Source organism: Protomyctophum parallelum (assembly GCF_964188405.1).
Source record: "Protomyctophum parallelum genome assembly, chromosome: 14".
NCBI lineage: Eukaryota > Metazoa > Chordata > Actinopteri > Myctophiformes > Myctophidae > Protomyctophum > Protomyctophum parallelum.
The window spans coordinates 6,842,723-6,913,669 of NC_139709.1; the positions used below are offsets into that span (position 1 = coordinate 6,842,723).

The window sequence follows — 70,947 nt, forward strand, 5'->3', positions numbered from 1 at the left end:
ATGTCGACCATCTGAAAAGTATATTAATGTATGCAGTTCATACTTGGTCTGGGCTACTTTTGAACAAATTATTTCAACAATGGGGCGTGGCATGGAGGTGATCAGCCTGTGGCACTGTTGAGGTGTTATATGGTTTAGTTTGTAAATCAATTTGTATTGTTCAGTCTCATGTCGCACACCTTCAATACAACCTAGATTCTCTGTGGGGTTCAGGTCAGGCCAGTTGGCTGGTCAGTTAAGCACCATGGTAATACCATGGTCAGTACACCAGTTACTAGTAGTTTTAACACAGTAATACCATGGTCAGTACACCAGTTACTAGTAGTTTTAACACAGTAATACCATGGTCAGTACACCAGTTACTAGTAGTTTTAACACAGTAATACCATGGTCAGTACACCAGTTACTAGTAGTTTTAACACAGTAATACCATGGTCAGTACACCAGTTACTAGTAGTTTTAACACAGTAATACCATGGCCAGTACACCAGTTACTAGTAGTTTTGGCTCTATGGACAGGTGCCAAATCGAGCTGGAAAGGACAATTTGCGACAACCTTACTTTGCCACTCACTGTGCATATACCCTCTATGGGGGGGGGGGGATAAATGAATGGGTTTTCTAATCTGTGGCACAACAAAATGGCCGCCACCACTGTGACCTACAGCAGTGAGTTAACCCGGACCAACGACAGTCATGTAGTCACTTGTGTTTTATGGACAGAGCGACAGGGGATGTTCGTTTTGATGAGATTTCGCTCGCCCTCCAAACCGAGGCTTCGTTCCAAACAGCCAGACAGACAAACAGACAGACAGACAGAGAGGGACCAGGCTACGTGTAGAGGCTTGGTTCCACACAGCCAGACGGACAGACAGACAGAGAGGGACCAGGCTACGTGTAGAGGCTCGGTTCCACACAGCCAGACAGCCAGCCAGACAGACGGATAGAGGGGGACCAGGCTACGTGTAGAAGATGACCTCGGGGATCTGTCCGTCCTCCACGGACGTTCCGTTGTTGTTTCCCGCGGCGTAGCAGAAGGTGAAGCAGGTCTTGGCGCCGGTCGAAGACGACTCGTGGGTCACCTTCCTCATGCCCTTCGTCCCGTAGTGAGAGTCCGGGCCCTGGAGGAGGAGGAAGACGAGGAACGCAATAGATCGATCAATCAGTCAGTCAATCGTTTTATTTCGGTCTAAAGCCATGTACAGAGTTAGTCGCAGAACAAACATTGCAAAAACCTGGACTGAAAAGGCCTAGGTCGAAGCCGTAGCTTATAACCCCTACCCTTTTTTTTTTTTAACCTTAAACCATTCTGACATGAGATCAGATTCTAAAAATGTCTGTTTGAAAATGACAGTTTTCTGAAAAAGCTATGTTTCTATGTCAGTTGTTCTTCGATTTTTCAAAAATAGCAGACCTACAAGCTCGTAGCGCGCCACTCGGTGGCGCGCTATGAGCTTGTAGGTCTGCTATTTTTTATTATTATTTTTCAATAGCTAAAGCATAGCATAATGCTAACACCAAAAGGGGTTCTCTCCCAACATGGGTTAAAATATACATTTACAACACATAGACAACACGATAGAAAAGACAAAAACAAAGACACAATGTGGACGTCTCACATACTACAAAAAATATTTGATGGCTTATGTTTATCTAGTTACTATGTTAAAACATTTGCTTTAATTCATATAGGCTCAGAATAGAACTGCACATGTTGAGGTCGTTATCACAACTATTCTATATTTCTAATGGCATTTCTCTAGCAATTCTGGAACATCAGTATAAACCCTCAGCTCAATTGGAACAATTTCTGAATGCAGCTGGGAAGACATTTCTGCATTGCTTTGAAGGCTAAGAAAACGGTTTCCTGAGCTACTATATCACGACATTTCAAAGTATTAAAAAAGTATTAAAGTATAATAAAGAGTTTATTAGTCTGTTCATAACATTCTGATCATTAATTATTCTTATAGCTCTACAGAAGGAGGCTTGTTCAAGTGGACATAAATCACTATGCACATCCAGGCATTGGAGTTGTTCTGACCGATACAGACACGAGTATCGGAAAAGCTGCAGATATGAAGCCTACAATACTGGCAGGCGACAGGCGTTGACACTATGGGTTGCCCACCTGCCCCTGGCAGGGAAATGAAACACTAAGGGTTGCCCACCTGCCCCTGGCAGGGAAATGAAACACTAAGGGTTGCCCACCTGCCCCTGGCAGGGAAATGAAACACTAAGGGTTGCCCACCTGCCCATGGCAGGGGAACTAAAACTAAGGGTTGCCCACCTGCCCCTGGCAGGGAAATGAAACACTAATCAGTGTCATACCAGTCTCAGCCATTCCCATACCACGTAATTTATCCTACCTTTAGCGTAGCGCAGGCAGTGTAGTTGACGTTGGGCAGGATCTCCACCGGCTCTTTGAACATGACCCTGAAGGTGTTGGCCGACCCGTCGCAGCTGAAGCCGGTGTCGTTCTGGCCCAGAACCGTGTTGCTGTCCGTGTGGATGATCTGATTGGAGGAGGACAGCAGTCTCAACCAGAGAGTTCCCCATCACGTACTTAGTTTTAGCTCACGATTCTGATTTTTTTTTCCCCCCGATCAGATAATTATATTTGTTATATTATTTCCGGGTGCTGGAGCAGGTTGGGACGCTCGTGTTGCCTTCTCTCACAGGCACAGACTTTTTACGGGGCCAGGTTTTAGTTCCGACATAGTGGAGGGTCAGTCCCTGTGGGAGAGTGGGAGACGGCAGCACGCCTGGAGAATGGACAGGCATAGCGGTGAGAGTAGCTCTGGTCCATAGCCCTAATGCTAATTCTACCCTAGCAATAGAGCTATGGACCAGAGCTAAGCGGCGAGCGGGCGCTGCTGCAGAACATGAAGCTTTAATATCAATACCGTGTCCCGACCTACTATCCCTTATTATCGTAAAGTCGGGTAGTTTACACTGTTTCTTTTGCATCGAGGAGCCAATAGCCATGTGTGTCTGACTCTGTTGACTGTGTATGTCGCCTCGGCTAAAAACAAAAGGGAAGCCTGTCTTATGTTTCGCCGTACAACCTGTTGCATCAGCATGCAAAAGAATAGCTGATCTGCAAGCTCACGACGTGTCACCTCCGCAACACGCTGTGAGCTAGTAGATCGGCTATTTTCAGCACGCGAGGATGAGACGTTCAGAAACTTTTGCCTTCACAGTACAAGCATCAGCTGTCACAAGTTGAAAAGAGATGTGGCATCATTATTTTTCACATGGCCCATATGACGAGAGACAGAGTCAAAATGAAAAAGGATTAGGCCTACAGATACAGTGGCATTTCACATTGCAAAAGGGTGCTGGAAGAGTGGGCACGTAAACATTAAATTGGCCATTTAAGAATTAATTTGGACATATTGTAAACATTTTCACTTGTTTAATCCCAAAGGGGAGTTATCTTTCTTTGTTTAAAAGGATCCCTGGCCAGACAAATATGCCTTAAAACACTATACTTGCCCTCTATAACTAAAAATTAAAACACCTTAGATATTTTAATTTCTTTCATAAAATAAAGTTGGGTAGTGTACACCGTTTATCTTTCACTCAATAGGAACTGCTCCTGTCGCAAGTTGAGGATGTCATATGACATAATGTCCAGTTCATGTGTGGTCCAGCCCCAGGGAATGTATGGAATGCACATGCTAATAAAAAGTATTTAAATATTGCTTTGATGCTCATATTATTCTTAGGAAATATTAAGTTGTTTTTATTAGCATATGCATTCCATAGGGCTGGACCACACATGGACACACTGTATATCAACCTGCGATGGGAGCAGTCCCTATTGATTGAAAGAATCTCTATTTACGAAATAAATAAAATATTTATGCTTTTATTTATTTCTATTCATAGAGGGCAAGTGTAAGGTTTTAAGGCATATTTGTCTTGTAGCCAGGGATCCTTTTAAGGTTTGGACTTTATTCCAATAGGAAAATTCACATTTGTTTGCATTAAAAATAAAAAATAAACATATTTTGAGAGAATGTATTTTTCTTTTTCTTTTTAAGATTTATTTTTTTCGGCTTACGCCTTTTATTGGTTTTTTGAAGGGACAGACAGTAGGCTGACAGGAAACGGGAGAGAGATGGGGGGATGACATGCAGTAAAAGCCGTGTCGGGCTCGGGAGTCGAACCCGCGTCACAAAAAAGTCGAAACCGAAATAGGTTTCAGAAAAATAAAATCAAGTTTTTCTTTTAGGCAAAATGGTGCAGCCCTATACCGTTCTAAAGCGTTATGTGTGATCCGGTTCAGGTCCCTGTTACCTGGATGTTGACCTGGTAGTCTGTGGGTCCGTGGATGGACCCGTAGAGGCCGAAACCCACCACGAAGATCCTCCTGTTCACCGTGAAGCTGAGGAGCGGAGGAGACCATGATGATTTCGTCTACTAAAACTAAGACGAAAAATGTTCGTCGACTACCGTTCTTTCACTGAGGAAAACTAAATGTAAACTAAATGAAAACTAAGCCATGAAGACTAAAACTAAGAACTAAATACATTGCCAATTGTGTCAACAAATAAAAACTAGAGTAAAAACTAGAGTAAAATGTCAAAGGGACTAGTGGCAAGTCCGTTGCTCTCCCCAGGTTGGCGGAGGGTGTGTAGAGCCCAGGATCACATTAGATAATTGAAACTTAAAGGTATATTCAGTGATTTCACTTAATTCAAATATCACTTATTTTTTTGTTTTGTTGTGATAATCCTCTCTACTATAGAGTGTGCTGACCATATAAGGAGTTCCTCCCTGTCCCCAGTTAACCCCTGGGGGTCAAAAAACCTTAGGTTTCGTTTCTGACTCTATATCCTGATTGGACGAAAGGCTGGGTCCCACAGCCAAAAACGAAACCGAAGGTTTTTTGAGTGAAATCACTGAATATACCTTTAAATCATGATTATAATGTTACAAATGTAAGCCCCTTTAAAAATAACGTCTTTGGCTTGGAGGCACTTTGTGAAAAAGAAGTCAAATAAATACTTGGCCTAGAATGAGCTAGTAGTGCTGCACACTGCTGTTTTTCAATAGCTAAAGTGTAACATGATGCTTTAAAAGTAACACCCCAAAAAGCCCCCCCCCCTTCCCATCCAGGATGGGTCCGTTCCTCACCGGATGCGGTCGCTGGTCCCGCTGTAGCCCCAGCGGCTCTCCACCTGGCCGAAGCGCGTGATGCTGCACTCCTTCCCGCGGAGGCAGCAGCGCGGCCGGTCGATGAAGTCCACGCGGGGCTTGGGGTTGACGGTGAAGTGGAGGAAGAGGCTGACCACCTCCCTGTCCGACAGGATGTTGGACTGGGCCGGGCCTGGAGAACATAGAACACACAGTATACACCCCATTATACCACCTCCCTGTCCGACAGGATGTTGGACTGGGCCGGGCCTGGAGAACATAGAACACACAGTATACACCCCATTATACCACCTCCCTGTCCGACAGGATGTTGGACTGGGACGGGCCTGGAGAACACAGAACACACAGTTATACCACCTCCCTGTCCGAAATAGTGTTTAGATGGTTTTGTTATGACTTCTCCTCTGCATGCTGTAGTGTTTAGATGGTTCTGTTATGACTTCTCCTCTGCATGCTGTAGTGTTTAGATGGTTCTGTTATGACTTCTCCTCTGCATGCTGTAGTGTTTAGATGGTTCTGTTATGACTTCTCCTCTGCATGCTGTAGTATTTATTTAGATGGTTCTGTTATGACTTCTCCTCTGCATGCTGTAGTGTTTAGATGGTTCTGTTATGACTTCTCCTCTGCATGCTGTAGTATTTATTTAGATGGTTCTGTTATGACTTTTCCTCTGCATGCTGTAGTGTTTAGATGGTTCTGTTATGACTTCTCCTCTGCATGCTGTAGTGTTTAGATGGTTCTGTTATGACTTCTCCTCTGCATGCTGTAGTATTTAGATGGTTCTGTTATGACTGCATGCTGTAGTGTTTAGATGGTTCTGTTATGACTGCATGCTGTAGTGTTTAGATGGTTCCGTTATGACTTCTCCTCTGCATGGTGTAGTGTTTAGATGGTTCTGTTATGACTGCATGCTGTAGTGTTTAGATGGTTCTGTTATGACTTCTCCTCTGGATGCTGTAGTGTTTAGATGGTTCTGTTATGACTGCATGCTGTAGTGTTTAGATGGTTCTGTTATGACTTCTCTTCTGGATGCTGTAGTGTTTAGATGGTTCTGTTATGACTTCTCCTCTGCATGCTGTAGTGTTTAGATGGTTCTGTTATGACTGCATGCTGTAGTGTTTAGATGGTTCTGTTATGACTGCATGCTGTAGTGTTTAGATGGTTCTGTTATGACTTCTCCTCTGCATGCTGTAGTATTTAGATGGTTCTGTTATGATTGCATGCTGTAGTGTTTAGATGGTTCTGTTATGACTGCATGCTGTAGTGTTTAGATGGTTCCGTTATGACTTCTCTGCATGCTGTAGTGTTTAGATGGTTCTGTTATGACTGCATGCTGTAGTATTTAGATGGTTTTGTTATATTTATGTATTTATTTAAATGACTACTGCTCAGCCCATATCTACTGTTACTACTGTACTACTGTAATTAATGTATCCTCCTCCTTACTGACATGTTTGCACTATTGGTGAGATGCGAAAATAATTTTCTCTGTGCTGTGCTGTACTTGTACTGTACATTGACAATACATTTAATCTCATCTCATCTCATTTAAGAGAGGTTTAACCCATTTTGGTGTTAGCATTATGTTATGCTTTAGCTATTGAAAAATAGCAGACCTACAAGCTCATAGTGCGCCACCAAGTGGCGAACTACGAGCTTGAAGGTCTGCTATTTTTGAAAAATCGAAGAACCACTGACATAGAAACACAGCTTTTTCAGAAAACTGTAGGATGTAGAAGCATTTTTTTAATCTGATCTCAGGTCAAAATGGGTTAAGTTAGAGGTTAAAGAAACAATGATGATGATGATGACATCATGACTTGCTCCATCGTACCTGCAGCGAACTCCTCGATGGTCATGAGCGGGAAGCGGACCAGCGTCAGCGCCTTGCCCAGGACCCTCCTCTTGTTCTCGGGGGTGGGCTGCAGCTGCTGCCGCTGGGTCTCGGCGTCCGCCCAGCGCACCGCCGCCACAAACAGACGCACCTCGCGCACGCCCAGGGTGTCACGCTCCAACACGGCCACCAGGGTGTCTGGGAGAGGAGAGATGGTTTGATTGATTGATTTGAAATATTTATTAACAGTTTGCAGAATCACAGTACATTTCAAGTACAACTCAATACAAAGACTGTCAATTGTGAGTGAACCTTTCAAGCCTGTTTTCTCAACTCGCTGTTTCTCTGCAAGACATTACTCTGGGGGCTGTATTTTGCGTGTCTTAAGTACCAGGTCTTATTCCCTAACTTGAGTAAACTAAAGACCTGGAGGCGTGATCAATGCCATTTGGCTATTCTGAGTGGCCAAAGAGCATTGGTGTCTGGTTGCTGGGTTTCCGCGTTACACATTTGTTTTATTTACCCCCCCAGTTGGCGGTAAAGCTCGACTGGCTGCTTCAAGTGAATACATAGACTGACGATGAGGTTCTTCCTTTACATAATTATGATCCTAGACTACTGAGGCACTACACTAATAATAATAATAATACCCAGACTGAGGCACTACACTAATAATAATAATAATACCCAGGTCTATGTCAGTGAAGCCCTCGGCAGCCAGATGATAATAATAATAATAATACCCAGGTCTATGTCAGTGAAGCCCTCGGCAGCCAGGGCGTCTCCAGTGTTCTTGTCGATGTTCTCCAGACACAGGCTGGCCAGCTGGGGCTCGTCAAACAGCCGAGCCTAAAGACAGAGAAGATACAACATTTAGCGCTGTAGTTCTAAAGACACAGAAGATACAATAATTTAGCGCTATAGTTCCAAAGACAGAGAAGAGACAACATGTAGCGCTGTAGTTCTAAAGACACAGAAGAGACAACATGTAGCGCTGTAGTTCTAAGGCTTAATAATAATTAGATATATTTGTTTCCGTGGGGGACATTCAATTTAACCCATTGAGACCTGAGGGACGATTCTAAGTCAAATGTCTTCCAAATAAAATGGCACAACATGAGATCTCGACACTGAGCCGTGGTGAAGAGAAACCAAGCGTTGTCATGGTAACAGCCCTACCTGCGTCAGCAACATGAAAGCGTTGTCCGCGCGGAGGTTCTTCTTCAGGAACTCCACGCAGTGAGCCTCCAGCGCCGGCACCGCGTACTTCTTGGCCGTGTACAGCGTGGTCATCACCGTCTCTGGGCCGATCTGGACCTCGTCTGAGTACAGGAACCTGTAGGGAGAGACGGTTAAATAGGTTTTCAATGTAATGAGTCCCGGGATGGTCTTTTAGAAATGAGTCCCAAGGACATTTTATCCAACTTCAACCACGGTGAGTCATATTTTGCCATTTTGACAAATTGCAGCATTTAACTCACATTTAATTTTATATTCATGCAGAAAATGGAGGAAGAAATTATTATTATAACTAAAGCTAGCAAAATAAACTAGAATAAAAAAAAAACAGTACAGTACTAGTACAGTAGTGCAACCTGTGGATGCAGAGGTCGTTGTTTTATTGCGTCCCTTAACTATAAAATGTGTTTTGGGATGGAAAATGCACCCTATTTTAACCTCTGGGCCAGAGCATCAACGTAGAGGCGTTGTGAAAACAACACAGCTAACCTAAAGGGCCTTGCAAACGTGAAGCGAGGAACGCAGGCGTTGTTGCCTGGATCAACACAGGTCTCCTCCAGGTCTGTTGAAGAGGGGCACGACAACGCAAGCGTAAAAAATAAATAAAGCTAAACCGAGTCGCGGGCGTGTGCACGTAGCGAGCATGCGCGCAACAAATGCATGTTAATACGCTTGTGTTGTCGCACCGCGACTTCTCCGAGCAAAAACTCAGGTCTCATTGAAAATGAACTATAGACGCGTTTCATCGCTCCCCGTTTGAAAGGCCCTTGCTGCAGCTATATCGCTGGATTTCAACCCTTTTCATTCCAAGGCGCATAATTTATTCGGCATACTATGCAGAATATAGGGATATTTTCAACAGTTGCGCCAATGATTAGCAAACTCATATTCCAAAAATATAGTGTCTTCTCTGATTTACATATTCCACGGTGAAAACAGGTCCGACAGTCACACTTTTAGCATAATACACAAACATAAACAACGCCCATTCTAAAACCTCTGCAAAGTGTGTTTTAGCATTATACAACATGAGCAAGAAATGTCATTGATTGAGTGTAAATAATTGCTGTGCTGTGTTTTGGCAATACGACACAGATGACTACAGTCCAGACTAAAATTGGCTTTGAAATGTTCCCTTGAGAAGTTTCAAAAGGATCATCTTAGATGTACAGTTTGGATATGTACTAGCCTATGTTCATTTTATTATGTTGGTTCAGATCGTGTATATGGTGTATTTTGCCCTGCTACTAAAAAGTAGGACTTTGGTGATTTGTTGTATTCATTCATAGGTACTTTGAGGTGTATTATGGATGTTGTATTTGCTGGTCCAAAATGTAACATTGACGATGGGGTATTGAAGTGTCGTTTTATTTCTTCCTCTTGGCCAGTTCCCACTTGTAAAAGAGACTCAGTGTCAATGTGTTTTTACTGGTTAAATAAAAATGTTAACGTTAACGTGCTTCACTTTATTTTAAACGTTAGTTCTCTCACTTCAGCAGCGCCAGGAAGGCCGCTGGTTCCACGTCAGGGAGTTCGATCTCCGTGGAGGTGGTCGCCATCCCGCCGTTGAACATGGCGTCGAACACCGCACTGCCCACCGCCAGAACAAACCTGGCAACACAGAAAACACATACAGGTTGAGGCACCGCACTGTCCACCGCCAGAACAAACCTGGCAACACAGAAAACACATACAGGTTGAAACACCGCACTGCCCTTGCCCACCAGACACCTACCTGTGCGCGGGTATCCTCTGCACGCCCATGCCCTTGCCCACCAGGAAGTGCACGTCGCTGAGCACCTCGTTGTTGAACAGAAAGGCGAACCTCTCCTTCACCGTGCTCTTGGTGGCCTGCCAGTTGTACACAGGCTCCCTGTACAGCATGGAGGCCGCTGAGCCCGCGCTGCCCGCCGACAGGGACGAGTGCGTCACACCCTGGAAATTAGTAATAATAATTAGGGATGTCCCGAGCTATATATCTGGTGTTGTGCTTATAGCTATCTAGCTATATATCTGGTGTTGTGTTTATAGCTATATAGCTGGTGTTGTGTTTATAGCTATCTAGCTACTGTATATAACTGGTGTTGTGTTTATAGCTACAGTATATATCTGGTGTTGTGTTTATAGCTATCTAGCTATATATCTGGTGTTGTGTTTATAGCTATCTAGCTACGGTATATATATCTGGTGTTGTGTTTATAGCTATCTAGCTATATATCTGGTGTTGTGTTTATAGCTATCTAGCTACGGTATATATATCTGGTGTTGTGTTTATAGCTATCTAGCTATATATCTGGTGTTGTGTTTATAGCTATCTAGCTATATATATATCGTATTGTGTTTATAGCAGACTCCTCACCCAAATGTGCACTTGCAGTTAGGGCAACTCCAAAGCAAACTCCACATGCCCCAATATTTTATTTACCTGCCATAGTGTCGACCCCTTCCTTACCCCTGTGTGGGATCGCTGGTTAGACTGGCATAGTGTCAACCCCTTACCCCTGTGTGGGATCGCTGGTTAGACTGGCATAGTGTCAACCCCTTACCCCTGTGTGGGATCGCTGGTTAGACTGGCATAGTGTCAACCCCTTACCCCTGTGTGGGATCACTGGTTAGACTGGCATAGTGTCAACCCCTTACCCCTGTGTGGGATTGCTGGTTAGAGTGGCATAGTGTCAACCCCTTACCCCTGTGGGATCGCTGGTTAGACTGGCATAGTGTCCACCCCTTACCCCTGTGTGGGATCTGGTTAGACTGGCATGGCGTCAACCCCTTAACCCTGTGTGGGATCGCTGGTTAGACTGGCATAGTGTCAACCCCTTACCCCTGTGTGGGATCTGGTTAGATTGGCATAGTGTCAACCCCTTAACCCTGTGTGGGATCGCTGGTTAGACTGGCATAGTGTCAACCCCTTACCCCTGTGTGGGATCGGTGGTTAGATTGGCATAGTGTCGACCCCTTACCCCTGTGTGGGATCACTGGTTAGACTGGCATAGTGTCAACACCTTACCCCTGTGTCGGATCACTGGTTAGACTGGCATAGTGACAACCCCTTACCCCTGTGGGATCGCTGGTTAGACTGGAATAGTGTCAACCCCTTACCCCTGTGTGGGATCGGTGGTTAGACTGGCATAGTGTCGAACCCTTACCCCTGTGTGGGATCGCTGGTTAGACTGGCATAGTGTCGACCCCTTACCCCTGTGTGGGATCGCTGGTTAGACTGGCATAGTGTCAACCCCTTACCCCTGTGTGGATCACTGGTTAGACTGGCATAGTGTTGACCCCTTACCCCTGTGTGGGATCACTGGTTAGACTGGCATAGTGTCGACCCCTTACCCCTGTGTGGGATCCCTGGTTAGACTGGCATAGTGTCAAAGCCTTACCCCTGTGTGGGATCACTGGTTAGACTGGCATAGTGTCAACCCCTTACCCCTGTGTGGGATCACTGGTTAGACTGGCATAGTGTCAACCCCTTACCCCTGTGTGGGTGGGATCACTAGTTAGACTGGCATATAGATGGGTCATATCGGTCATACCGATACAACTACTTTTCCGATACAGTATCGGGACATCTCTAATAATAATAATACGTTTGATGTATAACTAGGGATGGAGCAATTTTTTTTAATTGATAATGAGCACCATAACGATCAGGCTTGTTGTTGAGTCTTATCGAGCACCACTAACGAGCATTTTCTATTATTTTGTGGAAAGATGGGAGCCAATACATTCTTAACAATAATAATGAATGGCATTTTTTATAGATTTTGTCCTTGCAGAACAGAACGAACCAGTATAATTTACTAGATCCTTCAAATACCAGTACTTTTCTAACAGACGGAAGGAAATTTAACTTTTTTGCTTTTGTAAATTAATATAAAAGAAACATTTAACTGAACCCCTGGGGGTTTTGCCTTTCAAGACAGGAACCCCGTTTTGGGTTGTTGTTGTTGTGCTATGTCAGAGATTAACATTAAAAGAACGCAGTTTATAGTTAAGGGAAAGGGACGCAATAAAACAACGAACTCTGCATCCACGGGATGTACTACTGTACTGTTTTTATTCTAGTTTATTTTGCTAGCTTTAGTTATAGTAATCATTTCATCATCTGTTTTCTACATGAATATAACCACATTATAACCAAATAAAATTAAGTAGTAGTAATATGACTCCTAATGTCGTTGAAGTGGGACTCATAAAATGTCCCTGGGACTCATTACATTGAACACCTATTTGCATCACTGCATACATTGATTGTATAGTAATATTATAGCATTGTTTCTCAGAAAACTTAGGTTGGGATTTAGAAAACTGCCTCAGGTCAAAATGGGTTAAAAACAACACAGGTAACCACACAACTATATTAGACCCTACTATGACATGACTGCATGTTTTGTGTACAATGTCTGAAGCAATTCTATCAGAATATAGAGCTATTTAACACTGTTACTGAACAATATTATAGCAATGAGTACTGTCACAATATAGAGCTATTTAACACTGTTACTGAACACACACTATAGCAATGATTACTGTCACAATGGAGAGCTATAAATAGTTATTTATTTATAACAGTATTAAATGTTTAACACTGTTATTGATAAATCACTCTATGGCTATAGCAATGATTACCATCAACACTATAGAGCCATTTAGCACTACATTTAACAAAACAAACCCATGTCATGTCATGGTGGTGGACGGTGGAACGGACAAGGATCAATCAGCGGACAGTCCCGTACCTGCACGCCGGAATGAGACGCGTTGGACGCGGGCGTAGCGGTCATGTTGCTCGCGGTGCCGCTGGAGAGAGGCGCCGCTCCGCCGCCCGCGCCGCTCTGCTCCTGCCGGGCGGAGGAGGAGGCGTTGTGCGCTCCGCCGGGCGAGGAGGAGACGTCCTCCCCGCCGGGAGGCCCCGTCATGGGCTGCGGGTTGTTGGAGCGCCGCGACGCCGAGGAGGAGGCCGAGGAGGAGGAGGAGGAGGCTCCACCGCCGTTGGAGGCCAGCATGGAGAAAGCTTGGTTGCTCGGCTGGCTGTTGCCCAGCGGGCCCGCCGTCGGGGCCGCTGCGGCCGCCGGGGAGCCTCCCGCTCCGCCGCCGGAGAAGTTTAGACACGGAGGCCTGCCGCTGTTGTCTCCGGCAGCCATGTTGAACCGACCGGACTGACTGGAGGAGGAGGAGGACGGGGCCGTGTTGCCACGTTCAGACCCAAGGTAAAGCAACCAGGGCTATGAAAACAAGCCCCCCCTTGAACTTGTAGCAGATCCACAAGTTCACAGGGCGTAGCGATGATGCGAGTTGTGAGCGTATAGGTCTGATATAAATAAAAAGGAAAGAAAAGAAGAAAAAAAAAGAATATTTTGAAGATTTGTATTTTATTGTAGCCTATATGATTTATATGTATTATTGTTTGTTTGTTTTTCAGTCCCTGGCACTTTTTAGGTGGGGGCTGTTTAGAGACAAATACATGTATATATCACAAGGATTTAAAACCCAAGAAAGCCTATGGCTTGTTTCCATTGGGGTCCATCTGTTCATAGGGTACAGTCACTGCTCCCTGTCACAAAACGTTTTTTTCCACTCCAGATGGGGGTTGTTTAGTGACAAATACATATTAAGTTGGGGTTGGGGTTGTATGACATGGAAATATTTGGGAAACACCGGTTTGAAATGACTACACATTAAAAAAGAAAAAGCCGCAAAGACCAAGCCCAAAGTCGCGTATAATAAGCGAACATGGCAACACCGAGGAGGATGGTGATGACGCTAATGATGACGTAGGCGACGTAAACAAAACACCACGGTCTTCTTTTGTTTATATTTTTTGGGGGGGAAGGTTAGCAGGCAACGTCTGGTGCATTACCGCCACCTCGTGGACTGGATTGTTTGTGCATTCTGGATAAGCGTTGATAGATAGATAGATGATAGATAGATGATAGATATATGGATGGATGGATGGATGGATGGATGGATGGATGGATGGATGGATGGATGGATGCATGGATGGATGGATGGATGGATGGATGGATGGATGGATGGATGGATGGATGGATGGATAGATGGTGTCTAATATAATTATGTAGCAGGCCTACTCTATAGGGAGTGTCTGAAATAAAGTTTAAATTGAATTTGAATTTGATTATTTGATATTCAGCGAAGTAGGCGTATTAAGCAAATGGAGAATTGAAGTAAAAGAGTGGGTGGAATTATGTTTGGTACAAGCTGCCAACGTTTGCAGTTTCAAAAACTGCACAATGAGTTTTGATTGATTGATTGAAATATTTATTAACAGTTTGCAGAATTACAGTACATTTCAAACACAAACTAAACACAAAGACTGTTAACTGTGAGTGGACGACCCAATTAAGCATTACACTTGTTTACAAGAGGGTCCACCATGTTCAATCCAACATTTAGAGACGTACAAGTAGACACTTCTATAGGCTATAGGCAAAGAACAGAAACAGGAATTCATCAAAAAAGGTAAAAAGGGAAAAGAAACAACAGTGGGGGGGGGGGGGGGGGGGGGGGAGTAGATTCACTTTTGGTACTTTAAGTACATTTTGATTTGATACCAATAGCGTTGTAGGCCTACTGATATTCAAATACATTTAGAATTCTGGACTTTTACCTGTAACAGAGTATTTCTAGATTGCAGTATTGCTACTTTTAACATAAACATAAAGATAACATAATAATATTAATAATAATGCACACCCTCTTTTAAACAAGTGTAATGCTTAATTGGGTCATCCACTCACAGTGCACTGACGTGACACACGGGGCGTATTTAAACGTGACACACGGGACGTATTTAACCAGATCAACAGAGAAGTGTAGCTCAGAACACAAAGAGAGAAGAGATTTAGAAGGAACTTCATCCAGATACAGAGACGACACCATGCTGGGGTTGATGAACTTGATGTTGCTGCTGCTGGGCTGCCTGTCTGCCCTGTGCAGAGAACCTGTCCCGTCTGCCGCTCCAGAGGTAGGATTGGCACCTTAGAGTAAGATTGGCACCAGCATGACATTAACGACTCATTAACTGTCATGCAAATCCGGCTGGCACTGGCTCCGAACCCATCTGCTGGCCAACCGGCAGAATGGCACTTAAACTGTTTTTAAACGTTTGTGTTTTTGCATTCGTTACTGGAAAGTTGACCGTACAGTTTGAGTTTACCTTTTAAGACTTTGTAAACAGAAATGACCTAAGGGGCAGATATATGACATTAAGAACCTTATATTTTGAATACAAAGCAATAGGCTACTGCCTCATCAAAGTTGGTGGTGTCTGGTGTGACTTATATAATCAATTGGGGGGAGAGATGGTGGGGTTAGTTGCTTTAGCAGACAGTTTAAGGGTCCAATGGAGTTAAGGGGTTTTGTCCAAAGCGTTTTTTTACTACTTTCCATTGGTGCAATATTTTCGAAACCACACAGACGTAGCTGCAATTTGCAACTCTAGATTTTTTTTATAATGGGATGAATCTAGAGTTGCAATACCCTCCATTGACTCCCCACTCATCCAAGTTGGTTTGCGATCTGCTTGTCTTAAAGTACGTTAAACTCACCAACATTGCAGCTGTAGTCCAAGCTTGAATTATCCTCTTTCAATCTGCAGGGCTTGTTTTTCATAAAAATCCACCATAGAGATGTTATGAGCTACTTTCTGTCAGGACATCCTCTGCAGGTGATTCTTTTTCTAAGTGTTGCAGTTTGGAAGCACTCGTTTTTGTTAACGGGTCGCGCTGCTGCCTCCTGCATTATGTGCAAATTCGAAACAGGTGGTACGCATGGAGTTCAGTGACATACGACGAGTACTTCCAAACTCCAGCACTTTAAAAAAGAATCACCTGCACAGATTTTCAGACAGAAAGTAGCTCCTAACATGTCTATGGTGGATTTTCATGAAAAACAATCTCGGCAGATTGAAAGAGGATAATTCAAGCTTGGACTACAGCTGCAATGTTGGTGAGTTTAACGTTGTTTAAGACAAGCAGATCACAAACCAAATTGGATGAGTGGGGAGTCAATGGAGGGTATTGCAACTCTAGATTCATCCCATTATAAAAAAATCTAGAGTTGCAAATTGCGGCTAACACAGACGTTCATCGTCCGATCACATGACTGTGATCAGACGATGAACTGTACCATGCGTACCCACAGTAGACCGAGCAGCAGCCTCCACCGGCGCTTAATTGTTCTTGCTTAATGTAAATCGCTCTGGATTAAGAGCGTAAATGCCTGAATTGTAAATTGTCGCCAGGAGAACATCTACACTGTGCTGAGGGACATGAGCGTTGAGCTGCTTAACATCCAGGAGGAGCTGAAAGCCACACAGCATAAGGTGCACGTTCTACAGAAGCACAATGAAGGTCTGAGGAACACAAATCTACTTGTGTGTTCATACATACTGTAGAGCTGATAATATTAACCTACAGGAATGATTATTTATCCTGTTACATGTGTGTTTAATTTACAGACAGACGAGTGGCTTTCTCAGCCTCTCTGTTGGCCTCTGGAGATGGATACACAGGACCTTACAATGTTGAGACTACCCTGACCTACAAACATGTCATCACCAATGTTGGTAATGGATATAATGAAATCACAGGTACGATGAATTGTAAATGATGCATAAAAAGATCATGTAAAGTGTAAACGGGGTTACATAATATTATGTTGGTTGTAATAGCCTGCAAGACAAAGTGAGAAGTCAAACTAAATCGAAGAATTCTCCAAACACAGGCTTCTTCACTGCAGCAGTTCGAGGCGTCTACCAGTTCAGTTTCTTCCTCCATGGTCATGGAGGAAGTCATCCCATTGCAGCTAGACTGCTTAGAAACGGCCAGGCTGTAGTTTCTGGGTTCTGCTAACTCATCCAATGGAGCCTCACTGCTGCTGGAGGCTGGGGATGAAGTCTGTGTGAAACTAATGCCTAATAAAAGAATATATGATGATGCAGGGAACTACAATACATTCAGTGGTCACCTGCTGTTTACCATGTGAGGAATAATTGTTTACATGCAGAGGTGGGAAAAGTACGTAAATGTTTTACTAAAGTAAAAGCATAAATACTGCAATCTTTAACTACGTTTATCTATTAACATATAAAGTATTGATCAGATGTTCTATATTGTCTTCTCACTCAAATAATTATATTGGTTGAATAAATGATATTGATAACCCAACATGTTTCTGTGCAAAATCTACAGGCTATTGTAGGGCTGCTGTATCCCATGGCATAGGTTGAACAACAAGGCCTTTATTTTAACACTGTTCTTTGTTTTACGGCATTTCATAACTGGAAAAACAGTTCCCGCAGAAACTGCTGAAAACCCACAATGTGTATGATGTACAGTAGAAAATGTATTAAAGATGAGAAATAAATAAAATTTGCAACAAAAGTGAACTGTGGTGGAAATGGTGATGTCATCACTGCTGCCCAGGAAGTGGCAGGTTTGTATGTGTTGCCCAAGAGGAAAATAAGCAAGAGAGGCCAACTTTGCTTTACTTCCCGACCGTATCTGCGTGAGGTGGGCGGTAACATTATTAGGAGACGGGAAGAATGTTGGCGTCTATTCATTTCTAATAAGAGAGTGAACGTGAAGTGAACACAGCTTCTGAACCATTCCTTAACTCCATGGTCACTGAACTAAATACTGGACCTGATTATCACAAGGCACACAATATTTACAAGATATTCATAGTAAAAGGGCTTCTTTTAGCGAGACAAATCAGGAGAAAATCTACTTTGTTAAAGGACCTCTTCATATAATAAGTACTCTCTAATCATGAAAAAATGGTGCAATTTATTTTTTCTACTCTCTGTGTCTCAGGAGGGCTGTGGGCAGTTGAGAAACCGTCTTCCAGTGACCATCGATGGGGAATACAAGCTAATAGAAACTACAGGCATTCTAGTTCTGAAAAATTGCAATTAGTGCAACTTTCGTTCTTTTTTTTTTTACTTTATCACACAGAACTATGGCTTTTTTGTGTCCATATCACTATGCCCAAAAAATAGTTCCATGTGATGGAGGGGTCAAAGTTGAACGAAAGTTGCGCTAATATTTTAGAAATGGGCAACAATACAAATTACATTCGTTTTGTGGATTAATTTACTTTTACTGCGTGGCCCCAGCGCCCCCCACAAAATGACCGGAACTACTTAATATTCACCAAAACCAGAGCAGAACTCCCACCACGGGACTCGGGCAATCAATTAATACAGTTGCAACCACTATATCAATAGCAAGTATTTCATACAACTTAGTTAAAAAAATCTGAACTATCCCTTTAAAGTATCATGCTATTTATTTTCTCTCATTGTCGTCTCAGTTCAATAAAGCTAGTGGTTGGTTGTTGGTTGTTGAACAAAATGATCTCGCAGCATTTGTCTCTGTACTGCATCTTATCCTTAGTCTAAAGGCTGCTGCATTCCATGACAGGAGGCCTTTATTTTAACAGTGTATCTCTTTATTATTATAATAATAATAATGTCAGGATATTGATCATAATTGATGGCCTGTCACATTTCCACCAGCCAGCGGCCAGCCATGTGTAATCCTCTTGCACTTCTGATCACATGACTCTGGATCATCCTGTGAGCCCTAGAAAACTTTAATTTTGTCACACTAAACCCGGGTGTATTTTACCTGATATAATACATTCCAAAAAACATATTTCTCATCAAAATATGAAATTACAGTAATTTACTTTTGGTACTTTAAGTACATTTTGATTTGATACCAATACCTTTGTACTGTTATTCATTATATATACATTTCGAATTCTGGACTTTTACCCTGTAACAGAGTATTTCTATATTGCAATAATTGCAGTATTGCTACTTTTACTTAAGTATAACATAATACTAATAATAATAACTTTATATAGCACCTTTCTAGGCATGAGCCACAAAGTGCTGCACAGGAGTAAAAACAAGACAATTCACACCAACAAGTGTAATACTCGATTGCATGGATCGTCCACTCAGTTAACAATTTGTATTGAGTTTGTGCTTGAAATGTACTGTAATTCTGCAAACTGTTAATAAATATTTCAATCAATCAATCAATCAAAACAGAACATGCTTGCACTGACGTGACACACGGGGCGTATTTAAACGTGACACACGGGACGTATTTAACCAGATCAACAGAGAAGTGTAGCTCAGAACACAAAGAGAGAAGAGATTTAGAAGGAAGTTCATCCAGATACAGAGACGACACCATGCTGGGGTTGATGAACTTGATGTTGCTGCTGCTGGGCTGCCTGTCTGCCCTGTGCAGAGAACCTGTCCCGTCTGCCGCTCCAGAGGTAGGATTGGCACCTTAGAGTAAGATTGGCACCAGCATGACATTAACGACTCATTAACTGTCATGCAAATGCGGCTGGCACTGGCTTCGAACCCATCTGCTGGCCAACCGGCAGATTGGCACTTAAACTGTTTTTAAACGTTTGTGTTTTTGCATTCGTTACTGGAAAGTTGACCGTACAGTTTGAGTTTACCTTTTAAGACTTTGTAAACAGAAATGACCTAAGGGGCAGATATATGACATTAAGAACCTTATATTTTGAATACAAAGCAATAGGCTAGGCTACTGCCTCATCAAAGTTGGTGGTGTCTGGTGTGACTTATATAATCAATTGGGGGGAGAGATGGTGGGGTTAGTTGCTTTAGCAGACAGTTTAAGGGTCCAATGGAGTTAAGGGGTTTTGTCCAAAGCGTTTTTTTACTACTTTCCATTGGTGCAATATTTTCGAAACCACACAGACGTAGCTGCAATTTGCAACTCTAGATTTTTTTTTATAATGGGATGAAGCTAGAGTTGCAATACCCTCCATTGACTCCCCACTCATCCAAGTTGGTTTGCGATCTGCTTGTCTTAAAGTACGTTAAACTCACCAACATTGCAGCTGTAGTCCAAGCTTGAATTATCCTCTTTCAATCTGCAGGGCTTGTTTTTCATAAAAATCCACCATAGAGATGTTATGAGCTACTTTCTGTCAGGACATCCTCTGCAGGTGATTCTTTTTCTAAGTGTTGCAGTTTGGAAGCACTCGTTTTTGTTAACGGGTCGCACTGCTGCCTCCTGCATTATGTGCAAATTCGAAACAGGTGGTACGCATGGAGTTCAGTGACATACGACGAGTACTTCCAAACTCCAGCACTTTAAAAAAGAATCACCTGCACAGATTTTCAGACAGAAAGTAGCTCCTAACATGTCTATGGTGGATTTTCATGAAAAACTCTCGGCAGATTGAAAGAGGATAATTCAAGCTTGGACTACAGCTGCAATGTTGGTGAGTTTAACGTTGTTTAAGACAAGCAGATCACAAACCAAATTGGATGAGTGGGGAGTCAATGGAGGGTATTGCAACTCTAGATTCATCCCATTATAAAAAAATCTAGAGTTGCAAATTGCGGCTAACAGACGTTCATCGTCCGATCACATGACTGTGATCAGACGATGAACTGTACCAGGCGTACCCACAGTAGACCGAGCAGCAGCCTCCACCGGCGCTTAATTGTTCTTGCTTAATGTAAATCGCTCTGGATTAAGAGCGTAAATGCCTGAATTGTAAATTGTCGCCAGGAGAACATCTACACTGTGCTGAGGGACATGAGCGTTGAGCTGCGAAACATCCAGGAGGAGCTGAAAGCCACACAGCATAAGGTGCACGTTCTACAGAAGCACAATGAAGGTCTGAGGAACACAAATCTACTTGTGTGTTCATACATACTGTAGAGCTGATAATATTAACCTACAGGAATGATTATTTATCCTGTTACATGTGTGTTTAATTTACAGACAGACGAGTGGCTTTCTCAGCCTCTCTGTTGGCCTCTGGAGATGGATTCACAGGACCTTACAATGTTGAGACTACCCTGACCTACAAACATGTCATCACCAATGTTGGTAATGGATATAATGAAATCACAGGTACGATGAATTGTAAATGATGCATAAAAAGATCATGTAAAGTGTAAACGGGGTTACATAATATTATGTTGGTTGTAATAGCCTGCAAGACAAAGTGAGAAGTCAAACTAAATCGAAGAATTCTCCAAACACAGGCTTCTTCACTGCAGCAGTTCGAGGCGTCTACCAGTTCAGTTTCTTCCTCCATGGTCATGGAGGAAGTCATCCCATTGCAGCTAGACTGCTTAGAAACGGCCAGGCTGTAGTTTCTGCCTGGGAAAGTCAACCTAAGGGTTCTGCTAACTCATCCAATGGAGCCTCACTGCTGCTGGAGGCTGGGGATGAAGTCTGTGTGAAACTAATGCCTAATAAAAGAATATATGATGATGCAGGGAACTACAATACATTCAGTGGTCACCTGCTGTTTACCATGTGAGGAATAATTGTTTACATGCAGAGGTGGGAAAAGTACGTAAATGTTTTACTAAAGTAAAAGCATAAATACTGCAATCTTTAACTACGTTTATCTATTAACATATAAAGTATTGATCAGATGTTCTATATTGTCTTCTCACTCAAATAATTATATTGGTTGAATAAATGATATTGATAACCCAACATGTTTCTGTGCAAAATCTACAGGCTATTGTAGGGCTGCTGTATCCCATGGCATAGGTTGAACAACAAGGCCTTTATTTTAACACTGTTCTTTGTTTTACGACGTTTAATAACTGGAAAAACAGTTCCCGCAGAAACTGCTGAAAACCCACAATATGTACAGTAGAAAAATGTATTAAAGATGAGAAATAAATAAAAATTGCAAGAAAAGTGAACTGTGGTGGAAATGGTGATGTCATCACTGCTGCCCAGGAAGTGGCAGGTTTGAATGTGTTGCCCGGAGGAAAATAAGCAAGAGAGGCCAACTTTACTTTACTTCCCGTATCTGCGCGAGGTTGGCGGTAACATTATTAGGAGACGGGAAGAATGTTGTAGTCTATTCATTTCTAATAAGAGAGTGAACGTGAACACAGCTTCTGAACCATTCCTTAACTCCATGGTCACTGGACCCGATTATCACAAGGCACACAATATTTACAAGATATTCATAGTTAAGGGGCTTCTTTTAGCGAGACAAATGAGGAGAAAATCTTTGTTAAAGGACCACTTCACCACTTCTTCATATAATAAGTACTCACTAATCATGAAAAAATTGCGCAATTTATTTTCTACTCTGTCTGTGTCTCATAGGAGGGCTGTGGGCAGTTGAGAAACCATCTTCCAGTGACATCATTGATGGGGAATACAAGCTAATCGAAACTACAGGCTTTCTAGTTCTGAAAAGTTGCAATTAGTGCAACTTTCTTTCTTTTTTTACCCTAACTATGTTTTTTGTGTCCATATCACTACGCCCAAAAAATAGTTCCATGTGATGGAGGGGTCAAAGTTGACCGAAAGTCGCGCTAATATTTTAGAAATAGGTCAACAATACAAATTTGTTTTGTGGATTAATTTACTTTTACTGCGTGGCCCCAGCGCCCCCCCACAAAATGACCGGAACTACTTAATATTCACCAAAACCAGAGCAGAACTCCCACCACGGGACTCGGGCAATCAATTAATACAATTGCAACCACTGTATTAATGGCAAGTATTTCATACGACTTAGTTAAAAAAAAACCTGAACTATCCCATTTATGTTCTCTCATTGTCGTCTCAGTTCAATAAAGCTATAGTGGTTGGTTGTTGGTTGTTGAACAAAATGATCTCGCAGCATGTCTTTGTACTGCATCTTATCCTTAGTGTAAAGGCTGCTGCATTCCATGACAGGAGGCCTTTATTTTAACAGTGTATCTCTTTATTATAATAATGTCAGGATATTGATCATAATTGATGGCCTGTCACATTTCCACCAGCCAGCCATGTGTAATCCTCTTACACGTCTGATCACATGACTCTGGATCATCCTATGTGAGCCCTAGAACACTAAACTTTAATTTTGTCACACTAAACCCGGGTGTATTTTACCCGATATAATACATTCCATAAAACATATTTCTCATCAAAATATATGAAATTACAACAATACATTGGTAACCTGACTTGAACTGTGATTGTTGTCCTGCTGAGCATTGTCTTATGGATGAAATAATGACAACTAAAAGTACTGCAGTTCTCTGAAAGCAAGTTTAGATAAGATTAATACTAGTGACAATGGCCTGCTGGGTTAACGTGTGTTAATAATAAATATTAATAATATCTCAAACTTATATAGCGCTTTTCTGAGTACGGTCCAAAGGCGCTTTACATGGGGGGCTTTACAGAGGTAACAACAAATAAAAACCACTTTATTAGAAAAAAAGGGGAAAAAAACACTAAAAGCTAAAGAACATTAAAAGACAGTGAAAAGAGTTAGCTAGGGAAGGCACTACGAGCTACGAGCTTGTAGGTCTGCTATTTTTGAAAAATCAAAGAACGACTGACATAGAAACATAGCTTTTTCAGAAAACTGTCGTGATATAGAAGACATTTGTAGAATCGTTCCCAGGTAAAAATGGGTTAATGATCATATAGTTGGTGATGTATTTAAACAGGCCAACAGAGACAGCAGCTCCAAACAGCAGAGTGAAGAGCTTCAGAACGACTGCATCCACATACAGAGCCACAATGCTGTCATGTGTGGCCTTGTTGTTACTGTGGCGTTGTGTAGCCTGCTGTTGCCGGGGCGGCTGTGGCTCAGGAGGTAGAGCAGTACGTGGTCCGATGATCCGTGGGTCGGCGGCTCGAATCCCGGCTCCTCCTCCTGTCTACATGTGGAAGTGTCCTTGGGGGCGAGACACGGAACCCCACACTGCCCCCAGTGAGCTCGTCGGTGTGTGAATGTGGGAAGTGAGGACGCTGCGCAGGCGTCGACTGTTTGCCGCTTCACCTCCCAATGTGTGAATGAATGAACCTTCACCTCCAAATGTGTGAATGAATGAACCTTCACCTCCCAATGTGTGAAGTGAGGACGTGAGGTGTCGTGGGAACCACTGGTTCAGAAGGCATTTGCAGAATCTACCTCAGGTGTGTTGATGGGTTCAGTTCCTGGCAGCAACACACCATGTTTACTATTATATTTAATTAATCTTCTTACTGGAAACTCTGAGCTGTGTTTGGAATGTGGACCGACAAGAGGATTCCTGACAGGAGCCATGATTGACAGCTGTTACAGTAACATCGCAGCTCACATTGTTTTGTGTGCGTGCGTGCATGTGCGGGGTTCTTTGGGGACTTGTTGGACCCCTAGCTGCCCTTTTGCCTCAAAGTGCCCCTCCCCCCAAACAATATAGTGACATATTTAATTTATATATTTTAATGTTTACATTGTAAATTCGTAATGAGAAGGGTATTGCTTATATTTTACTGTCCAATGACATGGGCCAGGTTATTGTGGAACAAGCTTGCTCCATTAGCAGGAGACGTCCAATGTAGGCCCACTACATTTCTGCTGTGAAATGTATACGGCTCGAGGAACGGACTGACCCCATGAGAAGACCACTACCAAGAGGGACGGACTGCCTGCCTGCCTGCCTGCCTGCCTGCCTGCCTGCCAGCCATACTTCACAACACGTCCCTGCACTGTAGGGGTCAAGATAACACTTGTGAGGAAAACCTAACCATATTGTTTTCTTATCTTCCATATCACGTCGTCCATGTGTCATTACTTACTGTACTGTACTGTACTGTACACGTTCAGGTACTTTCTGTTTTGAAATGCTTTTTATGTAATGCTTTTATATAAATGCTTTTAGTTTTCACTGACGAAAACTAAATGGAAACTAAGCTATGACGACTGAAACTAAGATTAAATATATTAACAAGTGGACAAGAGATCCAGTATAAGTCATTTTACACTTGGTTGCATGCTGAAAATAGCAGATCTACAAGCTCACAACGCGTCGCAGCACGATGCGTTGTGAGCTTATAGATCGGCTATTTTCAGCAAGTGTAAAATCAGCCATAATGAAGGCCTAAATCCACTGTAGATTTAGTCGACTAAAATCTTATGATATATTTAGTCGACTAAAACTAGACTCACACTAAAACATTCCGGGTGACTAAAATGTGACTGCATGAAACTAAATGAAAACTTTTCAAGAGACTATGACTAAAGCTAAATGAACACTATTCAAGAGACAATGACTAAAACTAAAATCAAAATGTTGCCGCCATAAACAACACTGATGTTCAGTGTACATGTTCTGGGGTGGGTGGGGGCTGGTTGTTGGGTCATACATGTTCTGGGGTGGGTGGTGGTGGGTTGGGTCATATAATAATGTGTGTGATGTACTTTGGAACGCTCTCTAATCTGTAGATATTAGATAACTCAACAGTAAAGATTACAACAGCACTGCTGTCCAGGAATGTGTAAGCCTAATAAAAGACTGATAAAACGCTGTGTCTCTGTCGATACTATACATGTTTTTAATGTGACAATAAATACATATATCATCTTTTCTGTCGCTCGCGTGGTGGAGACCTCTAATGTCCAACAACTTAAATAAATGCAACCTGTGTGCATGTGTGCGTGCATGCGACCATGCATGCGTGCTTCATCTGCCTCTCGGGTCAGTCAATGGTGTGAAAAGACCCCTGGATGATTACATTTCAATCAGAGAGAGAGAGAGAGAGACCATCATCACTCACTCACTCACTCACTTCCTCCGCCTGTAATCAGTGAGCAGGCTGTTTATCGTTGGGGAAATAAAATGCTTTTTAGCAGGAAATGACTTTTATTAAATATATCGAGACACCTAGCTATACGGAGCACGTCCAATAATCTCTCTCTCTCTCTCTATCTCTCTCTCTCTCTCTCTCATTTCCTGGGCAGTGAGTGAAGCGATGCTCGGCTGCATGGGATCAAGGCAGGTGGGCAGTGGTACTGTAACCTGGGTACTGTAAACTGAAGTAACTTAGTACATTTACCCATTTACACCTGAGAAAAGATTCTACAAAATGTCTTCTATAAATCACGACAGCTTTCTGAAGAACTCTATGTTTCTATGTCAGTGGTTCTCAACCTTTTTCATGTCAAGGACCCCCAGATTTATATGTAGGCTTTAGCCGACCCCCATCTGAACATATGTTCAGAAGCAAAGATTTGAGTTAAAAAATAATATATATTCAAAGATAGACCACATTTTCACGATCTTTCCAAAAATAGCAGATCTACAAGGTCCTAGCGCGGCACCGAGTGCCGCACTACGATTTCAGCCCCCTGCCTCTCTAACACTCTCCGCACGTCCCCGATCACAATTTACAATTTACAGTTTAGGCATTTAGCAGACGCTCTGGATCCAGAGCGACTTACATTAAGCAAAAACAAAAGCATGTCATACATCACATATATAAAAAGTAGTTATCATGAATCATGTATAAACTAAGAACGTAATAGTGGAGTATCTATGTCAACTATACATACTATACTATTATTATATATTATACAATATACATATATATACTATATATATACATACTATAAAGTGCTATGACTACATAAAATGCAATTCTAGTGCTGTCTACGTAACGAGCTATAAGTCTGTCTAAAATACTATATGCCATACCGCCATACCATACATATGCCATATGCCGTACCATTTGAGTACAATTTGAAGTATTTTGACTTTACTCAAGTGCATTTCCAATACTACTCCACTACACGTCACTGACGTGATCGGAAGTCGGGGGGGCCGAACCAGGGCATGTATCTATACCTCAAAAACAGTACTTGAGTAAATTAAATGTACTTTACACCACTGATAGTAACTGACCGGGCCTACGATACTGCACATGCATCACTTTGCAATAGGCGTGGTGCACAGACACACAGACACAGACACAGACACAGACACACACACACACACACACACACACACAGACACAGACACACACACACACACACACACACACACACACACACACACACACACACACACACACACACACACACACACACACACACACACACACACACACACACACACACACACACACACACACACACACACACACACACACACACACACACACACACACACACACGAGATGGTGTGGAGAGCATGATATTACATAATGTAGCCCTTATTTATGGCGTGCATATTCAGATAAGTTGTTGCTTGGCAGCTTTTGCAGGTATGAGAGAGAGAGAGAGATGAAAAGCCAAACTGTGGTGATAAGACCGGCCGGTCGGCCGTGCTGCCATACTCAACACAAAAAGGAGAATTCCGGGACAAGCCGTTTTCTTTAGACATTTAGCAGGCGCTCTTAATCCAGAGTGTTTTACAGTAAGCAAGAACAACACATGATGCGAAGAGCCCTGGGTTAAATGACTGATGACAGAAGAATTTAAAAATGATACGCAAAGTCAATCCAAATGTGAGACGCATAAAATCCCTGCATGGCTTGAGAAGTGGCATTCTCCAAAAATAAATAAAAATAAATACATTAATGCAGAATATGCAATTACAAATAAAACATTAGACAAAAAAACAAAACAATATGGACTGAATATAACAATTAAATGGTATGCGTATGCCTAAACTGAATGGCAAATCGAGTGGCAAAATGATGGAGTGTAATGTCGTTTATCGTCGTTTAATGCGATCACATTCAAGTTTTCCGTTTGGATGTCTGTCGAGGCCAGGAAGTCGTTTTTTGACACTCATTAGGTGTTCCTACATAACTTCCGGGTTTGATGATGATGTCACGCGCATGCCCTCTATTAAAGAAAACAATAGTAAAAGTCGAATGGACCCATGGGTTCATTTGGCAGACCGGATGGGAAGTATTTGGTAGAGAAGGGATTTTAGAAGCTTCTTGGTAAATGGTAAATGGTGCATTCATATAGCGCCTTTATCCAAGGCACTTTACATACATTGTGCATCAATTCACACATTAGCACACACATTCATACACAGATGGCGGCGGAAACCATGCAAGGCACCAACCAGCACCTCAGGACCAAGTAGGGTCTCAGTGTCTTGCTCAAGGACATTTTGACACTAACTCTGAGGGAGAATTAAATCACAATCCTCATCATTCTTTCTCCACACTGGGAGAAAAACAGCATCTGAAAGTTTGACGGTGCATTTCTTTTACACGTGAGCGCAGTTAGAAGTTTATCTGTAGAAACTTATCAGTGTGACGTCGTCTGTTAAATTGGTAAGAAGAAGAAGATTTAAACCAGATGTGACACTGATTATGCACATATAGACTGGATGTTTTATAGCTCTAGTGAAATGATCCGTGCCAAGCTCCGTTGGAAGAAAGTGTGGAGTTTTAAATTCACTGCTGTGTGTTCTGACCGCGAGAGGATTGTAAATGTCAGCTAGAGGTTGATATAGAAGTGTAATTTTAGAGCAATTGAAGAGGTATTCTTTGAAGTGCAATTTTAATTGATTTAGGCCCAACCTGTGAGTGCAGGAAAAGTATTACTTCCAACGTTTTCGGTGAGTGAATTGAGGTGAATACATTTTATTTATTTATCTATTTTTTGGAGGTGGCCGGGTGGGGACCATATAATATTGATGATGAATGAAATGTACGTGCTGCTCAAGTTAGCTCAACGTCAATTAAGAGACTGTTAGCAACTTTACGTGCTTTAACTTTACGTGTTCTGTGAGAGTGAATTGAGGTCAATACATTTATCTTCTTTCTTTCCAAACTGCACCAAAGCAGCTTGTAACTAAACAGTTTTAAGGACATGTCACACCAATGCAACTCCTCACAACTAAACAGTTTTAAGGACATGTCACACCAATGCAACTCCTCGCAACAAAACAGTTTTAAGGACATGTCACACCAATGCAACTCCTCGCAACAAAACAGTTTTAAGGACATGTCACAGCAATGCAACTCCTCGCAACTAAACAGTTTTAAGGACATGTCACACCAATGCAACTTGTAACAAAACAGTTTTAAGGACATGTCACACCAATGCAACTTGTAACAAAACAGCTTTAAGGACATGCCACACCAATGCAACTCCTCGCAACTAAACAGTTTTAAGGACATGTCACACCAATGCAACTCCTCGCAACTAAACAGTTTTAAGGACATGTCACACCAATGCAACTCCTCGCAACTAAACAGTTTTAAGGACATGTCACACCAATGCAACTCCTCGCAACTAAACAGTTTTAAGGACATGTCACACCAATGCAACTCCTCGCAACTAAACAGTTTTAAGGACATGTCACACCAATGCAACTCCTCGCAACTAAACAGTTTTAAGGACATGTCACACCAATGCAACTCCTCGCAACTAAACAGTTTTAAGGACATGCCACACCAATGCAACTCCTCGCAACTAAACAGTTTTAAGGACATGCCACACCAATGCAACTCCTCGCAACTAAACAGTTTTAAGGACATGTCACACCAATGCAACTCCTCGCAACAAAACAGTTTTAAGGACATGCCACACCAATGCAACTCCTCGCAACTAAACAGTTTTAAGGACATGTCACACCAATGCAACTCCTCGCAACTAAACAGTTTTAAGGACATGCCACACCAATGCAACTCCTCGCAACTAAACAGTTTTAAGGACATGTCACACCAATGCAACTCCTCGCAACTAAACAGTTTTAAGGACATGTCACACCAATGCAACTCCTCGCAACTAAACAGTTTTAAGGACATGCCACACCAATGCAACTCCTCGCAACTAAACAGTTTTAAGGACATGTCACACCAATGCAACTCCTCGCAACAAAACAGTTTTAAGGACATGCCACACCAATGCAACTTGTAACAAAACAGCTTTAAGGACATGCCACACCAATGCAACTTGTAACAAAACAGTTTTAAGGACATGTCACACCAATGCAACTTGTAACAAAACAGTTTTAAGGACATGTCACACCAATGCAACTTGTAACAAAACAGCTTTAAGGACATGTCACACCAATGCAACTTGTAACAAAACAGTTTTAAGGACATGTCACACCAATGCAACTTGTAACAAAACAGTTTTAAGGACATGTCACACCAATGCAACTCCTCGCAACAAAACAGTTTTAAGGACATGTCACACCAATGCAACTCCTCACAACTAAACAGTTTTAAGGACATGTCACACCAATGCAACTCCTCGCAACTAAACAGTTTTAAGGACATGTCACACCAATGCAACTCCTCGCAACTAAACAGTTTTAAGGACATGTCACACCAATGCAACTCCTCGCAACTAAACAGTTTTAAGGACATGTCACACCAATGCAACTCCTCGCAACAAAACAGTTTTAAGGACATGCCACACCAATGCAACTTGTAACAAAACAGCTTTAAGGACATGCCACACCAATGCAACTTGTAACAAAACAGTTTTAAGGACATGTCACACCAATGCAACTTGTAACAAAACAGTTTTAAGGACATGTCACACCAATGCAACTTGTAACAAAACAGCTTTAAGGACATGTCACACCAATGCAACTTGTAACAAAACAGTTTTAAGGACATGTCACACCAATGCAACTTGTAACAAAACAGTTTTAAGGACATGTCACACCAATGCAACTCCTCGCAACAAAACAGTTTTAAGGACATGTCACACCAATGCAACTCCTCGCAACTAAACAGTTTTAAGGACATGTCACACCAATGCAACTCCTCGCAACTAAACAGTTTTAAGGACATGTCACACCAATGCAACTCCTCGCAACAAAACAGTTTTAAGGACATGCCACACCAATGCAACTTGTAACAAAACAGTTTTAAGGACATGTCACACCAATGCAACTCCTCGCAACTAAACAGTTTTAAGGACATGTCACACCAATGCAACTCCTCGCAACTAAACAGTTTTAAGGACATGTCACACCAATGCAACTCCTCGCAACAAAACAGTTTTAAGGACATGCCACACCAATGCAACTTGTAACAAAACAGCTTTAAGGACATGCCACACCAATGCAACTCCTCACAACAAAACACACCAATGGAGCCTCATACCATATGTTTTCGATGATAATTATATTTTGAGGTATATATATATATATATCTTTTGGCGGGCCCATACTATTGATGATAAATTAAATCTACATGCTGCTCAAGTTAGCTCAACGTCAATTAGGAGACAACTTTAAACTCGTCCAACCAATCAACAACTATTTTATTTCGGCCTGCCCTGATTGGTTGCCTTCCTTTAATACTTGCCCTAAGGGGAGATGCCATTGGACAGTGGTGAACGCATGCAGGCAGCTTTATTTTTGCCATGTGGAGTTTGAACTTTGCCCCGGCTATCTGACTCAGTGCTGCATGGATCTAGTTGCCACATGTTTCTGCGATCCGTCAGACAGTCTATAACCAACAACGCCCATACGGAGTCACTGACAGACGGACAGACAGACAGAACGGAGCTTTTAAAACCCTATCGGATTGGATAGGATACTGTACACCGTGAACCTCGCTGATCAAATCGCTTTTTTAATAACTGGAAATATGACGCAGATCGAAGACAAGGTAAGAACCGAGGGTTTAATATACATTTTACATTGCCGAATGTCAGGGAAGAAATGTCTTCATGTCCATACCGTATTCTAACTGTTTTGTTTTACGTGAATTAATGCCCTACTTCATCATAGAAGAGGGTTGCATAAACGTACTGAATATAGCAGATCTATAAGCTCACAACGCCTCGCGAATGTGAGGCGTTGTGAGCTTGTAGATCTGCTGTTTTCCACTATTTCAATTTTTTTTTAATTGATCGACTGATTGATTGAATACTTTATTAACTAATTATGGAATTGAAATGATATATCTCTCTCTGCTGTTGGGAAGCTAGAACCACCTAACTTTCCGGAAATGAAGAATATACATTGTTCAGGATATTAGAAAACCTTATATTTTGCAAACAAAGCAATTTGTTTGCAACAAAATGTTGTCAATTACTTCCATGAGAGGGGGAGAGGTGGTGGAGTTAGCTGCTTTAGCAGACAGTTTGAGAGGGGGAGAGGCGGTGGAGATAGCTGCTTTAGCAGACAGTTTGAGAGGGGGAGAGGTGATGGAGTTAGCTGCTTTAGCAGACAGTTTGAGAGGGGGAGAGGCGTTGGAGTTAGCTGCTTTAGCAGACAGTTTGAGAGGGGGAGATGCGTTGGAGTTAGCTGCTTTAGCAGACAGTTTGAGAGGGGGAGAGGTGGTGGTGGAGTTAGCTGCTTTAGCAGACAGTTTGAGAGGGGGAGATGTGGTGGAGTTAGTTGCTTTAGCAGACAGTTTGAGAGGGGGAGAGGCGGTGGAGTTAGCTGCTTTAGCAGACAGTTTGAGAGGGGGAGAGGTGGTGGAGTTAGTTGCTTTAGCAGACAGTTTGAGAGGGGGAGAGGTGCTGTTGGAGTTAGCTGCTTCAGCAGACAGTTTGAGACGGAGAGATGTGGTGGAGTTAGCTGCTTTAACAGACAGTTTGAGACGGGGAGAGGTGGTGGAGTTAGTTGCTTTAGCAGACAGTTTGAGGGTCCCATATTTAAGAGTTTTTGCGATCTACCTTTTGGGCCCCCCTAGCTAGGGCCTTGTTTCTAGGGATGTCATGTTTGACATTCCTTTGTGATCCTGTGTATTCAATTCATCAAGACATATAAAGACATACAATAATATACACCAATAAACAAGCCATAAAGGAAGGCAACCAGGAAGGCAACCAATCAGGGCAGGTCGAAATAAAATAGTTGTTGATTGGGTGGACGAGTTTAAAGTTGTCTCCTAATTGACGTTGAGCTAACTTGAGCAGCTTTAATATATCATCAATAGTATGGGCCTGCCAAAAATATATATTCACCTCGATTATACACTAGTATATTGAGATTCTTTATTGGGGAATACCCCTTGAGATACAGTAACTCGTATCCCGAGAAGGTCCTCACGTGTACACTAATTGCACTAGTAACAATGAACGTACGTATACTGTACATGGGTCTGTATCTGTACGTATGATAAACAGTGAACTTATAATCATTTTAAAATGATAAGAAAGGACACATGCTAGGTTTCCTCCCAACAGCAGATACCTATACCTTGTATAAACTAGACCTGCAGTGCCTGTCGGCCACCGGCCTACTTGGGAACGATGCAAGTTGGGAACTTGTCTGTCTGTCTGTCTGATGAGTGCAAACTGACTGTGAGAAGTGGACTAGTTAAGTCAACCAATGGCAGGTGTGGGGTTGCCATGGCAATCAACAGGCTCATTAGGTCCACTGGCAGAGCCTTTTTCTTTTGTGTATCGTCGTCATAAATGTCCAGCTCAGTGTCAGAAAGCCACGCCATTGTCTCTGGTCCCACGTGGAAGAGGCCAGCCTCTGAAGGAGGTCTGTGCAGAGCCTGACCAGAGCCTTTTTTATTTGTGGCGGTTCGGGACAACCGTGTATCTGCTGTCTGTGTGATGGTGTGGAACGCGTGTGTAAAGTTTTAAGTGAGTATGGGGCGAACGGTTCTCACGTTATTTGGATTAGACACGGCACCAAGTGCCGCGATATACGAGCTTGTACAGAGGGTCTGCTATTTGTGAAAAATAGTGAAAATGCGGCACAAATCTTTGAATATATATTCTTTCACAGTGAGTGAACGTTTTTAACCCAAATCTTTGCTCCTGGGGGGGGGGGGTCCCTGGAACAACATATTTTCAGATGGGGGTCGGCGGCCGATTACATAAATTTTTTGGGGCTCCTTGACATGAAATATTGAACACCACTGACATAGAAACATAAGGTTTTTCAGAAAACTGTCAGGATTTACAAGGCTTTTTTTTTATTTCGACGTCAGGCCTATAACGGATTAAGAGCGTCTAATAAATGCCTACATTGTAAATTGTCTGTGAAGCCTTGAATACAGATCGTCTTTGTTTTTGTCTAATTTCTGAGCCAATACTCCAGTATTTGACGTACTGTAACAGGAGAGCAATCTGAACGAGATCAAAACCATATTTAAAACATTCTCTTTGGACCTGATTAACACTGTGAGAGTTGTTTCTGGACATTATATTATTTTATATTTTGCATTTAGGTCTCCTATACTTTCAGTGGTTGAATTCACAGAATGTTTGAGGGGTGAATTATTTATTTCTGTCTACACCAAAAACCTCCCCATCAAAAATAATTCTGATCTACAAACAATGCAAACGCTTGGTGAGCTTGTAGATCTCCCTCAGAATGTGGATGATGCTGCATCGGTGTCCAGCTGGTTAAAACGTGACGCGTGGTCACTTTAACGAGTTTGTTTTATCTCCAAACCAACACAAACATGTTATTTATCCCATTCTGGACGGGAATGCCTTTTGGTGTTTTAAAGCCTTATGTTACACTTTAGATATTGAAAAATAGCAGATCTACAAGCTCATAGTGTGGCACCAAGTGCCGCACTATCTGCTATTTTTTGATAAATCGTGAAAATGTCGTGAATATATATTATTTCAGAGCGAACGTTTTTAGCTCAAATCTTTGCCTCCGGGGGGAAACATAATTTTCAGATGGGGGTCGGCGGCCAATTTCATATATTTGTGGGGGTCCATGACATGAAAATATTTGAGAACCACTGACACAGAAACAGGGGTTCAGAAGACATTTGTAGAATCGTCCTCAGGTCTAAATGGGTTATGACACCTGAGAGGAACAACCTGCAGCTTGCTTATCACCGTGTAAAACCAGCACTGATTCACAATCATTCACTCATTACAAGATAGCAGCGTACATGTTCTGTCCACTCTCTGTGGAGGAGGGCTGTGGAGATGATAGCAGCGTACATATGAACCTTTATTGAGAAAGGAATATCCCCTTGAGATGTATCATCTCGTTTCCGAGGGGGTCCAGCAACATACAGCAAATACAGAGCGATACATTAGACAGAAACGTTACATCCATGCATACATTACAAAACAAAACAGAAAGCTCTCCCAAGCTAGCCGCTCCCACCCACCTAATCACCCAGAGAATAAGGCACTTAATGCATCATGGTACTCATATAGTGGACATAGATAAAAAATCTGAAATCAAAAATCAAAAACAAACTGTTACCCACCTGTACATATATTGTATGCACATGCAGTAAAATGATTTAAGGACATCAGATAGATACATAATTACAAACGTGCACATGCATAGATGTCAAATTACAGTAGCCTATATTCGCAGGTTTGTAAGAAAATGTAAGAAACAAACTGAGGCATATCAGAAGCAGGAGCAGGGTATTTGAAGATAAGTAAGGATAGAGACTTTAAAGATATTGAAGGAGTTAATTGATCTAAGAGACCTGGGAGAGATTGTTCCAGTCATCCGGAGCTTTGTATTTGAAAGCACGTCGGCCGACTTCTTTTCTAATGTTGGTGGGTACAATGAGGTAAGGTCCTGATGTTGGTGGGGACAATGAGGTAGGCATACTCGCATTTTCGCGTGAATTTGGCCCAGACCGGCCCACCACAACCAGCGCGCAGATAGCAGAAACTCTACCGCCCGCTCCGTCGCGGCACACACAAGCCCTAATAGTAATACCACCACTTTTACAGAACAACATAGGCCTAAATGATACAAACCAACAGACAACTACACAACCCTTTGTGAGGGTTTATTTGTCACTCACTGATACAGGTACAGTGAAATTATCATGATGGCACTGGCAGAATGGCAGCACGCCCACTGGTGGCCTGTCGCCTATTGGGTCGCGGCCCACCGGGAAAATGCCTGGTATGCCCGGTGGCCATCAGTCCAGCCTTGATACTCTGTATTCCTCAGATTATATGGTGAGCTAAAGGGATGCAGATACTGTTTTAAATATTCAGGGTAGTTAAAATGAATACATTTGAAGTTGAATATGAGCCAATGCGAGTGCCTTCTATATTTGAGATTTACCAGTTGAGGGTCTCATACATAACACAGTGATGGGTCATATAAGGACACCTTAGTATGAATCTGCACAGGTTATTATATGTGCCGCGGCTGCCGCCCATCCATCGCACGAGACACCATGCTGTAAACACCGTAGAACTGAACCTTAAGTCTTTCTTGAAAAACCTTTTTGTTTTCTCTTCTTTTCTTTATTTTACTTTACTTCATTTAGTGGACTTAACTTTACTTTCTTCTGCTTTACATGTTATAGTTCACTTTACTTCGTTCACTTCACTTCTCTTAGTTTACTTTACTTCTTCTTGTCTACTTTGCTTTCTTCCTTCCAACTGCTTTCCTCCTTCTGCAGTCTGCACAAAGCTCTCTCTCTCAGTGATCTGCACAGTGCACTGAACTCTCCTTCAATGTAATGAGACTTCTGCCCTCTCTCTCTCACAACAGGTGAAACCAACAAGCTTAATTACCAGAAGCACAGATGCAACAAAGACACATAATTGAGAACCCTCAACACATAGAACACATGAGCGCCCCCAAAAGGACACATACAGAAAATGAAAAACTTGACATGGCTGCAGTAACATTATAAGTTACATTAAGAGGATAGAGGTGTGTTTCAGAAGTATTTTGATAAGCGTATAGTCTATTATTGGAAGGATTAGTTGTGAGATAATTATTTTTCTGACCTGAAGGGTGAAGCAGTTAATGGATCGATAGGCCTAGGCTACAGTACTTTCAAGCTGAAATTAACTTTTTGGACAACCAAGGTGATATGCGATTTGAATGAGAGTTGAGGGTCGGGCCGGAGGCCTAGATATTTGAATTGTGCCATCAGCAAATGCAATAGATAACGGTAGAGGAGTTTGTCATGTATAAGCGCATGTATAAGCGCTTTGGGTATTTAGAAAAGCGCTATATAAATCTGAGCTATTATTATTATTTATTATGTACATGTTCTGTCCACTCTCTGTGGAGGAGGGCTGTGGAGATGCCTACCAGTGACATCATCAACAACAGGGATCCCAAGTTATAACGGAAACTACAGACATCATTTTTTGATTGATTGATTGATTGATTGATTGATGCAGTATTAGACAGAAACGCAAACAGTACATTACCATGCACATGCATGTATCTGCTATTGTAAAATGGCCGAAATATATAAATTTAAGGCCTATATTGCACACGACATGACGACTCATTCAACGTAATATAGTTTGGGAAGGTTTGTCAAATTTGTGACAATCAATCATTCACTTGGGCAACTGGCGGCCCACGGGCCACATCCTATACGTTATATAATGGCCCTCTCCATCGTCAGAGTTGTATGTGACGTTAACCCACCTATGTGACTATGAGCACCAGTATGACTATTAGTACCAGTAGGGGCGCTGTTGTGCCAGAAACAGAGAGAGCGATAGTGCTGCACTGTTGCCTGCTAATGAGAGAGAGAGAGCGAGAGAGCGAGAGAGAGAGAGAGAGAGGAGGGGGGCTGGGGGAGAGGGGAGTTGCACCACTCAGTTGCACCACTCAGTTCACACGGGTGTGATTTTTTACCTGCAAACAGTACCCCAACTTTTAGCAGCTGTCACAAAGAAAGTTCCCCAGGGGAGTTGGGTTTGAACACATTGAGAGCCGTAGTAGACACTAGACACCTTTATGAACATATTCGTGAAGAATTAAGCTATTAAGCTTTTATTTTGCAGATTGGTCACACATTTGATTAACTTTTCAGAACTACCAAATCTTTTTTTGTCAGAGGTTTAGTCTTGGCTGTGTCGATGGCTGTTATATTATTGTCCTGATGTGCTTCGGTTGTCTCTTTTCTTCTGTTATATTATTGTCCTGATATGCTTCTGTTGTCTCTTTTCTTCTGTTATATTATTGTCCTGATATGCTTCTGTTGTCTCTTTTCTTCTGTTATATTATTGTCCTGATATGCTTCTGTTGTCTCTTTTCTTCTGTTGTCTCTTTTCTTCTGTTATATTATTGTCCTGATATGCTTCTGTTGTCTCTTTTCTTCTGTTGTCTCTTTTCTTCGGTATTTTGTCTATTATCGTTTCTTCATCCGTATGACGTGCCTATTAATGTATTTGTTGTAATGTGTATATTCCACTGTTCCACATGGACGGATGAGCTGGAAAATAGAGCAACCGCACTAAGTCGCCCACGCACGCCCGCACGCACGCGGGGACTTTTTGTGTATGGATTAGTCACCCCATGGAGATTCCTGAGCTAATAATTTGATGACCTTTGATTGAATTTGGTTCCCTATGGAGACAGAGTTTTCCTTTGTATCTCTAACCTCCACACACGTTCTCCCAGAAAATCATCTTGTTTACGTGTGTGCGACGACCCGTCCAATCACAGAGTTTGTCTCATACACACAGGAACCAATTCAGAGTTGTCTCGTAAACACAGACCAATCACAGAGCTTGTCTCATAACTACAGACCAATCACAGAGCTTGTCTCATAACTACAGACCAATCAGAGAGCTTGTCTCTTACCACACAGGTGCAGGACGGGATGGAACTCATCAACCTGCTGCTCCACACGACAGACGAGGCCTCCGGTTGCCACGACGACCAGACCTGGACCCTCACCAGTCCTGAGGTCAGTAGACCAGTCCTGAGGTCAGTAGACCAGTCCTGAGGTCAGTAAGACCACTAGACCAGACCTGGACCATCACCAGTCCTGGACACAACAGTATGTCTTCCCGGTGAGGGCTCCTCACTGGCAGAAAAAGCAAAAAACAGCCCACTGAGGGTAAGAAGTGAGAGGATGTGAACCCTAGGCGCTCCGTCGACATGTGATGCGTGTACACGTTGCATGCATGTTACAGAACACGTGTTTTCATCTCTGCAAACATACATACATACATCACCCACTTTCAATCTGCCGTCCCTATTGTGAGCATGTAATTACAGGAAATTACGCAACCCCTATACGAACGCACGCACGAACGCACGCACGCACGCAAAAGACTAGCACAATCTATTTACACGAACCAGCGACACGCTGTCTATAGCTATAGGTCTGGGGACCCCCAGGGGTCCTTGAGGGAGTTCCAGGGGATCCCCCAGCTAAATGATAGTTAGGAACTAAATGGACCCTTGTGGGTCTGTATTACTCACAGAGTGTATAAGATAGCAGAAAAACCAACTGTAACCAAGTTAAGATTCACTAACCAACTGTAACCAAGAGAGAGAGAGAGAGAGAGAGAGAGAGAGAGAGAGAGAGAGAGAGAGAGAGAGAGAGAGAGAGAGAGAGAGAGAGAGAGAGAGAGAGAGAGAGAGAGAGAGAGAGTTCTTAAGCAATTAATTAATGTATGTTTTGTGACTATAATCTGAATCCGCAAACCAACTAGTAACTAAAGCCATCGAATAATTGTAGTGGAGTAAAAACCAACTGTAACCAAGTTAAGATTTACTAACCAACTGTAACCAAGTAATGCGTATCAGTGTCATATACTGTACAGTAGATTCACTAACCAACTGTAACCAAGTAATATGTATCAGTGTTATATACAGTAGATTCACTAACCAACTGTAACCAAGTAATCAGTACGTATCAGTGTTACAGTAGCCTATACTGTATGTATCAGTGTTATAGATTCACTCCACAGCGGACTCAGTCAGCCACACCCGAGAGACGTGCGCGCCTGGAGAGAGAGAGAGAGAGAGAGAGAGAGAGAGAGAGAGAGAGAGAGAGAGAGAGAGAGAGAGAGAGAGAGGGGGAGAGAGAGAGAGAGGGGGAGAGAGAGAGAGAGAGAGAGAGAGAGAGAGAGAGAGAGAGAGAGAGAGAGAGAGAGAGAGAGAGAGAGAGAGAGAGAGAGAGAGAGAGAGAGAGAGAGAGAGGGGAGAGTGAGAGAGAGGGGAGAGTGAGAGAGAGGGGGAGAGAGAGAGATATAGAGAGAGAGGGGGAGAGAGAGAGAGAGAGAGAGAGAGAGAGAGAGAGAGAGAGAGAGAGAGAGAGAGGTCAGCTTGTCCTTCCACCTGTGCGTTGGTCTGTCCCCCATGGACACCGGAAAGGCTACGACATTTAGAAGACATTTAGCGACATTTGTGGGAAGGAAATCATGCATCGGATCATTTGAAAACAAGAGACTGCAGTGGTGCAGGTCTTACCCTGCAGGGATTTATAAATATTATTATATTATTATTATGAAGACAAGAGACAGTGGTGCAGGTCTTTATACCCTGCAGGGATTTATAAATATTATTATATTATTATTATGAAAACAAGAGACAGTGGTGCAGGTCTTTATACCCTGCAGGGATTTATAAATATTATTATATTATTATTATGAAAACAAGAGACAGTGGTGCAGGTCTTACCCTGCAGGGATTTATAAATATTATTCTTGCGTACCGGAATTTATCCACAATTTCCGGATGCTATAGGAACTACACCTGGACGGAAGCCGTCATCCGTTTGTCATTTCCGTTCACTAAAATATATCTTGAAATATTCAATTTATTATCTTTAATAAATCCACCGTCTGACCCGGACTGACTGGGGAATGGAACCCCGTAGGCACGTAATGATATATCGATATGAATCCCGACGATTATGAATCGATTTATTTAAATAAAAAAATCAAAAAAAACGGGGGGGCTAGTGAATTATTATTATTATTATAACAGTCAATTATTTAATCATATTCAAGTGCTTTTGGAGAGAAATTAGTCACTTTCAGTAGTAGAGGCCTGTAGAGCGGAGCTGTGTGTGTCTGTGACTGTAGAGGGGAGCTGTGTGTCTGTAACTGTAGAGCGGAGCTGTGTGTGTCTGTGACTGTAGAGGGGAGCTGTGTGTGTCTGTGACTGTAGAGGGGAGCTGTGTGTGTCTGTGACTGTACAGGGGAGCTGTGTGTCTGTGACTGTAGAGGGGCGCTGTGTGTGTCTGTGACTGTACAGGGGAGCTGTGTGTCTGTGACTGTACAGGGGAGCTGTGTGTCTGTGACTGTAGAGAAGAGCTGTGTGTGTATGTGACTGTAGAGGGGAGCTGTGTGTCTCTGACTGTAGAGGGGAGCTGTGTGTGTCTGTGACTGTAGAGGGGAGCTGTGTGTGTCTGTGACTGTAGAGGGGAGCTGTGTGTGTCTGTGACTGTAGAGGGGAGCTGTGTGTGACTGTGACTGTAGAGGGGAGCTGTGTGTGTCTGTGACTGTAGAGGGGAGCTGTGTGTGTCTGTGACTGTAGAGGGGAGCTGTGTGTGTCTGTGACTGTAGAGGGGAGCTGTGTGTGTCTGTGACTGTAGAGGGGAGCTGTGTGTCTGTGACTGTGCCCAGGTGATGATGGTCGTTGATGCTCATCAAGGAAGTCAATTATGTGTCGGCACTGTCAAAAGTAATACTACTTATTTTGCAATGTAGTTAAATGAAGAAATGTGAAAAAAGCTCGGAGGGAAGATAAATAATATAAAATAAAAAACAAATTGTTCTGGAAAATTTGTTTAAAATATCGTGAAAAATCGTATCGTGATACGAATCGTATAGTGAGTTGAGTGAATCATTACATGCCTATATAGAACTCAGCCCTCCCAATCTCAGGGCGACGGTACTATTACTAACACTATCCCAAACATCATGGCCACATCAACACATCAACCCTCAGCACGGGTGATTTGTAACCCGCAGCACGGGTGATTTGTAACCCGCAGCACGGGTGATTTGTAACCAAATGTTTGTGTCCGACTCGGGAAAATGCGGAAGTATTCTTCCGAGTGCTTCGAACGGCATGCAAGCAATTTCCATCAAAATTAATAGTGGGGCAGGGCTGTCCACGCTCTAATTTATAGAGCAGTTTTTATAAATATAAACTGTAGTGTTCATATATCCAATCCAAACAGAGATACGAGGCTTCCGACAACAACCATTAATCCGTTCTCACTTCGTCGCAGATCCTCCAGCCACCAGCAGGAGGAGCAGGATGTGGGGAAGACAGCGACACCCGTGACTTCCTGGAGGTGCTGCTAGGGGGCAGCAGTGAGTCATCCACCTCGTCGGGCCCGGTGTCGCCCATGTCGCTGCAGTGGTCACCCAGGTTAGAGCCGTCAACCCTTTTTTTCACCCAGTGTCAATGATCTGATGTAATCCTGGGCGTTACACTTCCTCTGCCAACCTGGCGGGGGGGGGGGGAAAGCAAACTGACCTCATGCCTCCTTCTATGCATGAGGAGTCCAAGCTGCTTCTTTTCACCTGACAGGGGAGGGTTTCCCCGGCCCGGACGTAGCACGTGGAAGGAACACGTTATTCCGACCAGTTCCTTTCCCCTCCATCAGGCACCCCGGCTGGCCAGGGGGAGGTAGTCTAGAGACCAGGATTACTGCATATTTTGTGTGAGGGTACCTACCCTAGGGTACACGGGGAGAACATGAGGGTACCTACCCTAGGGTACACGGGGAGAACATGTGAGGGTACCTACCCTAGGGGACACGGGGGAGAACATGTGAGGGTACCTACCCTAGGGGACACGGGGAGAACATGTGAGGGTACCTACCCTAGGGGACACGGGGGAGAACATGTGAGGGTACCTACCTTAGGGTACACAGGGAGAACATGTGAGGGTACCTACTCTAGGGGACACGGGGAGAACATGTGAGGGTACCTACCCTAGGGGACACGGGGAGAACATGTGAGCGTACCCACCCTAGGGGACACGGGGAGAACATGTGAGGGTACCTACCTTAGGGTACACGGGGAGAACATGTGAGGGTACCTACCTTAGGGTACACGGGGAGAACATGTGAGGGTACCTACCCTAGGGGACACGGGGGAGAACATGTGAGGGTACCTACCCTAGGGGACACAGAGAGAACATGTGAGGGTCCCTACCCTAGGGGACACGGTGAAAACATGCAAACTCCACATGCAAACTCCACACAGAAAGGCCCTTTCGCCAACCCCGCCTCGGGTATGGGCACTGATGACGCGGAGGAGGGAACACACGACCGGCGCCCAATGTTAAACAATGTCGACGATTATGCAAAAAACAAAAATTGCAATTACGACGTACTAATAGTGACATGCCTACGCCCAGGTCGCCCAGCTCGGCCCCGGTGTCGCCCATGGTCCTGTGGCCTCCATCGCCCAGCGACAGTGGGCTCAGTGAAGACCTGGACCTGGACAGCCCCCCGCCGCCCAGACCCAGGCCCCCCGGTAGCCCCCCCAACCCCGGCCTGATCTGCTCCAATAAGGTTAGAGGAATAGTTTGGGATTTTTTCACTTTAGTCGTTTGTTTTGAATAATTCGGGTTTAGGCCTACCATTATCATTTTAGTTTTAAAATGCAATGGTTGTTTTAGTTTTAATGTTTGTTTTTTTAGGTTTTTTTGGGGTTATTTGTCAGGTGCCGGATTGAAAAGTATTGTGCAATAATATATTATTATTATTATTATTATTTTAATATTTTAGCTGCCCCCTTTTTTACTTTTGATTTTGTTATTTCGTTTTGGTTAACTATAACAACGTTGCTCTGTCTCTATCTCCTCCTCTTCCTCACTTCCTCCTCTTCCTCTCAGCCTGCTGCGTCTTCATCAAACCATCTGTCCAACGACGACGAGAAGACGGACATCTGCATCGACCTGCATGGTAATACTGTATACTTCAATATATTTAGATGAGAAATATTTATTATGGAATATTTTCCATATTTTATGGAGGGGAGAGGAGAGGAGAGGAGAGGAGAGGAGCTGTAATTTGACCGAGAAGAGACACGAAATGACAATGGAAAATTATACAAAAAACAACACGTCCACATTAAGCTCGCAATGTGGCGTGTCTGTCGTTTGCTTCCAGGCTCTTTGAATTATCGGCCTCTTTTCCACACAATGTATGTCGCCTCTCATTCCGTGTGAACACAATGTACACATACGTATCTGGAAAGGTTATGCAAAACACCCTCCTTCATAATAGGCTGCAGGCTCTCAGACAAAGGACGCGTGGTGTGCGTGTCTTATGAAAGGGTCATATGTTTTTGAGTGGTGCAACCGTGCAACCACTCCAAGGAACAGCAATGTCCGTGTTCACCTACCTACAGTACCTACCTACATATGTGACTACCTGGCCATGAGCACCAGTGGTATGAGTACCAGTAGGGGCGCTGTTGTGCCAGAAACAGAGAGATAGTGCTGCACTGTTGCCTGCTAATGAGACAGGGAGAGAGAGATATAGAGAGGGGAGTTGCACCACTCAGTTCACACGGGTGTGATTTTTTTATGTATCGGAGGGTGGACCAAATTGGCTTATTTTGTGGAGAAGGAATCCGCGGCGGGGACTTAGACAATTTCACTCGGCTATAAAAAACTAAACATACAGTATGGCCCACGACGTATAAGTGCCAACATTTTTTAATACATTTACTCAAGTACATGTACTCCAGAGCTTGTAGATCTGCTATTTAATTTGAAAACGTGTGGAATGGGACATTCTGAATGCATAATGAGTATTAATACTTTTGGTACCAATACTTTTGTACTTTTACTCAGGTATACATTTAGAATGTTTTATTGTTTGTGGTGTGGTTTTGTCAGGCTGGGAGTCAGACCAGGATCAGGACCATGGACAGCTCCAGGATAACTTTGGCATCGCCTACTACCTGACCAACGGCCACGCCTCCAGGCTGTCCACCAATCACGCACTCTCTGTGAAGGACCTGCTGCTGTCCAACCTGGGACAGAAGGTAAAAAACCCCACTGGTGGGAAGTAAGGTATCATTAAAACCCACGGGTGGGAAGTAAGGTATCATTAAAACCCACGGGTGGGAAGTAACGTATTGTTAAAACCCATGGGTGGGAAGTAACGTATCGTTAAAACCCATGGGTGGAAAGTAACGCAACGTTAAAACCCACGGGTGGAAAGTAACGTAACATTAAAACCCATGGGTGGGAAGTAACGAAGCGTTGCTATTGGCATAGCGACTCGCCGTGAGCTTGCATATCGTCTATTTCCCGCCACCTTTGAACTACTTTGAAAGTAGCCTCGGAAACCAAACCGCACAGGAAAGGAATACAAAATGCCTGGGTGAGCCAAGCAGGAAAAGTGTCATAGGATTGGGAGTGAAGCTTGGATTTTACTAGCCTGGTATCGGCAGCTCCCGGCAGGATCCGCCGGGAGAATCTAGATGCAGCTGCGCGACATGAGACTAATTAATTAGAGCGACAGAGAGAGAGAGAGAGAGAGGAGTGCGTGTGTGTGTCAATTTAAGAAAGGTGCAGACGATCAGAAATCAGCAGAGAGTGATCGACGTTTGCGCTACTCTATGCCGGATTGAAGACAACTCGGCTCGGGACGTTTCTTTTCTCCCTGGAAATAAAAACTTCTGGGTTTCCGAGGCTCGTATTTTACTAAACCAATATCGTCAATATCGTTGAGGCGGGCTCATATAGGTTGGTGAACCAATAGGAAGGTGGCGGCGGTTTCCAGCGCTAGTCTGTTCCGCCCCTTTATGCCCAGAAAGGCACACAGGGCTCTTTCAGGGCTCTGAACGTGATGAAGGCATCGTTGACGCGGTCAACGATGGGAACGGAAGACGACAAAGTGCAGTGTCGTTCTCGCTTTTGATTGAAGTTAATCATAAAATAAAACGTAATTTTTTCTTTAAAATATATATATTTTTTATATTGTGTAAAATCGTATCATGATACGAATCGTTTCGTGAGTTGAGTGAATCGTTACATGCCTACTTTAGGTAGTCACAGTCACAGAATATTTATCTACGAATGAGCCCAGACCGTTGATGAACAACAGAATGAGCCTCAGACCGTTGATGAACAACAGAATGAGCCCCAGACCGTTGATAAACAACAGAATGAGCCCCCAGACCGTTGATAAACAACAGAATGAGCCCCAGACCGTTGATAAACAGAATGAGCCCCAGACCATTGATGAACAACAGAATGAGCCTCAGACCGTTGATGAATAACAGAATGAGCCCCAGACTGTTGATAAACAACAGAATGAGCCCCAGACCGTTGATAAACAACAGAATGAGCCCCAGACCGTTGATAAACAACAGAATGAGCCCCAGACCGTTGATAAACAGAATGAGCCCCAGACCGTTGATGAACAACAGAATGAGCCCCAGACCGTTGATAAACAACAGAATGAGCCCCAGACCGTTGATATACAACAGAATGAGCCCCAGACCGTTGATAAACAACAGAATGAGCCCCAGACCGTTGATATACAACAGAATGAGCCCCAGACCGTTGATAAACAACAGAATGCTGGCCAGTGCGGAAGAGGAAAGACACAGTTAACTGGCAGCTGTTTGTTTTTATTTATTTTTTGAGTGAGTGGAGGCGTGGCTCCGTCTTATGTCCCGGGTGCTGGGCGCGTGCCACGTCATCACGAACTAAAGCCCAAGAACCTAAAGGGGTCTTGTGAGTGTATCATCTTTTCCAGCGTGGGCTTTGGGAGAAAAAAAGAAATTCCTTGTGTAGATTCATTGTGTTGAATCATATGTTGATGTGTTATTTCTGCGTATTGTTGTTCATGGATTATTGTATCTTTGGCTCTGCTCTGCACGCCCACCAGTTCATTAAGTATGCCTGGTTTGTTTGGTGGGTGGTGATGGGTGGTGATCCACCTGAACTGAAGCCGCACCCACAGCTGTTGTTGTATGCTAAAGGGGGAGGGGTTAGGGGAGGGGCTGATAGTGTGATGTCACCGTCTATATTACTGTTTTTTTCATTGGTACGTTTGACTGTCAAGGGTTCACCCTCCAGGAAGAAACCCTAAATACAAAGGGAATACACCATTTCACAAAACAACGACCCCAAGGTGTCTAATGGAAGTACTGTCACCTCATAGACACATGAAAAACTGGAAAAATGCAAAAGTTGTGGCACTCCATCTTTAACTATACTAACCTTGATGTAACCTCCAACAATGTAATGAAGAAGTGGTTCTGAACTTCAAATGGGGGGTCCGTGGTTCTGAACTTCAAATGGGGGGTCTGTGGTTCTGAACTTCAAATGGGGGGTCTGTGGTTCTGAACTTCAAATGGGGGGTCCGCGGGCTAATTAATAAGTGGTTCTGAACTTCAAATGGGGGGTCCGCTGGCTAATGGGGGTCTGCGGGCTTATGGGGGTCCGCGGGCTAATGGGGGGTCCGCAGGCTAATTAAGGAGTGTCAATTTGGGAACAAGTTTGGGAACTACTGACTTAAAGCAGTGGTTACCAAACCTTTTAGCTCGGGATCCAAAAAATTAATTAAGACGTTTGCCCGAGACCCATATAGTGAAAATAGCAGATCTTACAAGCTACAAGTTTACGCGGAGGAGACGCAGCGAGCATTGGAACCGCTGTAGTGTGCATGCCAGAGGGGGCTAGGTGGCGCTGTGACGCTGTAGTGTGCATGCCAGAGGGGGCTAGGTGGCGCTGTGACGCTGTAGTGTGCATGCCAGAGGGGGCTAGGTGGCGCTGTGACGCGCTGCCAGGTACGAGACGGTGCTTTGGAACACACGAGGTTAATGCTGGGCCCGTTCCGATTGGCAGGCACAGCGGAGCTCCCAGCATGCATTGCACGAGCTGGTTCTCAACGAAGACGAGAAGAAGCTGCTGGCAAAGGAAGGGGTTAACCTGCCCAACAAACTACCGCTGTCCAAGGTGAGCACGCACACACACACGCGCACGCACGCACGCACGGGCATGTACAGGTCTAGTTTAAATGAATACGTTTTGAAACGTCTATGGAAAAAACATTATTGGGAAATTATCTTCCGGTGCCCTGGCAGGGGGCGGGGCTACCCTGGCAGGGGGCGGGACTGCAACGCTCTATACAGGCATACAGATAACGTTCATAGATTTGAAGCCCCAGAGCAGTTTGATAGCATAATTATCCTGCAAACAGTACGAGTGATTAGCATAGAGAGGCTCGGTCACCTTGGAACTATAGCCTCGGAAACCCAGGCTTTTGTATTACCTTATTGGAACAGAGGGATCACAGCAGCTTGGAGGGACGGTACAGTACAGTTCAGTACAGTATTACGTTGGAAGAGAGAGATCACAGCAGGGGATTATGATTTGTGTTGGTCGTGCATCCGTATTGCTTCCCCCGAAGCAATAACAACAAACACAAATCATCGTCATATCGTCGGCAAAGAAAAGTGGGATCAGTCTCATGTTCTGTCTCTTATTCCTGGTCCCCTCTCTCTCTCTCTCTCTCTCTGCGACACAGTTTGAAGAGAGGGTCTTAAAGAAGATCCGACGGAAAATCCGCAACAAGCGCTCTGCCCAGGAGAGCCGCAAGAAGAAGAAGGAGTACGTGGACAGCTTGGAGGGAAGGTACGGTACAGAGTACAGTACGGTACAGTACGGTACAGTACATTTTACAAGAAATGTCTTGAACACAAACAATAGTGGTTGCGCAAACTTGAAAAAAACTCTACAACAAGTGCTTCAGGATACAGATCACGGAAAGCATCGCCTTCTCCATATATGGCGACTGCCAATTATTGCAGACACCGAACAGAATTTTGCCGATGCCTGATCAGCTCTCGGCTCGGCTTATTGGGCATGCCTGCAATCTGCAGGCCCCTCACGACTGATTTGTGGACATTACCGAGGCTTCCAAATATGAACACAAGTAGTTTACATTTGTAGCCAAGCTGTATAATATCATCCTTAAGAGGCTGTTACTGAAGCACCTTGGTAAGGAATGCCTCTTCCAGACTGTGGTCAAATGTACATGCCACTTCAAAAATGGTCACTTCTCTACTGTCCTCAAATAACAACAATATCTGGTGTATTAGCTGTGACTTCTGAAAAGGCATCAGACACACACACACACACACACACACACACACACACACACACACACACACACACACACACAGAGAGCATACGAGGACACAGACATTGCAGGTCCAGTTAAGGTCACGTTCACAACATAATCATGGCAGAAATGTCTTCAGGAATGTGTGTCACTCGAGGACACTGTTACAGTGGTGGAAGGAAGGTAACTATAAGTACACTTATAATATGTATGCACAGACTATTCATCAGACGTGTTGAATAGAGACTTGGGTATTTCCAATTTCCACTACTTTTAATCCACTACATATCAGTGCCAGAGGCTGAAAATATTGCAATTTTACTCCACCAAACAAATGGTAAATGGTGCATTTATAAATAGCACCTTTATCCAAGGCGTTTTACATAGATTCATAGACATTCAACCATTCACACACGCACACGCACACGCACACGCACACGCACACACACACACACACACACACACACACACACACACACACACACACAGTGGTGGAGAGCTGAGTGACAGAGACAGAGAGTGTTGGTGACAGAATGAGTTCAGCATTGAACCGTGACAGGCAGCTAGGTGACACAGGGATTGATAGCGTCCTTGTTGTCAGGCGAAAAACGTGTGTTTAGCGTTGCCACAATTTTGCGAGACAATCAAGCAACCTATAGGTCCTCATTCAGACCACTACCATAGACAGCCATTCATCCACACAGAACAGTCCTCTGATTGATTGTATCAAATAACGTCAAACTCACCAACATTGCAGCTGTACAGAAAGCTGGAAATATCCTCTTTCTAATTCTATCTGCAAAGTGTTTGTTTAGTAAAAATCCACTGTAGACATGTTATGAGCTATACTTCCTATAGTAAAGAAATAGATTTTACAATATAAATTGGGGGTCCCAGAGATAGAAAGGCCATTAAATGGGGGTCCATAGAACTAATGCATGTCACAGTGTGGGTCCTTGAAATAACACGGGTTGAGAATCACTCGAGCCATAGAAGTCTTCTCTTATGGGGGTCCCTGCAGACATATCTTCTCTTATGGGGGTCCCTGCAGGCATATCTTCTCTTATGGGGGTCCCTGCAGGCATATCTTCTCTTATGGGGTCCCTGCAGACATATCTTCTCTTATGGGGGTCCCTGCAGGCATATCTTCTCTTATGGGGGTCTCTGCAGGCATATCTTCTCTTATGGGGGTCCCTGCAGGCATGTCTTCTCTTATGGGGGTCCCTGCAGGCATATCTTCTCTTATGGGGGTCCCTGCAGGCATGTCTTCTCTTATGGGGGTCCCTGCAGGCATGTCTTCTCTTATGGGGGTCCCTGCAGGCATATCTTCTCTTATGGGGGTCCCTGCAGGCATATCTTCTCTTATGGGGGTCCCTGCAGGCATATCTTCTCTTATGGGGGTCCCTGCAGGCATATCTTTTGTTATGGGGGTCCCTGCAGGCATATCTTCTCTCATGGGGGTCCCTGCAGGCATGTCTTCTCTTATGGGGGTCCCTGCAGGCATGTCTTCTCTTATGGGGGTCCCTGCAGGCATGTCTTCTCTTATGGGGGTCCCTGCAGGCATGTCTTTTCAAATGGGGGTCCGTGGGGCTAATTCGTGTCAATTTTGGGGTCCTTGACATGAAAAAGCATGGTGAAAGTATTAGGAGGATTTGTTTTTAAATGTTTCAAAAACGGCGCGCGCACACGCACGCACACGCACACACACACACACACACACACACACACACACACACACACACACACACACACACACACACACACACACACACACACACACACACACACACGACCCTATCGTCAGGTCAAATCACTTCATTAAGCACACCAGACGTCCGGACGTACTTAGAGAGCCTGCAGACTGTGACATGTCACAGGTGTCAATTATTACACCATTTAAAAAAAAGCATAAAAGAAAATGTCATTCAGGTTCAAAAGCCGCCTATTGTGGAGGAGAAAACATAATTGCTCTCATACAGCAATTATATAGATGAGCTATTAATGGTGTTGTGTGTTCGCACATCGCAGAGCGTGGAGTTAACCCATTTAGGCCTGACGTCGAAATTAAAAAAGTATTTTTAAAATGTTTTTAAAAAAACCTCATGTTTCCAGTGGTTCTCAATATTTCATGTCAAGGATCCCAAAAATGATATGTAATTATGCTGCCGGCACATTTTCACGATTTTTAAAAAATAGCAGACCTAGCGTGGCACTCGGTGGGGCACTATGAGCTTGTAGGCTACTTGTAGATCTGCTATTTTAATGCTTTAAAACACCTAAATCTGTGCAAATCTTTGAATTTATATTCTTTCCCAGTGAACGCTTTTAACTCAAATCTCAAAACTTATTTTGGAGATCTCAACATATTTTGAGATGGGGGTCGGCGGCCAATTACATATAATTCTGGGGGTCCTTGACATGAAATAGTTTGAGAACGACGTTCATAGAAGCATACTGTGGGTTTTTCAGAAAACTGTCATGACTGTAGAATCTGTCTTCTAAATGAGTGGTTCTCAAACTGTGCCGTGTCAAGGAGGATCCCCCAAATAGAACACTTCAGGTACCAACAGTAGTCATTGTGCAGACAGGTGTCACTTCACAAGTTTTAGAAACGTATAAAAACAGACCTTTTGAAACTGGCCGAAGTGACAGGAATCACCTCAATGTTATACTGTCATAGAGGTGATGGAAGAACATTCTGACGTCTGTCTGTCTGTCTGTCTGTCTGTCTGCCTGCCTGCCTGTTTGCCTGTCTGGCTGCCTGCCTTCCTGCCTGTCTGCGTGTCTGTCTGCAGGATGTCTGCGTGCAGTGCACACAACCTTGAGCTGCAGAGGAAGGTTCAGCAGTTGGAGCAAAACAACACGTGAGTCTGGTTATTATTAAACTACATTACCCAAGTTATTGAACTACAATACCCAGCGTATTGAACTACAATACCCAGCTTATTAAACTACAATATACTGAGTCAGGTTATTAAACTACAATACCCACGTTATTACACTACAATATACTGAGTCAGGTCATTAAACTACAAAACCCAGGTTATTAAACTACAACATACTGAGTCAGGCTATTAAACTACAATACCCTGCATTCACTGGAGGTTATTAAACTACAATGCAGGTGGTCGCCAGCTAAAAGACGGAGAGTTGGTATAACCAAATGGACCCTTTATTAGATCTTTAAAACCCATTTTGGGCGGGAACCCCTTTTGGTGTTAGCATTATGTTATGCTTTAGCTATTGAAAAATAGAAGATCTACAAGCTCATAGTGCACCACCGAGTGCTACAAGCTTGTAGGTCTGCAATAAAAATCAAAGAATGACTGACATAGAAACATAGCTTTTTCTGAAAACTGTCAGGATGTAGAAGACATTTTAATCGGAGCTCAGGCCTAAATGGATTAACTCTAACTAACTTAAACCACTGTAGTAGAATTAGAATAATGGGAGAAAGACGTCGTGACGACCGTTTTCCTCTCAAGGGAAATTGAGACTTATTAGAGATTAGAGTCAGAACTGATTAATATGCAGTTGCGCGCTGACGTCACGCAGCGAAACATTGCCGATGTAAAACACGTCCCGCTGCGATGCGTTTGCCGCGGGCTTGTACATCTGCTATTTCACGGCTTTATAGGATAAATCGCACCAAGATGTTGCACCAAAACTGCCCTGAAAATAATGTTTGATGTCCTCCAAAGTATAGTACTGCAAACGTGCGTGCGTGCGTGCGAGCGACAGGATGAGGGATATGCAGGTGTCTTAAGGCAGCGCTCAAGGTGACATTGCTGTCATTCCTTTTGAGGTTGTCCCCGTGTTGTGAGTGAATCACAGACACAAGAATCCATGGAGAATGACGCTGTGCGTGCCGTGCGTGTGTGCCGTGTGTGTGCAGTACAGCCTGTGTTAGTCACAGATACGAAATGCAATTCAGTCGGAGTGAAAAGCAGGACAAAACAAATCCTTCAGCGCTGTGAGAGCGGCATCCCGCAGAGCGGAGCCATGGATATATGAATATGATAATAGTTGTTCACTGCATGGTGTTTTAAAACTAATAATAAACTACGTATAGAAAATGTGGCCTAGAAAACAGCCCAACTATGCAAGCTCAATACGTGTTGTTAATAAATGGTAAATGGTGCATTTACCTGTACACATGGCGCTGTTAACCAAGTGCTTTTACATAGATTGTGTGCATTACATTCAAAACACATTTACACACATTCATACGCCTTTACATAGATACATTGTTCTGCCCTTACTATACGTTGGTGTATGGCTTGGCAGACAGCTAACATAGTTCCCAATAAAGCTCCTTAGGCAGGTACTTTGTTTAACTTCTTTACTGGTGATTACGTTGTAAAACTGCAATACAGAAAAACAGAAAACACAGGCATTTGTGTCAAAGTGTAGACATCATAAACCAAACCATTTCTTTTGTATGCATCACAAGTTGCAAAATGCACATGTACTATTCAAATAATCAAATGACAAACATTTTTAGAAAGATTAAACAAACTTATATTGCTTTAAGAGCCATAAACTTTAACAAAAACACACAGACTTATACAGACTTATCTTGTCCAAGGCCTGGGATAAAGGAAACACTCAACCTGCAGTGAGTGAGCCCTTGACAGAGTGCTGGTTTACACTGAACTGACTTTGACCAAACTAATCACCTGTTAAAGGTAAACTACATAGAAAGTAAACAGCACATATAGTGGATCCATATTCCCTGCTTGACAGCAGTGTTGATTTTGACAGCAATTTTAGGTTTTTAGTTTCAGTCATAGTCTCTTGAATAGTTTTCATTTAGTTTTAGTCACACTAGTGTTTAGTCTAGTTTTAGTCGACTAAATATCATAAGATTTAAGTCGACTAAATCTACAGTTGATTTCGTCGACTAAAATGTGTTTGCGACGCGTTGTGTGCTTGTAGATCGGCAGGCATTTTCAGCAGGCAAAATGTAAAATGACTTATACTGGATCTCTTGTCCACTAGTCCCTTCCTAACATTTTAGTCTAGTTTTTATTGGTTGACGAAATTGTCAAATTATATTAGTCTTAGTTTGCATTTAGTTTTGTGCAAAAAAAAAGGTTGTCTGTCTGACGAACATTTTTCGTCATAGATTTTAGTCATAAATTTTAGTCGACAAAAAAACGTTTCAGTTAGTTGTGCGTTTGTGTTTTTCTTTTTTCCCATGATGCAGTTCACTGCTGGAGCAGCTGAGCCGCATGCAGGCGCTGCTCTCCAACGGCAAGACACCGCAGAAAGGAACCTGTATCCTGGTAAAAAATACTCTATATACACATCTATAGACAGAAAGGAACCTGTATCCTGGTAAAAATACTCTATATACACATCTATAGACAGAAAGGAACCTGTATCCTGGTAAAAAATACTCTGTATACACATCTATAGACAGAAAGGAACCTGTATCCTGGTAAAAAATACTCTATATACATACATCTATACGCAGAAAGGAACCTGTATCCTGGTAAAAAATACTCTATATACACATCTATAGACAGAAAGGAACCTGTATCTTGGTAAAAAAAAATACTCATCTAGCCTACACTGTACAGACCAGTGTTGATTTTGTCGACTAAAACTAAAGACGAAAAATGTCCGTCGACTACCTTTTTCCACTGATACTACATGGAAACTACATGAAAACTAAGCTATGATGACTAAAATAGACTTAAATATACTGACAATTTCGTCAACAAATAAAAACTAGACTAAAATGTTAGGAAGGGACTAGTGGACAAGAGATCAAAATTTTACATTCACGTATGAAACCATCATGAGCGTGCGCAATGATATAGTCAGCGCGTTCATGTGTTTGGCCCAGCGCTGCAATACCAAATTCGGCCACTATGTCCATTTCGCCTCAGGGTTTCCTCCGAGTGCCGTCTCTATTCATATATACTCTAAGGGTGAACTACATCCAGACGATAATAAAAACAGAACACAGCCGTGCCTCCAGTCTGTGGCTGAGAGAGAGAACATAATCAACTCGCTGACCTGAACATGGAGCTAGCCGTCCTCTGAGAGCAGACAGTACATTAGATTACGTGGTGGAAAGTAACCAAGTATAGCGTTTACTTTAGTACTACAGTTTTGAGGCATTTGATCTTGACTTGAGTATTTACAATCTTTGTGTTAAATGTAGCCATATACACGACCGCACGACCGCGCGCACACGCACACACACACGTAATGCTTGAGATCCATCATTCTGGTCCTCTCTCTCCCTCTCCCCAGGTTCTGCTGTTGTCTCTCTCCCTCCTGCTCTCTCCCAGTCTCCAACCAGATCCGTACAGCCAGCAGGCCAGCCAGGGACAGTACAGCGAGACCAAGGGTTAGTGCACGGCCGACTGCACACACGCACGCACACGAACGCACGCACGCACGCACGCTCACATGCTCACACACATGCATGCACGCTAGAGCTGCACTCATTGACCGCCACTAAATCCCGCGATGCTGTCGGCTACCGCCACAATAGACTCTCGTTCTATTTCAGAGAGCACATTGATGTTGCATTTAGCAGACGCTCTTAATCCAGAGCGATTTACATTAAGCAAGAACAAAAAAGCATTGGAATACATCACATAAAAAGCATTTTATCATGAAACATGCGTAAGCTAAGAACGTAACAGTGGAATATCTATATAATGAAACTATACATATAAACTATACATATATACTATATGCTATACATATGTACTATGACGTGCTATGACTACATACAATGCAATTATAGTGCTGTCTACATAACATGCTATAAGTCTGTATCAAATGCTATCTAAGGGGCTAGGGTAAAGCCACAGTAGTTATGGCTCCAGGTGCCACATTTTGAACGTAATAATGTTCAGCAAATACAGACTAAAGACAATTCATATTTTCATGGAAAAAATGAGTGTGATCTCAATAGATGTGTATTTGAGCGCACGCGCACGCGCACACACACACACACACACACACACACACACACACACACACACACACACACACACACACACACACACACACACACACACACACACACACACACACACACACACACACACACACACACACACACACACACACACACACACACACACACACACACACACACACACACACACACACATTTCAGTAGGAGAGCATTTGAGGACTTTAAGGACACTGGGGCAGTTAAGGTTACACTCAGACAAGAATGATGGCATTTGAGGTATTCAATCCAATGGACATATCGACTGACACGACATATGAAACATAGCTTTTTTCAGAAAACTGTCAGGATTTAGAAGACTGTGTCACAGACTGTCAGAAGGACACGGATATTCTAAGGACACGGATATTCTAGGTGCATTTAAGGTCACATTCACAACATCAAGTACTCAGTAGACGTGTGGAGACAAAAGTAGTCAGTATAATATACACGAGTATAACAGGGTCTCTCCACCATACTTTTACTTTATACTCCACTACATCTCAGAGGCAGATTACTCGTTTATATTCATAGGCTATACTCGCAATGTCATTTTAAAAATGGTTCTGCTAATGGTGTTTATGTGAAAAATTATGTGTGTGTGCACACGCACACACGTACATACATGCACACACACACCCACACATGCATGCATGAACACACACTGACTCTCTCTCTCTCTCTCTCTCTCCTCAGTGGTCTCTCGCTCGCTGCAGTCGGTGGAGGAACCTACCGGCGATGACGACGGCCCCGCCCCCTCGCCCCCCCTCCCCTCCTCCCCCCCGCGGGGGGGCGGGGACCCCCACCCTCGGCCCCTCCCCCTCCTCTGGGCGCTGCTGGACAAGCTGTGGTCCAGACAGCACCGAAACGCTGACCCCTACGACCGCCCCGGAGCCACGCCCATTGACCCCTGACCTCTCGTTGCTACACCTGGCCTCGCACCGCCGCTCTCAAACAGCGGGTTCTCAAAACCATCATCTATACCAAAAAAAAGAAAAATCACACCCGTGTGAAGTGAGGGGCGCTTTTGTAGTTGCCACAAATTTACGTCATCTTTGGCGGACATTTGACCTAATTTCTCCTTTCATTGTCAATGGCAAATATTGGCAGACGTGTGGGGACAAAAGCTGTATATAGGAGGAGGGGCTAGGGCGCCCCTCAAGAAAAGGAGGGTTTTTGCGTGGGGGGTGCAGTTGACGTACCACCGTGAGTTCTGCGGTGTCATCCTCCTCGCCTTCCTCTCTATTGTCTTCTATTTCCTCTGTGGCCTCAGCCTTGGCCTCTGCCACCAGCTCCCGCAGCGGCCGGTTGGTCGTTACCGAGCTCACAAAGGGGTGCTGTAAACAGAAGTCATGCACTATAGTTAGTAGAAGATACAGTATGGTGACTTAAATGGTATTTTGGTGGTGTTGTGGTGTCCTAATACAGCAGTCACAGACCCCTAAATTGACCATGGAATGGAACCCCCCAAAACCACCGTCCTAATAATGGACGACAAATGCATGTTATGAATCTGAATCAGACACATTGCTGAAGCTCTCTTTTTCCTCAACCCTGCTCTGAAGTAAACAAACAATAGTGTCTCCACTTTGACTCGCTTTCACCCGTCTCTCTCCCCTGCAGAAAACATTATGGGGATTGGGCCTCGCTCCCGGGCTAACATGACTGGACAGAGACCCAAACAATAAGGGCCTTTCTCTCGGCCCCACCCTTCTCCCATTGTGTATATTGTGTTTAGCTCAGCTTACTGGGCTGCGCTCAACAAATTCAAGAAACCCGTCTTGTGTTTGTCTTGCGTCTGTGTTTAATGGCCGCTCCAATGCATTTCCAATGGAATCCCATAATGGTTTGACCAAACATTTTGTTTTGATGGGGGGGCAGAACACATCCGTCAAAGCTGTGTTCAGACACAAGTCAGGTGTCAGACACAAGGCAAGTGTCTTGAATGCAGCCCAGTGAGGGCATAATGTTGACCCTGCCCGCTCACCTCCGCCCCACCCACTCTTGGTGCTACGGCCATCTTGGAAACAAAACAATATAAACAATGGGAGAGGGGTGGGGCCGAGAAAGGCCCTTGGCAGTCAATGTTAAAGATGGAGTGCCGTGATTTTTATCCAACCTAAAACATGATCATCGGGTAATAGGTATAGTGTCAAAAAAGTGTACAGTATTTGTTAAAATGTCGTTTTTATGTGGACACGCCCACCAGTTCATTAAGTATGCCTGGTTTGACTGGTGCAGGGGGGTGCATGGTGATGGGTGGTGAATGATCCACCTGAACTTTGTTTTGTTTTGTTTCAGAAAGTTTTGACAAAATGTGGCCAAAATATTAGCCACAGCTGTACTGTATACCATCATATGGATGCCGTATTATAAATAATTAACTAACATTGTAGCGTCTTTTTGCTGTGGTTTCTTAATTCATTTATGATATCTCTGCTGTCGAGAAGAATCCTCATAACTCCAGAAATGTTCATTTTTTAGGAAATTAAGAAAACCATATATTTTTAAAAGAAAGCAATACTGCCTCATCAAAGTTGGTGTTGTAACTTTATATATTGTCAATTACTTCCATGAGAGGGGGGAGAGGTGGTGGAGTTAGTTGCTTTAGCAGACCGTTTGAGGGTCCAATGGAGTTAAGAGGTTTTGTCCAAAGCACTTTTTACAACTTTCCATTGGTCCAATATTTTCGAAACAACACACAGACGTAAAGGGTGTTCAGTATAGCACTGATTTATGCCCCCCAAAATAAAATCAAAAATGGAGTTATGAGGTTTCGTCCCGACAGCAACGATATTCCATCTCATGTGCAGACGTTGGAAGAAACCGGTAATAAAGTGTGCAAGTACTTGTTTTCGTTTTTCGTCTCCACCAGCCGAAGGCACATGGTTTTTGATGTTTTGCACTCTGTCCATCACCAAAGCATTATGGGAATTGTAGTCCAGGAAGGAGATATCCCATCTAAAACCACATATTACACACATACTGTAAATGGTAAATGGTGCATTTATATAGCGCCTTTATCCAAGGCGCTTTTCATAGTTTGCGCATTACATTCACCCATTCTCACACATTCACACACCGATTGCAGCGGAAGCCATGCAAGGTACCAACCAGCACAATTTGGGGTTCAGTGTCTTGCCCAACGAGACTTTGACATGTAGACAGGAGGAGGCGGGATTCGAACCGCCGACCCAGGGATCATTGGACGCCCTGCTCCACCTCCTGAGCCACAGCCGCCCCTAAGACCCCAGGGAAGTGTCGTGAATCTCCTAAATGTAATTTTAACTTTTTGTGCCACTAAGTAAATGTATACGTATAGTTCCTTTAAACCACTGCACTCATCAGTCAGATCATTGTATCACAGCCAGAATGTTCTAAATATTTCAACGGAACTGCTTAAATATTTAGATTGTAATTTGAACGTTGGCTGATTCGCATCTGATCCATGGAATTAAAGGTCTTAAAATAAGCACATGATTTCTGTCAGAGCACGTTACACACCGGGGACTCGCACACGCACGCACGCACACACACACACACACACACACACACACACACACACACAGGGGACTCACACACGCGCACCCCAGGGACTCAATTGATCATGCATGAAGGATGAACCAAATGTGATGCTGACGGAAATGAGTGGAAATTAAATTATTATAATTACCACCAGCTGTTCTGGCCATGTTAAAATAATGAGGTCAATCAGTGGTAATTTTTACAGCACATTTTCACGTAGTTTTCAGTCAGTCTTTTTGATGGAAAAAGTTCCATAAAGTTTTCTTATAGTTTGTAAATACAACAAAGATGCGAATATCATGCATTTCTAATGGATGCCTTGGCCTGGAGGAGAGGTCATCAGGTGGCCTCCAACCTTCTTAGAGCGTTTCAACCCTCGTCTGTGCGGTGTGCATGTGTCCGTCCTTGTCCACACTTGGCCTTACTCTGGTGGAAAACGTCAAGCCTCAAAGCATCCAATAAGCCGTACAGCCTTTGTCTGTTTGTCCACACACTGTTAGATCGTGATCTATACCTTCAGATGCGAGAAACGAAACGTGCAAAGTGTCAACATCACGTCGACATTTCACTGTATGAATTCCACATGCCTCTACCGGCAGGCCTTGAATAAAACAATGATTGTAGGAAGGGATGAAGGAACCCCATATAACCCTTTCAGACCGGGAACGCACCTGCGTCACCTAAATAGCTTTTTAACCACTTTGACCGTCATTTTAAACTTTTTGCTGTTGAAAAATAGCAGATCTACAAGCTTGTAGATTTGCTCTTTTTTGGGGGGAAATCTTGAAAATATGTGGCGCAAATCTTTGGATATAATTATTCTTTCACAGCGAACATTTTTTAACTCAAATCTTTCCCCTGGAACAACATATTTTCAGATGGGGGTCCCTGGAACAATATATTTTCAGATGGGGGTCCCTGGAACAATATATTTTCAGATGGGGGTCCCTGGAACAATATATTTTCAGATGGGGGTCCCTGGAACAACATATTTTCAGATGGGGGTCCCTGGAACAATATATTTTCAGATGGGGGTCCCTGGAACAATATATTTTCAGATGGGGGTCCCTGGAACAACATATTTTCAGATGGGGGTCCGCGACCAAATACAGATAATTCTGGGGGTCCTTGGCATGAAAGAAAGTTGAGATCCACTGACATAGAAACATAAGGTTTTTCAGAAGACTCTCATGATTTAGAAGACATTTGTAAATCATGACTGAAAAAACAACAACCTATGAGACCAGATTTTACAAATGTTGTAGAATCAGGTCTCCGGTCTGAATGTGATAAACCATTTGAGGGTGGATTTCTTCCAAGGCTTTCTCACTACATGGACTGTGTAGTGCAGGGGTGCCCAAAAGGTATAGATCGCGATCTACCAGTAGATCACCAAGGCTCTGCAGGTAGATCACATAACATGCCCCTAAAGAATATTATTTTAAATATAAAAACTGATTGATTGACAGAAAAAGGTCCTGTCAGCTCAAACCCATAAGGCAATACTTTGTTTTCAAGAGTGCTGCTGCGCACAAATGTCGGTAGATAAAAAAATAAATATATATATATATATATTCCATATCTTCCCATTCCATGTGCATTTCGCATTTGTCTTAAATGTAATGCCAGCATGCACCGCTATTCCAAAGCCATTTTCAGCAATGGTATTATAATGTTTCCGGTGGGTAGATCTGGGTAGAGCTGGGCATTTTGAAAGTAGCTCTCAAGCTCCCTGGTGTAGTGTGTACGTTACCGCTGCAAATGGAAATCTAATCTATGTGGTTGTTGTCCTCGGTTCGCCCCACTTCCTTTCTGACACATACATACTTACAGCAGCCAGTTGTGGAATTGGAAGAAGTATATACTGACACGTCTCTTTTTACTTTCTTTGTAAAAGAATCAATAGGCTATACTGCAATGTAGAAATGCTCTGTTCGGAATTTTAAAATGCAGACTATATGTACGAAACTATTGTCCCATTTCACAAGTTTGGCAATTAAGTCTGCCAACAGATGGATATAAGAGAGTGACTAACATCATCAAGGACAGAACCCCTCTCCTCTCCTCCATGCTGGATGGAGGTACATGATCCTCTCCTCTCCTCTCCTCGCCTCCCCTCCCCTCCCCTCCCCTCCCCTCCCCTCCCCTCCCCTCCCCTACCCCTCCCCTCCCCTACCCTCCCCTACCCTCCCCTCCCCTCCCTATACAGAATGGGCTAGAAGACATGCTGACTGCCGTGGAATACAAATGAGTGAAATCATGAACCCAGAAGAAACATTGTATTATATCTGTCAGAGTCTCGTCTGTCGTCTCACACAGTGCGGTGCAGATCAGACACTTTACTCAACATGTACAGTATCTATAGCCAGAACATTAAAGAGAATAAATACGTATCTCTGGCTCTGCAGCAGCAGAAATAGGTTAACGGTATAATCTTACTTATTCATAACACATGTGCCTGCTATTATATATCACACACCGTTGGTGTGACCTTGAGCAACACACATCCCTTGCATCATGGAGTGTGTTTGTGTAGTGCGTGGGTGCGCATGTGCGAGAATGTGTTGGTGCGTGCGTGTTGATATTGCACGTGCACTGTACACAGCACCTTTGGATAATAAGAGTCGCTGGAGAAATGCAGACCTCACATATTCACGGGTCCGTGTGGGGGGGGGGGGTGGCCTGGGCGCGGCGGTCGCTGGGGTGTGGTCAGCACTGGTTTGCTGCACCTGGCCGGCAGGTTTTTCACACTTCCCTGTTGGCCGGGTGTGGCTCTCCCTCCCGGTGCTGGTTGCGCCTCGGTGATGGCTGCGCGCAGGGTAAAGAAAAAGAAAAAGAAAAAAAGACAGAATCAACAATAACATGCCAGCAAACCGTATGTAAAGGGCCTTTCAAACGCGAAGCGATAAAACGCGCTTATAGTTAATTTTCAATGAGACCTGCATTTTTTGCGCGGAGCAGTCGCAGTGAGACAACGTAATTGTCCCGTGAATTTGTCGCGTTTGGTGCACACGCCCGCCGCGACTCACCAGACTCACCGGATTCTGTTTAAAAAAAGCCTAATGATGATGTCACTGGTGGACTGGTATCTGAACTGCCCAGAGCCCTCCTATGAGACACAGACTGGTTTCTGAACTGCCCACAGCCCTCCTATGAGACAGACTGGTTTCTGAACTGCCCACAGCCCTCCTATGAGACACAGACTGGTTTCTGAACTGCCCACATCCCTCCTATGAGACAGACTGGTTTCTGAACTGCCCACATCCCTCCTATGAGACACAGACTGGTTTCTGAACTGCCCACATCCCTCCGATGAGACACAGACTGGTTTCTGAACTGCCCACAGCCCTCCTATGAGACACAGACTGGTTTCTGAACCCCCCACAGCACTCCTATGAGACAGACTGGTTTCTGAACTGCCCACAGCCCTCCTATGAGACACAGACTGGTTTCTGAACTGCCCACAGCCTTCCTATGAGACACAGACTGGTTTCTGAACCGCCCACAGCCCTCCTATGAGACACAGACTGGTTTCTGAACCGCCCACAGCCCTCCTATGAGACACAGACTGGTTTCTGAACCGCCCTCAGCCCTCCTATATGAGACACAGACTGGTTTCTGAACTGCCCACAGCCCTCCTATGAGACACAGACTGGTTTCTGAACCGCCCACAGCCCTCCTATGAGACACAGACTGGTTTCTGAACCGCCCACAGCACTCCTATGAGACACAGACTGAGTAGGAAAAACATTTGTATCAATAAACATTAAGGACCAACCTGAAGGTATCCTGATCTGTAGTGGTTTGTAGTCTACCATGAGAGAGAGAGATGTTTTCGAAAAAATAAAGCATATACCGTCTGCGTTTCATCCACTCGCAAACATATAGCCTAGAGGCGAGCCTATATGTGCATACGCACGCACACACACACACACACACACACACACACACACACACACACACACACACACACACACACACACACACACACACACACACACACACACACACACACACACACACACACACACACACACACACACACACACACACACACACACACACACACAAATAATTCCTAAAGCAGAGAGACCTTGAGTTGCATGCGTCGACCCCAAGACAGCTCATTTGTTCAGTCTGAGTCAATCTGTGGTATACATAATATTATGTATACACACAATCTATGGGTATGTATGCAATCTAGCAGAGGCTATGGCAGTGAGTGATGACTGCAAATATCTGTCTCAGTCTCTGTTGGCATGGAAACCTCATAAATTATGTCAAAAATAAACCAAAACTATAAAAGATACTTTTATGCTGCATTTTACAATTCTATCAATCGAACGGCCGCACTTGAAAGCAGTTATGCGTTTGCCTTAAAGTCCATCTTTTGATACATATCAAAAAGGGCAATTTTCCTTACCAGACTGTAGCTTTCTTGAAGCTTCAGTCCACTCAGAGAGTGGGCGGGGTCTTTGGGCTCAATCCAGGCTCCAATTGTCCATAGCAGAAGCGACCAACCAAAGAGGCTGGAGGAGAACCTGCATGAAAGAGTTAAGGAAACCACTTTGGTCAATCTCGGTTGTTTTAAACGTGCTCTAAAAGTAATAAGCTTGATTAGATTGGACTCCTCATGCACTGAAGGAAGAATGAGCTCAGTCCGTTGCTCTCCCCAGGTTGGCAGAGGAAGTGTGGCCCCCAGGATAGAGAGAGAGAGAGAGAGAGACAGAGAGAGAGAGAGAGAGAGAGACTGTGTGCCTTTGTTGTATTGTATTGTATGCTGCAGAGCGAGTCCTTGGGGTCCAAGACAAATTTATTCCTTCCAAAATAAAGAAACCTTGAGAGTGAGAGACTTGTGTCTTTTGAAACTGATAAAAACACTTGCCCATAGAACAGGAGCTCTTTTAGTTTACAAGGTCTCTCTCTCTCTCTCTCTCTCTCTCTCTCTCTCTCTCTCTCTCTCTCTCTCTCTCTCTCTCTCTCTCTCCCCTCTCTCTCCCCTCTCTCTCCCCTCTCTCTCCCCTCTCTCCCCTCTCCCCTCTCCCCTCTCCCCTCCCCCCCCCCCCTTCCGTTATCGGCCCTGCAGAGCGAGGACATTTTTTAATGTATAATTTAAAAAAGTTAAAAGGAAATAATATTTTATCTGGAGACAGACTGTCATAATCGTGTCTTTGCAAACTGAGAAAAGAGAATGGATTTCAAGGTTACCTTCTTCTTAAAAGGACCTCTGTGCCAAATTAATGAGCCCAATATGCCTGAATAATGTGACAGGTTTTATTTTCATGAGAAAGACAGTTTTCACCCAGAAGACCAAAGAAGAATTAAGGTGAAGGTGAATGCATTAACATGCAGGGGAAAGTGAAGAATAAACAGAGAACTATGCATTGCTCAGAGGCACATCTACAATAAGGCCTGTCCAAATCCATTTTCTGCCCGACCAAAATCCATACACTGAGGACAAAAACAAGACCTGAGAACTATTAGTGGACAGCTGATTGGCCGCTGCGCGTATAGAGCGTGACCCACAATCACCCATTGGAATGTAAATGCATGCCTTTCAGCCTTTGTATCCTACTGTCTGGCAGGTATATCTCTGTATCCTATACTGTCTGGCAGGTATATCTCTTTGTATCCTACTGTCTGGCAGGTATATATTTTTGTATCCTACTGTCTATTAGGGCCAATGCTATGGAATTTAAGGCCAATGCTATGGAATTAGGGCCAATGCTATGGAATTAGGGCCAATGCTATGGAATTATGGCCAATGCTATGGAATTAGGGCCAATGCTATGGAATTTAGGGCCAATGCTATGGAATTATGACCAATGCTATGGAATTAGGGCCAATGCTATGGAATTAGGGCCAATGCTATATGGAATTAGGGCCAATGCTATGGAATTAGGGCCAAAGCTATGGAATTAGGGCCAATGCTATGGAATTAGGGCCAATGCTATGGAATTTAGGGCCAATGCTGACCAATGCTATGGACAGTTACAGTTTTATAGTCCCATATAGTGTCATAGTGTTCAGGAGACATGCTTCTTAACGCTGTGTACCAGAGCTAAAAGTCACATAGCCTTAAGGAGAAGTCCTTCCAGAGTTATACGTTAAGGAGACGTCCTTCTAACGCTACGGATGAGTACTCACAGCAGCGTCTCACACAACCCCTTCCATCTCCTCGTGTATCACATCAATACAAGCTGTAGGGTAACTAACTATACACACATCGTCTCCTCACCTCTCCACCCTGAAACCCTCCATCCATCGATACGAGCTGTCGGAGATACTCACACTCACAGAGGTATTCAGCCATCTCCTCACCCCTCCATCCATCCCTCCATCCACCCCTCCATCTCCTCACCTCATTTTCGGGGGCGCAACCCAGCACTCTTTTAGCTAGTGGAGATGCAGTGTGTAACGACATGGATTTCTAAACCAGTTTGTTCAACGCAAAATACTGTGTTCAGAAAAAGCAATTCTCCTGAATGCTGCCTTCCAGCATGGCATGGAAAGGAGAGGAGAGGCATTTGCATTTCTTTCACTATGTAGTAAATGCAGCTGCATCCGTGGTCTGGAGAGGGTCGTTGTTTTACTGAAGCCCCCTTTTATGCATAATGTGTGCACTTCACGGTACCTGCCTCCATCCACACAATGAAAGCATGAAGAATAGGCCCACTTATACACTCACACCGTCCCATAAAACCCCCCACTTCCAGCTCCTTAGTCTTTTTATTTGATTAAGCTATTTGAAATGCAATAAAACCACGTCAGGGATAACGCGATAAAGTCCCGAGATGTACGTTTATTTCCATCGCCGTTCCTCCTCTCGCAAGAGACACTTAATATACGTGAAACACTTCACAATGTGCAGGACAAATTACAGTAGTGCACACACACACACACACACACACACACACACACACACACACACACACACACACACACACACACACACACACACACACACACACACACACACACACACACACACACACACACACACACACACACACACACACACACACACACACACACACACACACCATTTATTTAACTGCAATCTGTGATGGAGCTAAATATTTTCATAGGATATTCACTGCTGTGAGATCTTGACTAAACACAACAGGTATACAGGTCGTAGTATATACAGTATATGTGCTTTGGGGTCAAAGTATATCATTAATAATTAATTTGCATTTTGTGAAATAAGCGACAGGATGACGATATCGATATGTGTCGCACGTTGCAACACATCTGGAGTTGAGTTTCCCCCCAATGAGGTCTGGCTGTGCTCCAGCTCGTCATGCACTGCTGGCAACGGCGAGTGCGTGCGTGCGTGCGTGCGTGCGTGCGTGCGTGTGTGCGTGCGTGCGTGCGTGCGTGCGTGCGTGCGTGCGTGGCAGCGGCGAGTGCAAAGCCTTGAACTGTCACGTTCTCTGCATTTCCATTGACCTACTGACGATTCAACAGCCTTCGATGGCTGGAAAATAAACATACACTGCTTTAAGTGAAGGTGCATGATTAGGACCCCCCCCCCCCCCCCCCATCCCCCTCACCTCTCTCTTCTCATTGTCATTCAACACGTTTCATTTAATCTACTATAGCCTATACAAGTATACATCACTTTGATGTCACACGTTTTAACTCAGGGTGGATTAAAGCTATATATATATATATATATATATATATATATATATATATATATCCCAGAACACATTTCAGCAGTATTAACCCTGCAGGAACCTTTTCCATAATGCTGACCTGTTATAGAACATGCGAGCAGATTAGAATTTTGACACCAGAGGAGAAAGACTCTTAACATTTACTAGAGCATGTCTCAAAGAAATGTCAGAGCTGAAATCGACATGAAATACATGCTTAAACATGTAGCTATAGGTGTAATGTTAGAGACCACAGAAGTGAACCTTTCAAGCCTCAACTGGCTGTTTCTCTGCAAGACATTACTCAATAAGCTATATCTCCGAAACTGGTGGGTCAAACTGAACAACCAATATGTCAATTTGAAGGCAAGCTATGATTCCCTGCTTTCATATGACATGAAAAGAACAAAAAAAGACAAAGAAATATCCAATGGCAGCCCCTCTGTCAAATCTGGTCAAATATGTGAATCTAGTGAAACAGAGCAGTCATGTCGGCCGTTTCTGGCAACGACAAAAGTATAAAATATACAAATTCATACAGCAGTGCTCTCCTCAGCTTAAGATATTCCCCCAACCCCTCCTCTCCTCTCTTCTCACTGTCATTCATCAAAGTGCCATTTAAACTACACTTTTATTTCAAATGGTTCAGCCCCAAGTGGATTAAAGCTACAGTATTATGCGTTTGACTGAGAGCAAATTCCATCTATTCAATAATCCTTTCTATCAATTATTCACTCCTCTGGCCGTGAATCAGGTAAATGTAAATGTATGTATGTCTCAATCCAAGATGGAGAGCGGGGAGGTATGTGCGTGTGCGTGTGTGTGTGTGTGTGTGTGTGTGTGTGTGTGTGTGTGTGTGTGTGTGTGTGTGTGTGTGTGTGTGTGTGTGTGTGTGTGTGTGTGTGCGTAGGTGTGTGCGTACGTGCCTGCCTGCCTTCCGGCATGTCCACTTAAGCCTATCCAATTGATCCAGTAATGCCGCAGCACGCTTGGTATTCAACCAGCCAAAACATTCACATGTCTCCTCCCTATTTTTGTCTCTTACGGGATTTCAGCCCCTGCCTCTCTAACACCCTCTGCATGTCCCTGTTCACGTCCCTGTTCACGTCCCTGTTCACGTCCCTGTCCACGTCCCTGTTCACGTCCCTGTCCACGTCCCTGTTCACGTCCCTGTCCACGTCCCTGTTCACGTCCCTGTCCACGTCCCTGTCCACGTCCCTGTTCACGTCCTTGTTCACGTCCCTGTTCACGTCCCTGTCCACGTCCCTGTCCACGTCCCTGTTCACGTCCCTGTCCACGTCCCTGTCCACGTCCCTGTTCACGTCCCTGTTCACGTCCCTGTCCACGTCCCTGTTCACGTCCCTGTTCACGTCCCTGTTCACGTCCCTGTCCACGTCCCTGTCCACGTCCCTGTTCACGTCCCTGTCCACGTCCCTGTTCACGTCCCTGTTCACAGCAACCAGAGGCTCCTCCATATCTTCATAGTGTGATCATCCAACCATCCAACCACAAAGGGACCGACAGAAATGGGTCACACCGAAACACACCGTTTGGGAACCAGTGGAAAATGGTTGGAAAATGTGAATCAGATAAATGTAAACATACAACGTCTCTGTCTAATAGACGGAGCCAAGGTGTGTGTGTGTGTGTGTGTGTGTGTGTGTGTGTGTGCGTGTACAGTATGTGTACAGTATGCATGCATGCGTCTCATGGTTCCTGTGATGTGGGCGGCGGTCGGTCGGTACATTTGGGTTTGCGTTCGCGGTGAGGTTGAGCCAATCGGAGGTTCAGCCAATCGGAGGCTAACCTTCAGAGACAAACCAACAACAAACGCCTCCTGTATCAGATTAACCTTTAACGACAGCATCACATCCGCCACGATGACGCGCGTTCCCTAAACGCTGCGACGCCATAGAAGGCTGACGACGGAACAGACACGCTATAGCTGACGCCGTGTGACTTCTAACGTCATCTCATAATTCACTAAACCCGTTACTACCTGGAACATTACTGTATGTACAGTAGCCTATATATCACCTCAGCTCTTAACCCATTCTGGTGCTTAAAGCATTATGTTATTAGCTATTGAAAAATAGCAGATCTACAAGCTACGCTTTTGAAAAATCGTGAAAATGTGGCACAAATCTTTGAATATATTCTTTCAGAGCGTTTTTAACTCAAATATTTGCTTCTGGGAGGTTCCTCGAACAACATATTTTCAGATGGGGATCCGCGGCCAAATACATACTTCTGGGGGTCCTGGTTGAGAACCACTGACAGAAATATTTTCTTTCAGAAAATTGTTAGTATTTAGAAGCCTTTTGAAAAAATAAATCAGCCTCAGGGCTAAATGAGTTAACCACTTTAACCCGTTATCTTAGACTGTAGCTGTTGAAAAAAAAAATAGCAGATCTACAAAGCTAGCAGAGCGGCACCGAATACTGCGCTACTAGCATTGTAGATCTGTTATTTTTGTACCAAGAAAAACGTGAAAACTCTTGAATATATACTCTTTCACAGCAAAACGCTTTAGACTTTAGACAGACACACACAACTGGTTGGAAGCGCTTTAAAAGGTACAGGGTGACTGATAAGGGACCACTAGTTCCACACTCACTCCAGAGGGCCACTATAGTTCCACACTCACTCCAGAGGGCCACTATAGTTCCACCCTCACTCCAGAGGGCCACTATAGTTCCACACTCACTCCAGAGGGTCACTATAGTTCCACACTTACTCCAGAGGGCCACTATAGTTCCACACTCACTCCAGAGGGCTATAGTTCCACACTCACTCCAGAGGGCCACACTCACTCCAGAGGGCCACTATATTTCCACACTCCCTCCAGAGGGCCACTATAGTTCCACTCTCACTCCAGAGGGCCACTATAGTTCCACACTCACTCCAGAGGGCCACTATAGTTCCACTCTCACTCCAGAGTGCAGTGTCTGTTCAAAGGTAACACCACTTTAACCAACTCAGCGGTCGGTGCAGTGGCTGTTCAAAGGTAACTTTAACCAAATCAGCGGTGGTCGTAGCCACGTGGGGTGACGTGGATTAAAAGGTTATTTACAGGGGTGACCTGAGCATGTTTTATAACCACTGCTGTACTTTATTAATGAATGCATTTTAATTAAGGATTCTGCCAAACCGTGTAGCATGACGGAAGCATTTCAACGTTGTGTGTGTGTGTGTATGTGCCTGCGTGCCTGTGTGCGTGTGCAGCAATTAAGTAGGTCTACAGAGCCTTTACTAATTCGAGTCGTCCATGAAATAAAAAAGGCACAATGCATGAATTGCTCTAAAAGGAAAAAAATAAGTTTGCTCCTCATCCTACCTTCAAGTCAGGAGGTCACAGCAGGTTCCCTTTTTGTTCAAAATAAGCTCTGAATGATTCAGAGCTTATAGAAAGCTTATAGAAAGCTTAGAGAAAGTGTTGATCCATGGAACAAACTTTTCTTCTTCCACATCTCAAAGTATTCCTTCCACACACTATAATCTGTGGTTTAGCACTTTCTCACTATGGTTCAAACTTCAGTATTGGTGTTAAAAGTGTCTCTTTGACCAAACAAATCACCAACCAAAGACTCTTTTTTCCTTTTCTTTTTTTTTTGTTTTACCTAAAATGGAACACTTCTTCTTCTTCTTCTTCTCTGAGTTTTATGGCGGATCGCAACCAACATAAAGGTGCATACCGCCACCTACTGTACAAGAGTGTGTAACATCATGTCAATTTTCTATTGCTATTTATATCCTACTACTCAGGTTTGTAGTATATAAAAATGTAAACAGTGCCTTCCTCACCATAGCTACACCCTATCCCTCTGCTCCAAGGATCCCTGACAAATCCCATTCCCGTCCTGCATCTAAAATGGAACACTCTAACTTCCTGTACTTTTATAGCTTTTCCTCACTTCCTGGAACTATTGCTAAACTGCTTCCCCCACAGCGCCCCCTATAGGTCAACAGAAAGATCTAC

The 70,947-nt window shown here is 43.7% G+C and overlaps 3 protein-coding genes across 3 annotated transcripts in view; 2 read left to right on the forward strand and 1 right to left on the reverse strand.

Moving 5' to 3' along the window:
• LOC310870977 (BTB/POZ domain-containing protein 2-like) overlaps positions 1-13,407 on the reverse strand; it is a 16,144-nt gene extending 2,737 nt beyond the window's left edge. The window contains exons 1-10 of the mRNA XM_083782387.1: positions 12,981-13,407; positions 9,974-10,173; positions 9,730-9,849; positions 8,179-8,335; positions 7,743-7,848; positions 7,000-7,197; positions 5,145-5,337; positions 4,305-4,392; positions 2,369-2,515; positions 1-1,120 (exon numbers count right to left, since the gene is read on the reverse strand). The exon at positions 1-1,120 is cut by the window's left edge and continues 2,737 nt beyond it. Of these exons, the coding sequence (XP_083638513.1) occupies positions 959-1,120; positions 2,369-2,515; positions 4,305-4,392; positions 5,145-5,337; positions 7,000-7,197; positions 7,743-7,848; positions 8,179-8,335; positions 9,730-9,849; positions 9,974-10,173; positions 12,981-13,385 (1,776 nt within the window). The 5' untranslated portion in view covers positions 13,386-13,407 and the 3' untranslated portion in view covers positions 1-958. The remainder of the gene's footprint in view (positions 1,121-2,368; positions 2,516-4,304; positions 4,393-5,144; positions 5,338-6,999; positions 7,198-7,742; positions 7,849-8,178; positions 8,336-9,729; positions 9,850-9,973; positions 10,174-12,980) is intronic.
• A 1,701-nt stretch (positions 13,408-15,108) lies between these two features.
• On the forward strand, positions 15,109-23,928 carry LOC310870691 (uncharacterized protein; the record flags this gene model as incomplete). The annotated part of the gene is made up of 9 exons (XM_083781964.1): positions 15,109-15,226; positions 16,505-16,613; positions 16,721-16,852; positions 16,987-17,040; positions 19,400-19,557; positions 20,838-20,946; positions 21,054-21,185; positions 21,320-21,510; positions 23,872-23,928. The coding sequence occupies exons 1-9, from the start codon at positions 15,140-15,142 to the stop codon at positions 23,926-23,928; spliced, it is 1,029 nt and encodes a 342-aa protein (XP_083638090.1). The 5' UTR covers positions 15,109-15,139.
• Positions 23,929-38,552: 14,624 nt separating this feature from the next.
• Positions 38,553-55,169, forward strand: LOC310870692 (cyclic AMP-responsive element-binding protein 3-like protein 3-A; the record flags this gene model as incomplete). The annotated part of the gene is made up of 10 exons (XM_083781965.1): positions 38,553-38,639; positions 41,925-42,067; positions 43,064-43,220; positions 43,544-43,613; positions 44,555-44,703; positions 47,522-47,632; positions 48,204-48,310; positions 51,596-51,664; positions 54,010-54,088; positions 55,068-55,169. 10 exons carry the CDS (start codon positions 38,553-38,555, stop codon positions 55,167-55,169), a joined length of 1,074 nt encoding a protein of 357 aa, XP_083638091.1.
• Positions 55,170-70,947: the final 15,778 nt, after the last annotated feature.